The 72,089-nt window shown below is 35.7% G+C and overlaps 1 non-coding gene across 1 annotated transcript; it reads right to left on the reverse strand.

The window, feature by feature from the left end:
* Positions 1-18,760: 18,760 nt before the first annotated feature.
* Positions 18,761-18,867, reverse strand: LOC141682027 (small nucleolar RNA R71). Its single transcript, XR_012559431.1, has one exon. It is a non-coding gene; the product is annotated as a small nucleolar RNA R71 (small nucleolar RNA).
* Between the last annotated feature and the right edge of the window lie 53,222 nt (positions 18,868-72,089).

Consider the following 72,089-nt stretch of genomic DNA (forward strand, 5'->3'; position numbering starts at 1 on the left):
ATGTAATCTGTTTTAATTTCATTGATATTAATAAAAGACTTGTTTTGGTTTTATTGTGGGCTTTATCTATTTAAGTGTTTAAATAAGATATACCATAGTTTAGAGTAAAGCTTTTTATGGATTATGATGAGATCATAATAATGAGACCTAAAAGATGATAACTCTGAACTTAAATATTTCCTGGTCGTAGGATTACTAACTGGTAATTAGTAATCCGCAAAGATCGGTACATACTATGCTTGCTTCATTATGAAGGATGTCTGTTCTCATAGACATTTGTGTGGTGACACTATAGCTAGTATGTAGGTGCTTATTATAGAATAAGTTCACTGAACATGACTCACACAGCTGAACAACTGATGGAGTGCACTCACGTGTCAGCAGATGTTCACATAGTGATAGTTGTACAAGTATCCTTAGACTTGAGGTCATCATAGTCATCTTGTGTACACTGAACTATACTTTGGTTTAGTTCTTAGTCTCTAGGGACAATAATAAGGGCTCTACTGGGTGTAGGAATTTGTACACGAAGATAGTGTATGATCAATAAATGATCTACCCCTTTCAGTAAAGGAAGAGAATGTTCAATGTTGATCCACTTATGCTAGTTCAGGAATCTCTGGCCAGAGGGAATGAAATTAGAAAGGAGTTTCTAATTTACATTAATTAGAACTAAGCATAGTGAATGGGAAAGCATATGATTAAATAAGATAGGCTTGACACAAGTTCCATGCCTTGTATTTAATCGTGACATTGTAGGGTAGAAGGAATTGATTGTACGGTAACTACTCATTGAATAGGTTCTTGGTATTTTAAGCAGTGAATTCGTATTATACGGATAGTCGCGATATGGTGTGAAGTATCCCTCGCGATGTAGAATAAATATGATTAATTTATTAATTAATCATATTTAATGAATTAGAGAATTTATATAAATAATGATAAAATAGTTTTATTATTATTTATTTCTACTACCGGCTTAATATTGAACCTACAGGGTCACACCATAAAAGAGAATGATTTAATGGTGGAGGAATTAATTAATAATGGCCGGTAATTATTTATTTGTGAAATAAATAATTAATTAGGAGATTTAATAATTGATTAAATGAGATTTAATTAATTCTTAATATTATTAATTAAGAATTTAATTATGGAAATTAAATCAAGTGAGAGAATTATTTTTCTAAAGTGTTTAGAAAAGGGATTAATGATTAAAAGGTGTTTTAATTATTAGTTAATTGGTTAATATGAATAATCAATTAAAGGGTTGATAATAATAATATTTTATGAAAAAATTTCAGCTAAAATTTTTGCCTATAAATATACTATTATAAACCCTATGTGCCTCAACCCAAATAAAAACCCTAATTCTAAAATAGAAATAGAAGGAGGCAACTAATTCTCTCAACCTCTTCCTCCTCCATCACATTGTACTCTTGGTGGATACCGGTGGAGTGCTTCACACTTGAGGAACAGCTGCTAGGGATTTCTGATCATCGTTCTTGGATAAACCCTATTTGCCTCAACCCAAATAAAAACCCTAATTCTAAAATAGAAATAGAGGGAGGAAACTAATTCTCTCAACCTCTTCCTCCTCCATCACATTGTACTCTTGGTGGATACCGGTGGAGTGCTTCACACTTGAGGAGCAGCTGCTAGGGATTTCCGATCATCGTTCTTGGATCGCTATTAAAGACCTCCATCTTTCCATTAACGTAAAGCTTCTTAAGGTAAACATATTGAACTACGAATTAAATATTATTTTTCGCATCGATCCTACGGAGGGTTTCGGTTTTTTTTTAAGATTTAAATTTACGTTTTCGTTGCATTTATGTGCTAAAAACCCTTCAATGGCATCAGAGCTACTTGCGAAAAGTTTTTAATTCGTTTATGTGTTTAAGTATTTTCGATATATGAGCATGTACGTGATTCTCCATGATTTGATATTGATATAATATGCTTATATATGTATGGTTTTGAATATATGATATTCATGTGAGTTGTATAATCATAGGATGATTATGTAATTTGTATATATACTGATATATACATGATTTATGTTTGTTCTAATTATGAGAATCATATTAGATACGGATTCTGAATTGGCTGCTGCAGATTTGCTGAAATCTGGGTCTGGTGTCCGATTTACGCAAACGAATACCCTATTCCATAGGTAAACGAGCGTCTGAACAAAACTGATAGCTATACCTATCAACGACTCGTATGTAAGGCGTTTGACGTCGTTTACTACCCGTAAACAGTGATTCTTGTTTTTCTGATTTGATTCTGATTTTTCTGATTTTTGTCATATTTTTTTTTATGATTAGATCATGGATAATATGATATGTTAAGATCAGATTATGTGTTTTAACATGATTTTATGTGTTGTATGAGCATGGTGGATGGTTATGGCCTTTCGACCTTAGTATAATGGTTTTGATTTTGGTTTTAAATACGACTTGCATGTCGTCAATCTTTGTAATCATAAATCTCGAATGTAACTCGAGTTATTCTTGTAAGTTCATTAGATTAGTTTTACTTTCAATCTATATAATGTAATTGAAGACTCAAGAAGGCTATCCAATGGAGGTGATACAAAGAAGAAGACGAGGCATACAAGAAGTCTAAACAAAGAAGAAAACTTATGTAATAAGTAGTTGTATTTATTTCCATCACCATATTAGATTGACCTTGATCTTTATCATGAGCTTGATAAAGATCACATAGGATGGGGCCTTAACCAAACACATTTACTTTATTGCACTTTACATTTACTTGTTTATTTAATTTTATATATGAGATATATGCCTATGTTTACCATGCGATGATAGATTTAGGTGAACTTAAATCAATATAAGGCGTGCTCTAGAAAATCTAGAATAGGAATCGTTTCTTGCCTTAACAATAATATTATGAATACAATCATGAGATTCTTGTGTTTATGAAACACGTAATTACATATGAATTTTCTAGGGCTGTAATTCGAGCCGAGCTTTTTTGAGCTCGACTCGATTAACTCGGCTCGGCTCGACTCGAACTCGTTATCGAGCTCGAGCTCGAACAAGATTTTAGGCTCGATTAAAAACTCGAGTCGAGTCGAGTTTTTTTGAACTCGACTCGAGCTCGACTCGATAAACTCGAACTCGACTCGAACTCGAACTCGGTTAATTTTTTATATTTAATTAATATTTTTATTTTTTATATATGTTATTACTTATATTCTTAATATTACTTATGTTTTTCTATATTTTTATTTGTTTTCCATTAATATAACTTGATGTTATTTTTATTTGTTATTTACATGATTAATGATATTTTATTTTGCTTATATTATTAATATGACTTATGTCTTTCTATATTTGTTATTTACATGATTGATAATTTTTTCTGGATATGTATATATATTTTGATATTGGTAGTCCTTTCTCACTTTGTGTATATTTGAGGGGACCCCTTCCATACATTTATTTATTTGAAAATATTTGCATTTGTTTTTTTTCCAATTGGTTGCTTCAAAGTTCAGATGCATTCCTATATATTGTCCCTTTTTCTACCCAAGGGTGTTTTATTTGTCAACCTTAATATACTAATCATGTCTTCCATAACCTCATTACGATTCTACCATATTTGATTAACAAACTTAACCCTTAACATTGTAATAGTGATACATAAATCCTCAAATTTAGTGTAGTATTGTACTATGATCGTAAAAAGTAACAATGTCACTAAGGAAATTAGAATATTATATCATCAACCACATAATTAAATTCCACAAAACCAGAAGAGATAAAAACATAAACTCATAAAATAATAAGTCAAAACTAATTTTGTTTTGAACTGAATTAGATTTGTATTGCATCAATTATTAATATTTTATAGAAAAATAAGAAGTTATTAATTTTAAAGAGTAAAACAAAAAAGAATCAAGTTGAAGTTGAAATAAATAAAATTGTTATCGAGTTTCGTTTGATTTTATTTTAAAATAAAAAGGACAGTTACGAATTTTACATCAAATAATCTATTCAATATAGGGTTTCTATTTTTTTGTTTAAATCATGAATCTATAGAATATTCCTTTATTTTAGATTCAAAATTTATCATTTATTTCAAAATCTAACGGTCCTTTATAGTAATAATGTATTACTACTATATTGATATTTTATTATAAATTCGATTCATACTTTTGATAGTTGTCTAAATTCTAATTGAGATGTCAACTAATTAGATCTAAATTTACAATTTAGTGATAAGTTAATAGGTATATTATACAACTATGATATAAAGTACACAAAAAAAGTTTTATCATGATGTATTGCTATTAATTAAAATTATTATTTTTATAATTGTTATTTATTAATGATTTAATGTCTATTGCGTACTTTTTTTTAAAAAAAGATAAAAATTACTTTTCTCCCCCGATTCTCGACAATAATAAAATTATCATTTTACTTTATTTATCATATATATAAGATATACAATATACAATATAGAAAAATAAGTACATTTTTAAGAAATATTAAGATAGAGTTAAACAAAATTAATAACATAGATGATTTGAAAATTATACTAACAAAGGTGTTGTTATTTGTTTTCTAGTTTATACATGTATTTGAATATGTTGTTAGATTTACCTCAGAAAACATGTATGTTATTTCGAACATTTATTTATTGTTATTAATAGTGAAACTAATGTTTTTAAATTATAAGTCAAAATTTCAAAAAAAAATATTTTTACGAAGGTAAAAATAAAACTCGAATAACTCGATAAGAACCCGATAACTCGAAAACATGTTAAAAACTCGATAAACTCGTTGGCTCGATAAACTCGATAAGGACTCGATAACTTGAAAATATGTGAAAAAACTCGATAAACTCGAAAACTCGTTAAACTCGAAAACTCGTTGAAAAACTCATTAAGTTCGAAAACTCGCGAACTGCTCGAACTCGGCTCGTGTATTACCCGAGCCGAGCTCGAACACATAATTCAGGCTCGATTATTTTCAGGCTCGACTCGACTCGATAAAAAAAGCTCAAACTCGATTGTAAAAAACTCGAACTCGGCTCGACTCGGCTCGAATTACAGCCCTAGAATTTTCAATATTGAGAGAAAGGATGATTCTGTCAAAAGCAGATTTCTATCTGTAAGAAAGGGGCATTAAGTGACACCTCTTGACAATGCTCCCCCCGATCTGGGAATCATCTTATTATCGATTATTGATTTGAAATATTTAATTTAAAAGGAAGAATATCTTTATGATATTATTATGATTGTAACATAATATAATCCCAGCATGGTAGAAAGTAGTTCTTATTTTTAAATCATTGTCGTTTCGTGCTACAGTCGAGGGCTTTGATTTCGAAATAAGAAATACTTGTCTATTATATAAAGATGTGTACATTGAATTAGAATCTAAAGGTCGTTACGTGCTACAGCCGTGGGCCGTTGGAGACTAATTCAATTGTACGAAATGTTGGGTTAGACTTGACTTAGAATATTGAGTTTGTCGTGCTACAACCGTGACTCAATTATTCAAGAGGCTAAATTTTTATTAGGGAATAACATAAGATATAATCGACAAGAGTTGTCTGCCTATTGAACATCACATGACATTTCGTGCTACAGCCGAGGTTGTGTGATGGAATGTAGGATCCTTATTCCCACTAGCATTATGAATGCTTAATTTTCACTTAGGGGTTGTATAAATTATATAAACTAGTGGGAGCCACTTATGAATAAAGACCCGATTCATATAGTGTCTTGAAATGAAATTGAATATTTGCTAAGTGTTGTTATGTGTTCATCATTTACAAATTTACTATATTCGTTATGTCTTCTGCACTATCACTCCGGAGTATACTAGATGCTCACAAGTTGACTGGTCCTAATTTTGCTGACTGGCTTCGAAACTTGAGAATTGTTCTCAGGGTTGAGAAGCTCGAATATGTGCTTGACTCACCTAAGCCTACTGAACCTGCTAGCGATGCACATAATGATGAACATGTTGTATATCGTAAATGGATAGATGATGCAAATGTTTCTCAATACATCATGCTAACTTCCATGAACATTGAGCTACAGAAGCAACATGAGCATATGGATGCTCACACTATCCTTATGCATCTACAAGAGTTGTATGATGTGGCAGGGAGGACAGCTCGATATGAGATATTGAAGGAACTGTTTGGTTGTAGGATGTCTGAGGGATCATCTGTGAATGACCATGTACTTAAGTTGATCAATTTGATTGAACATCTTGGACAACTTGGTTTTGCCATGGATGGGGAGCTGAGCCAAGACTTGGTCTTGCAATCACTTCCGAGTTCGTTCTCGCAGTTTGTTATGAACTTTCACATGAATAAACTGGATGTCAGCCTGCCTGAACTCCACAACATGTTGAAGACTGCGGAATCGAATTTCCCCCTAAGAAGAGTTCTGTTCTTCTAATTGGTGAAGGTTCCAATCCTAAGAAAAGGAAGAAGAAACCTTCCAAGAAGAAGAAAGTAGTTGAGAAAAAGCCGGTTCCACCAAAAGCTGAAGACCCCAAGAGCAAAGATGTTTGTTTTCACTGTAACAAGGTGGGGCACTGGAAGAGGAACTGCAAGGTTTACCTTGCAGAATTGAAGAAGAAGAAGGGTAATGAGACTACCGCTTTTGATTCAGGTATGTTCATGATCGAAGTTAATATGTCACCAAATCAAATTTCTACTTGGGTATTAGATACCTCCTGTGGTTCTCATATTTGCAATTCGTTGCAGGGACTAAGGAGAAGTAGGACTCTTGAAGAAGAGGAGGTGATTTTAGGGATGGGAAATGGAGCAAGAGTTGCTGCTGAAGCTATAGGATCATTTCATTTACATATGCGCACGGGAAAGACTATTGTTCTAAATAATTGTTATTTTGTTCCCTCGATTGTGAGGAATATTATTTCTATTTCATGTTAGACTTGGCTGGATTTTCGTTTGTTATTCAGAATAATAAATGTCCAATTCTTAGAGATAACGATCTTTATGGAAGTGGTATTTAAATAATGGTCTGTATGTATGTGACGTAGAGCATAATTTACTACAAATTGAACATACTAATAAAAGAAAAAGGGATGATGAAAATCTCACTTTCTTGTGGCACTGCGGACTTGGTCATATTAGTGAAAATAGACCGCGGACATTGCATAAAGAAGGGTTACTTGACCCCTTTGATTTTGAATCATATCCTACATGCGAGTCTTGTCTATTGGGTAAAATGACCAAATCTCCATTTAGTGGACATGGAGAGAGGGCTGCAGATTTGCTAGGATTGGTACACACAGATGTATGTGGACCAATGTCTACGCAAGCCATGGGTGGATTTTCATACTTTATTGCTTTCATAGATGATCAATCTAGATTCAAATATGTGTATTTGGTGAAACACAAGTCTGAAGCCTTTGAAAAGTTCAAAGAATATAAGTATGAAGTGGAGAAACAAACCAAACATAGTATTATAACTCTTCGATCAGATCGAGGTGATGAATACTTGAATGGAGAGTTTCTAGCTTATCTCAAAGAAAATGGTATAGTCTCCCAGTGGACTCCTCCATATACTCCACAGTTGAATGGGGTATCTGAAAGGAGAAATCGAACTTTGTTTGACATGGTTCGGTCCATGATGAGCTATGCGAATCTTCCAGTATTCCTGTGGGGTTATGCATCGGAAACCTCAGCATATTTACTGAATAAGGTGCCTTCCAAATCTGTTCCTCAAACTCCATATGAGATATGGAAAGAAAGGAAACCAAGTCTTAAACACGTTAAGATTTGGGGATGTCCAACTTATGTCAAGAAAGTTGACCCAGATAAGCTGGAATCTCGATCTATAAAATGTAATTTTGTAGGATATCCTAAAGAGACTTTAGGGTATTACTTTTACACCGATCATCGGGTGTTTGTCTCCAGACATGCTACCTTCTTGGAAAAGCAGTTTATCCTTGAAGGAAACAGTGAGAGCAAAATTGAACTTGATGAAGTTCAAGAAGCACAAACTACTACGGATCAAGTGGAAACACCTGTTCAGACTGAACAACCTTCTGTGGAACAGCCCATTCGTAGGTCAGGGAGAGTGTCTCGCCAACCTGAGAGGTATTATGGCCTTCTCATTGAGAATGAAAATGAGTTGTCAATCATTGATGATGACGACCCTGTGACCTATAATGAGGCTATGAGTAGTGTTGACTCATAGAAATGACATAGTGCCATGAAATCAAAAATGGAATCTATGTATACCAACCAAGTATGGACTCTGGTTGAGGTGCCTGAAGGTGTTAAGCCTATTGGGTGTAAGCGGGTATACAAAAGAAAGATTGGAGCAAATGGGCAGGTGGAGACCTATAAGGCCAGGCTCGTGGCAAAAGGATTCAGACAAAGTCAAGGGATTGACTTTGATGAAACTTTTTTTCCTGTAGCCCTGTTAAAATCAATTCGGATTTTGCTTGCGATTGCTGCTTACTACGACTATGAGATCTAGCAAATGGACGTGAAAACGGCCTTCCTCAATGGGGAACTTGAAGAGGAAGTGTATATGACACAGCCAGAGGGTTTTCTTTCCAAGGGAAATGAACACCTAGTGTGTAAGCTGCTGCGAACCATATATGGTTTAAGACAAGCTTCTCATAGATGGAACATCCGTTTTGATGAGACAATCAAATAATTTGGTTTTATCAAAAACATAGATGAACCATGTGTCTACAAGAAGGTTAGTGGGAGCGCGGTAACATTTCTTATATTGTGTGTGGATGACATACTTCTTATAGGAAATGTTTTGCGACGCTTTCATCAGATTAGGGAGATTGTTTAAAGAGGAGATGTCAACGTCAAGAGAGTTGACACATATAATAACATAGCAGACCCTTTAACAAAGCCACTTTCTTAAAGTCACTTTGATCGTCATAAAGACAAGATGGGTATTAGATACCAGAGTGATTGGCTTTAGTACAAGTGGGAGATTGAAAGAGATGTGTCCTAAGTCCAATCATGTATGATGATTTAGGAATAACTTTTATGTAATATGTTTTGATTTCATTGATATTAATAAAAGACTTGTTTTGGTTTTATTGCGTGCTTTATCTATTTAAGTGTTTAAATAAGATATACCATAGTTTAGAGTAAAGCTTTTATGGATTATGATGAGATCATAATAATGAGACCTAAAAGATGATAACTCTGAACTTAAACATTTCCTGGTCGTAGGATTACTAACTGGTAATTAGTAATTCGCAAAGATCTGTACATACTATACTTGCTTCATTATGAAGGATGTCTGTTCTCATAGACATTTGTGTGGTGACACTATATCTAGTATGTAGGTGCTTACTATAGAATAAGTTCACTGAACATGACTCACACAGCTGAACAACTGATGGAGTTCACTCACGTGTCAGCAGATGTTCACATAGTGATAGTTGTACAAGTATCCTTAGACTTGAGGTCATCATAGTCATCTTGTGTACACTGAACTATACTTTGGTTTAGTTCTTAGTCTCTAGGGACAATAATAAGGGCTCTACTGGGTGTAGGAATTTGTACACGAAGATAGTGTATGATCAATAAAGGATCTACCCCTTCCATTGAAGGAAGAGAATGTTCAATGCGGATCCACTTATGCTAGTTCAGGAATCTCTGGCCAGAGTGAATAAAATTAGAAAGGAGTTTCTAATTTACATTAATTAGAACTAAGCATAGTGAATGGGAAAGAATATGATTAAATAAGATAGGCTTGACACAAGTTCCATGCCTTGTATTTAATCGTGACATTGCAGGGTAGAAAGAATTTATTGTACGGTAACTACTCACTGAATAGGTTCTTGGTATTCTAAGCAGTGAATTCGTATTATCCGGATAGTCGCGATATGCTGAGAAGTATCCCTCACAATGTAGAATTAATATGATTAATTTATAAATTAATCATATTTAATGAATTAGAGAAATTATATAAATAATGATTAAATAGTTTTATTATTATTTATTTCTACTACCGGCTTAATATTGAACCTACAGGGTCACACCATAAAAGAGAATGATTTAATGGTGGAGGAATTAATTAATAATGGCTGGTAATTATTTATTTGTGAAATAAATAATTAATTAGCAGATTTAATAATTGATTAAATGAGGTTTAATTAATTCTAAATATTATTAATTAAGAATTTAATTTTGGAAATTAAATCAAGTGAGAGAATTATTTTTCTAAAGTATTTAGAAAAGGGATTAATGATTAAAAAGTGTTTTAATTATTAGTTAATCGGTTAATTAGAATAATCAATTAAAGGGTTAATAATAATAATATTTTATGGAAAATTTTCAGCTGAAAATTTTGCCTATAAATATACTATTATAAACCCTATTTGCCTCAACCCAAATAAAAACCCTAATTCTAAAGTAGAAATAGAGGGAGGCAACTAATTCTCTCAACCTCTTCCTCCTCCATCACATTGTACTCTTGGTGGATACTGGTGGAGTGCTTCACACTTGAGGAGCAGCTGCTAGGGATTTCCGATCGTCGTTCTTGGATCGCTATTAAAGACCTCCATCTTTACATTAACGTAAAGCTTCTTAAGGTAAACATACTGAACTACGAATTAAATATTATTTTTCGCATGGATCCTGCGGAGGGTTTCGGTTTTTTTTAAGATTTAAATTTACGTTTTCGTTGGGTTTATGTGCTAAAAATCCTTCACTCTCTCCTTAAACTCTGTGAGCAGGGTATAATCACCAGTCATGTGTCTTGAACAACCACTATCCAAGTACCAAAGATTCTTTTTGTTTCCCTACACACATCAAAATCAAATCAAGTTGATTTTGGTACCCAAGTTTCCTTGGGTCCTGCCTTGTTAGCTTTCTTTTTCTGCTTCTTAGGCTTTATCTTATTTGACTTGGGGATTTCAGATTTATCCTTGGTCATTTGAGTTGGACCTTTGAAACCATTCATTGCAACATAATTATCATGCATATTATAATCAACAGGGAATGGCATGCTATTAGTAAACATGTTATTCCAATATGGCATGCTAAATGGCATTTGTGGTATACTAAATGCAGCATAATAAGGGTTAGGTGCAAATGGCATGTTAGCAAACTGTGCATTCATATTCTGTGTAGAGATAGCATTCATAGGCATGGGAGACATGGCATTCATGTTAGGAAAGTGAGGTGGCACAGACATGGAAGTAGGCATGGCAGATTTATAATTAACAGACAGATGATTTACACTACCACACTTGACACAGATTTATCTAGGAGCATATTTATCAGGTGTGTAGTTATTGTCTTTGTTAATCCTTACTTTACCATTTCTATTATTTTTCTTTTTAGTCTTTGTTTTTACCTCTATCTTTTCAAGTCTTTCACTTAACTGTTTGACAATCATGTGACCAATATTAGCCTTTTTCCCTTTTTTAACCTGACTTGATTCTCCTGAAACAAATTTCTTGGAAACAGACCCATACTTTTCATTTAACTTAACAAGTTTGGCTTTACTAATAGGCTTGCTCACAGCCGACGGATGAGGATTTTCATCATTCGACGGATAACCCTTTTTGCTATCCGACGGATGATCCTCATCATCCATCGAGTCTACATCTGTTAGCACTCCTTCTACCAAATTTGGTTCTAGTTTCTCTTTGTTCTTTTTCCAGGCTGCAATACAGAAAGACTCAATTCCTTGAACCTTGGTGATTTGAGCATGGACATCCCTAGATGTTTTCCACACCTTAATCACCTCCTGTTCATGCTTGAGTTGCTTATTCAAAATCTCTTCTTTCTTCAAGGACTCGGTTAATTCCTCCTTGGCAATCTTACACTCAATTCTTAACTTTTCAAAATTAATGAACTGAGACTCAAGCACATTATTCCTCTCACTTAAAAACAAATCGTTTTCTTTGATTTTAGCATTTTCTTTAGTGAGAGACTTAAGTGTAACACGCAAATGATATAACTCTGTAGACATGTCATTTATGGCATCATTACACTCAGCTTTAGATAAATGTGCAAGGTTTGTAGTATATTTCTTAATTACTTGAAGAACTTGTTTCTGTCTCATCAGACTTGGCCATTAGGGCTAGATTAACATAGCTGACATCTTCATCTTCATCCAGACCATCTGCTGCCCAGTCATTTTCTTGTGTTATGAAAGCCCTTTCCTTTTGTTTGAGCAGTTCAAAGTATTTTTGCTTATAATCAACAGGCTCAAACTTTTTCTTACTGGAATCTGACTTTCTACACTCACTGGAAAAATGCCCTGCCAAGCCACATTTGAAACATTTGAATTTTGATTTATCCACCATGTTTCTATTTGGCTTGGCTGCTCCAAAGTTCTTCTTGAACTTGAGCTTGGAAAATCTCCTGGAAAGAAATGTTAGGTGTTCTTCAATTTCCTCCATGTCATCTCGGCTCAAAGAATCTTCATTCTCAGCTACCAGCCCTTTGCCCTTGCTTCCACAGACCCTTGAAGTTGACTCAACAGCTTCCATCTTCTCTTCCTTCTCTTTTTCCAACTCAGCAACTAGTGGAATGGATCCTCCTTTATTCTTTCCTCTCTCCATCCTCTCATCTTGCTCTATTTCAAGCTCATAAGTTTTCAGGACGCCGTACAGTCTCTCCAAAGTAAACTCCTTATAATCTTGTGAGTTTCTTAATGAGACTGTCATTGGTTTCCATTCCTTTGGAAGAGATCTAAGGAATTTCAGATTGGAGTCTTTTGTCTGATAGACCCTTCCATGCAGCTTTAGAGCATTTAGCAGTTTTTGAAACCTACTAAAAACGTCAGTGAGAGACTCACTTTCGTCATTATGAAAATGCTCATATTGCTGAATCAGTAGCTGCATCTTGTTTTCTCTAACTTGCTCAGTGCCATCACAGATGATCTGTATAGTATCCCAAACATCCTTGGCAGTTTTGCAGTTGATAATGTTTTCAAACATATCACCATTAACTCCATTAAATAGGATATTCATGGCCTTTTTATCCTTCCTGACTTGTTCAATGTCAGAATTAGACCATTCATGCCTTGGCTTAGGGACAGATGTCTCATTTCCTGTTGCAGCTCTCATTGGAACATGAGGGCCTCTTTCTATGCAGCCCACATAGGCCTCATCTTGAGAAAGGAAATGAAGATGGATCTTTACCTTCCAATGATGGTAATTATCTTTATCCAGAAAAGGAATCTTGACTCCAACATCCTTCTTATTCATCTTGCTGTATTGTTTTGATCTTTAAACTCTTTGTAAGTTAAGAGCTCGCTCTAATACCAATTGTTAGTCCCTCAACAATATGACAACAATTACAGAAGGGGGGTTGAATGGAATTCTTAAAACTTTTTCTTGAAATAAAAATGTTCTAACTCGAATATATATATGTGTGAATTGATTAGCACAATGCGGAATAGTTACTTAAATGAATCAAAACACAAGTAATTAAAAACAAGAGTCTTTAAAAACTTTCTAGTGGATTTGAATGATTCCACCAGAGATATATATATATCATATATCGAGAGAACCCTGTTTACAAAATGCTCACAGCTACTTACAAATATTGAACAACTAAGAGTACAGAGAAATGCTAAGAATTCTGCTTACAAATGTTTCTCTGCTTGTATCTTAGATAATTCCCTAGTTGCTACTTCTTGGTTTATATATATCACCAAGATTACAAAGTAATGAGACAGGATAATAAAACAAAAACTATCTAGTCTATTACAATGTTACTTCATTACTATATTCCAGCATTCTTAAATATCTTCATAATAGCATAGAAATGGCAATGTTTCTTTGTTCTCGAAAAACCAGTTGAATAGGCTTCCACATTCCATTTGCATCCACTCGACGCATGTGACTGTGTTGTCACTATCAACAGATATTTGAATTCTTTATCCGTCGGGTTCATGATCATCCGTCGAGATATTGATCATCCGTCGGGTTCTTGATCATTCGTCGAATTCATTGTTTGTTCATCTGTCGGGTAGCAATCAGGCACTTGACTTCATTTCACTTATACAGAATTACAAGACATCATCTATGTACAATTAATCAACCTATTCTGCATATCTAACTAAGGTCAACATGATTCAAATACTACTACAGATTCTAAAAAATATGTATGCAGAAATGTGCTACTGACTTATTGTTACATAAGCTACTCACTCGATGGATAATAAGTCATCATCCGTCGGGACTATATTGAGTCATCCGTCGGGACTATAAACCTTATCCGTCGAGTGCTACATAATTTCACTAAGTAAAATCTACCAAGGTGTTTTGTTCATGTGATCATCAAGTACACAACATATACACAATAATCTTTGACCCATCCTTACTTAAGATTAAGTTCAAGATTCTTTTAGAATATAGTGGTAAACCTAGTTTTGGTGGAAGTATTGTTGTAATCTTGATGTTTAGCTAAGTAGATTTAAGGTTGATTGTTGTTGCCTCAAGAACATGATGTTATTGAGAGGATTTAGTGTGATGATGATGATATGTTGATTGTTGGTGGTAGTATGAAGATTTAAGGCATGAACGAAACTTCGATCGTAACCGTAATCTCGCTCAAACGAACAAAATCTAACTTTAAGATTTTGCAGAAAGTCCCGAAGATGTAAACTGTAGTTTCTTTAAAAATAACCCTTGATTATGATAGACAATGTTATAAGTATCGTTTAAGTGCTTGTTACAGATCAAAAGTTATGGCCGTTTTACTAAAAGTGATTTATGCGACAAAAACTGCTACGAATTATGAACTTTGAAAATAAAAAAGATCGACTTAAAAATGTTCATAAATCATGAAATGTTTACAGAGAGTAGTAAATTGAGTTTCCTAACGTCCATAAAAATTTCAAATGAAAACAATGATTTTTCAATTTTATAAAAATATCGGAGCCGAGACCGCGCTATTAGAAAATCGTAGAATCCATAAGCGAATCCGACGAGGAAAATGAAAACGGACTTAAGACACTTCAAAAAAAAGGATAGGAACATAATAGTACAAGGAATTAAAGAAATAATAAGGGTAGTATAAGTTGAGAGAGTGCATAATAAGTAGCGCATGAGTGCGAGTCACCGTAAATTAGAACGGGACCTAACAAAATGAATTTTGTTTATGTTTATAGATTTCCGAGCGGAACCTAGAGCATCCTCCACCTCGAGATACCAAGGAAAGTTTACGAACCCAAATCCATTTACTGTTATGTTGTGAAAGGATTGTTTTATTATCATTGCATAAATACCATGCTTTCCATGATACGTAGTAATTGCATTTTCGCATAATGTAGCGATGTTGTACGATAAGTATATATCGTAAAATGTTTAATTCCGCTATAAGCGTGACGTATTATTATAAGACCGAGAGTCGGTCGGGATTTCAAAATAAAAACCCAGGATTCATTTCGGTGATATTATAGGACGATTAAAAGTCCATAGTGGTTACGTATTAAGGGACACAACGTCTACTTACGAAACATTAAATACCTCAAACTTTTATTGAAATAATTTCCAAAGATCGTATTCCCTCAACTTTGTTTTATTGTTCGAATAATAAATATTATATACCTATTCATTTATTATGGGAGAAGCATATTCCAACTGTCATTTATTTCAAACCCAATTGAACATTAAAGATTATTAAATTACATAAACATAAATTAGTTGAGGAATATTATTTTAAATATTCTTTTAAATTAAAATCATTCAAGGTTTAATTATTTATCGATTAATATTTATTTATTTATTATTTATTAAATGATTTATTTATGATTTAAAAATCATAAAACCTGATTTAAAATACTTTCTGATTTTCGGAAAATCATTCGAATAATTTTAGATCGTCCAAGAATATTATCTTGACTTATTTTAAATATTTTGAATATAGTTTCTAAAGAAATTCCCTCTTATTTAATTATCTGTTGACAACGGTCAACTCACATCCTTAGTACTTCCTCCAAAAAATTTGGAAGTACATATACATATACATATATACGCTAATAAAAAAAGTTCTTTCTATCAACAAGCAAAATGCTTGGGGGAACTTCGATGTGGTTTGAGTTCTCGAGATTTGATAGAATTCATTTAATGGACAAGAAGGGGTAGACTCTAGTACTATATGTCCCAGATGGACTACCAAAGGTACCGCAGGCGAAGGTACTCTTTGTACTCAGGAACTTGTGAAGTATGTGTATACCCAAAATGGGACACGTAGCCCGAATGCGGCCAGGGTGATAACCTGGATACAAAGGTGTCGTCCTTCTACTAGTAGAAAAGGTTACTATTTCCGTAGTATGACTGATCATCGTATGCGGTTGCTCCAGCGAATGTTCTATTCTTCCAATTGGAATTGTGATGCAATACCGTAACCCAAGCCTAGGTGCTGGGTTTACCATTAAGGTATTTGCAGGATAATAAATCCACTAAAGAATCGTTTTCAAAAGAAGGTGCGTATCACCAATGAAAACTATTTTGGAATAAAATATAAATATTATATATGACGTTTTACTTGAGTTTATTATACAGTCATTTCATAATGTACATTATTATGCTGGGCATTATAGCTCACACTTGTTTTCTTAAATTGACACAACACAACAGTGAATCAAAATGCCTATCATGAAACTCACAGCCTGGAAACGGGTAGGAAATGGCTAGCTGTTCTGTAGGTTGTTTGGTGTTGTACCACAGGTAGACCGAATAAGATGGATTGGTTTTCAGTTGCTTTTAGTTCGGCTTATTTACAAGTATGACTTATGTAAGTTAATTAATAAGAAACAAATATTTGGCCGACGGACTAGCCTTACTTAAAGGTTATTCCCGGTAAGACTTAATTACTTTTGGGTTATAATAATTATCACTTTGTGGTTTGATTTACTCTAGTAATGAATGGTTCGTTTCCAAGAAAATAACCTATAAGTGTATGTGTGTGTGATTAGTGTAGGGTCGTAAAGTGTGAGTATTTATATATTGTGATGTGAGGTATGTGGTATATAATGATTTAGATGGTGTGGCCACAGAGATCCCTGACCCCGGATTTTGGGGTGCCGCTGAAATGGTATCAGAGCCCTAGGTTATCAAATCTTGGAAATGATTAGGACGTAAAATATGTAGACATAAGAATAATAAATAATCAATTAGAGCTCAAGTCGAGTTCGTCGTCAGGCTACATGGGTAGTCTTGGCAGTTTTACCCTCAAGGGAATTCCGACTCGAAGTTAGTAACACCTTGCCTATTGTTTCAGGTACTAGTGGAGCCTATGGGGGAGGTTGACCCTATTGATGATGTTATGGCCCCTAAGCGTGACCCTACTCCCGAGCCGGAGGACCCACCCGTTGATGACTCAGATGATGACCCTACTGAGGATGCCCCGGAGGAGGAGACTGACCTTCATATCCCCATAGCTGATGACGTTGAGATACCCTAGGGAGATGGCTTAGGCCGGAGGGATGTAGAGATGTACCATCTCCCGATTGTTCGTTCTCCTACACCACACCCAGGAATGTAGGGCCCTTTTCCCTATACTGATGATGGCGAGAAGGATGGGATGGACGCGCAAACCTACGAGGCTTATGATATATCCTCTAGCAACCCAGACTCACCTCTACCACCCCCGGCGACCGTACATGTAGCTGTACACGATTGGATAGTGGCTCATCTTAACACTGAGCTCACCGCGGCATCTGCCCGCATCATAGAACTATGACAGGCGCTGACAGCTAAGAGAGCCATCAGACTAGGATATCCAAGGGACTTCAGAGCTGCTTCCCCGGCCATAACCCGCAGGGAGATTGATGGGATTGAGCTTCATACCCGGGTTTAGATGAGGATGATGACTATTGGAGGATACATCCCGGTAGTTGATGCAGAGCTGATGTTGGCAGGAGTGATGAGGAGGGTGCGTGACCTCACGCTCGGTGACAGTGACTGAGGGACTAGTGACCATTTATGGACCTTGAAGAAGGCTGGGTGACTTGTCACCCATTTTGATATGATAGTCAGTAGTAGATAGCTGATAAGTGGATTTTATATCCACTTGGAATGCTTTATTACAAGCTTAAATTGGTGTTTTGGACTTAAGTTGTTGGTATTTTAATGTGTTTTTGTGTTATTGCATTTCAGGTATCAATTATATGAAGAAAAGATCTTTTAAAGGAAATATGATGAAAAGTGATCAGAATTAGAAACCAAGGTCATTGTCAAGTTGTAGAGAATCTCAATAGCTTCGCGTGGGCAGTTGAATCGCCTAATTCTGACGAGTAGAACTCAAGTTATGGTCAAAACAAGATTCATCAGAATATTGTCCCAGTCAGTAGCTGAGCGCCCGCTCAGCAGAGCTGAGCGCCCGCTCAGAGAGCTGAGCGCCCGCCCAGGAGAGCTGAACGGCCGCTCAGGGCGCGGCTGGTCGCTGATTTCGCTGAAAAAGCCTTTTTTGAGTGGAATTTGACGATTTTAAGGGTCCAGGTCCACTAGGGGCGTATATATACTTTTAAAAAAGGGTTTTCATTATCCGGGAAGATTGGGATACGAAGGAGAAGGCCTAGAAGCACAGAACAACTCCGAAAAAGAAGATCTTGTTTTTAACTTGTGATTCTTTGAATTAGTTGTAACTTTGGATGCTCGTTTTCTTTCTTGTTGAACCTAGATCTCGTTTATTCATACTTTAATTATTTTTCAGATTATTATGACCTTGTTTATACCATGCTTTCATATGAACCCATGGTGACGATGAGTTCTTCCCTATAGCGAAGACAGCTACACTCAGGAATGCTATTACTCAATTTGCGCAGCAAACGGGAGAATCGCTAAGTGAAGCTTGGAAGCGCTACAAGGAGATGCTTAGGAAGTGTCCTCATCATGGAATTCCTGATTAGATGATCATCACTTGTTTTTACAATGGGTTGGGAGCACAGTCCAAACCCATGCTCGATGCAGCATTTGGCGTAGCATTATGGGCAAAGAGCTATGAGGAAGCTTATGATCTAATTGAACTGATGGCTGCTAATGAATATCAGTATCCAACCCAGAGATATCCACAGGGCAAGGTAGCAGGAGTTTTTGAAGTGGATACAGCTAAGGCTATCACTGCTCAACTAAAGGCATTGTCCATGAAGATCGATTATCTGGCTAACTATGGTGTTAAGTAGATAATTAGTGTTTGTGAGCTGTGTGCAGGTCCGCATGCGACAGAGCAATGTGCTATATCTAGCGACTCAGCTCAGTTTGTGAGCAACTTTCAGAGATCGCAGCAACCAGTTCCAGATACTTATCATCCTGACAACTGGAATCATCCTAACTTCAGCTGGAACAACAATCAGAATGCGATGCAACAGCCATTCCAGCAGTTTGCAAATAAGCTGTTCAACCCTCCTGGTTTTCAGCAACAACTCCAACTTCAACAACAAACTCATGATGCAGGTCTATCTTCGAATGAAAAATATGAATTGGAGGAGTTGAGGCTTATGTGCAAAAACCAGGCTCTTATATACCAAAGCCAGGCTAATTCTATCAAGACTCTGGAGAACCAAATAGGGCAAATTGCTAATGCCTTATTGAATCGGCCACCAGAAATGCTTCCTAGTGATACAGAAGCCAATCCAGGAAAGAGACAAGTTGAAGAACATGTGAACGCCATCACCTTAAGGTCTGGAAAGGTCGCAAGCCCCCAAATTCAGCAAGACGAAGAGTCTAAAAAATCTCAAGATTCAGAAAATGCAGTTGTGGCTGAAGAAGAAGTGCAGAAGGAAGCAGAGGTGGAACCAAGGAAGAATATTGTGGAACACACTCCTCCTGAGGGTAATACAGGGGAGAAGCAGATCTATCCTCCACCTTCTTTTCCTAAGAGGTTGAAGAAAAAAAAGCTGGATAAGCAGTTTGAGAAGTTTTTGGAGGTGTTCAAGAAACTTCATATCAATATACCTTTTGCTGAAGCTCTTGAACAGATGCCTAGCTATGCGAGGTTTATGAAAGGTATTCTCGCTCGGAAGGTGAAGCTCGATGACTTAGAGACCGTTGCTCTCACGGAGGAATGTATTGCTATGCTGCAACAGAAGTTGCCTCCGAAGTTTAAAGATCCTGGAAGCTTCACTATTCCTTGCACCATCGAAAACTTGTCGTTCGACAAGTGTTTATGTGATTTAGGAGCTAGCATCAATCTGATGCCCTTATCTATCTTCAAGAAGCTTGGTCTGCCTGAGCCGAAACCAACATACATGTCATTGCAACTAGCTGACCGTTCCATCGCTTATCCACGAGGTATAGTGGAGGATGTCTTGGTCAAGGTGGATAAACTCTTCTTCCCAGCTGACTTTGTAATTCTTGATTTCGAGGAAGATAAGAAGATTCCCATTATCTTGGGAAGACCATTCTTGGCTACAGGCCGAACTATGATCGATGTGCAAAAAGGAGAGCTTACGATGAAGGTTCATGATCAGAAGGTCACTTTCAATGTGTTCAAGGAAATAAAGTTACCCACAGCTAAAGAGGAGTGCTTTAAAGTAGAGCAAATTCAGGTTTTGAATGCACCTCCGTGAAAGAGGAAGTTGGATATGCCATTCGATTCTCTTGGGTCAGCAGAGCTGAAAATTTCTCAGGAGCGTTTTGAACCATTTACTCAAGAAGCTCCCATACTTAAGCTAAACCGACATCCAGATCACTTGAGTTATTCATTCTTAGGTGCACCCCCTAACAAGGGGTTGGGATATATCTTTGATGATGTAGAGGGTAGCCGAACGGATCCTCCAGTGCCTATAGAGGGTTCTTCTCATGTGTAGCAGGTAGTTGATAGGACTGGTGTTGGTGATGAGCAGTACAAGCGAGTGACTAGGCGTATGGAGGCCATGCACGACATTCACCATCATTTTGCTGCAGATTTGACACATGCTTTCGGTACTGTTGTTCGAGACACTGGTGGCGAGGTTAATTGGCCACCTGATCCTCCACCCGAAGAGGGTGATCTTTCCGATGACTAGGTATGCCTGAAATCCTTATTATTACCTTCAATGAGGACATTGAAAATTTTAAGTTTGGGGGTAATAATGTAAGGATTAGTAGTGTGTGTCCATATAGATTCATATAGATTCATGTTGCATGTTTAGTTGTAGTTCATTCATATTTTTGTATGATTGTTCATTTAGGACATATTTGTTTGTTTTTATGTGATTTCATATTGTTGCATTTGCATGCACATTTAGCATGATTTCTTAAGATGAACTATGATATTTGATAAGTTGATGTTGATTTGAGTGTGGTGATGAGGAATAGAGGGATGTTTAAGTCTTAATGAATTGATTTGCATGCCAGAAATAAATATTTTCACAAATTCTTATAGGGTTGCTTTTGATCTAGATCATGATCATACTTGTTTGTTAGTGAGATTTAATCACTTGGTTATATTTAGAATTTGTGATATTCTCGTAATGACGTAAAAACACTAATTTTTTTTATCTGGAGAAAAACTTGGATTTCATTGCTAGTTGTTGTAAGGCTAGGCGTCAAATGGCTAGTAGCCGGCTCATATTTTTATGAGTAGTCTAGGGTTGAATGAGATGGAGCGAAACACACTCATTCAGAAATTATTGAAAAAAAGAAAAAAAAGAAAAAAGAGAAAAAAAAGAAAGAAAAAAAAGTATATGTTTATGCATAATTGATCAAGAGTGAGCTCTTTAATACTCGAGTTATTAAGTTCTAGGGGACTTTGTGCCTAGTGACCTAAGGCTTTTATAGTCTGGGATCCGCTAACCTAACGCTCGCTATATGGGTATTATTGTATAAGTCTTTTGGGACCTCATTCATTGCACGATCAAATAAACATCTTTGTTATGTGTTCAATAATAGTGTTAATTCTTGTATAACTGTAGTAGAAAGGAGGTGTTGTGAGTCATAATGCGTTTATTGTCTATTCTGTTTATAAACTTTTGATTGTTTCGATGATAGATAAGTTATGCTTATTGATCTAGTATCGAGAGTATATCTGTTAAGCATCCACATACGCACGTTTCTGGTTTGTGACTTGGTTTGTGGGATTTATTCGAGCTCTGTTTAAAGTCATTGCATTCTTAGAGGCATTGGCTTATTCATTTGGTTATGGTTATTCTGAGGGGATCGATTGAATTATCATTTAGTTGCATTCACGTAGTTGCATTCATGCATTAGGTTTATTTTGTAGTTTTGAGTCTGTTTATGCTTGAGGACAAGCATCGATTCAAGTTTGGGGGTGTGATAAGTGGATTTTATATCCACTTGGAATGCTTTATTACAAGCTTAAATTGATGTTTGGACTCAAGTTGTTGGTATTTTGATGTGTTTTTGTGTTATTGCATTTCAGGTATCAGTTATATGAAGAAAAGATCTTTTAAAGGAAATATGATGAAAAGTGATCATAATTGGAAGCCAACGCCATTGTCAAGTTGTAGAGAATCTCAATAGCTTCGCGTGGGTAGTTGAATCGCCTAATTCTGACGAGTAGAACTCAAGTTATGGTCAAAACAAGATTCATCAGAATATTTTCCCAGTCAGTAGCTGAGCGCCCGCTCAGCAGAGCTGAGCGCCCGCTCAGAGAGCTGAGCGCCCGCCCAGGAGAGCTGAGCGGCCGCTCAGGGCGCTGCTGGTCGCTGATTTCGTTGAAAAAGCCTTTTTGAGTGGAATTTGATGATTTTAAGGGTCCAGGTCCACTAGGGGTGTATATATACTTAAAAAAAGGGTTTTCATTATTCGGGAAGATTGGGATACCAAGGAGAAGGCCTAGAAGCATAGAACAACTCCGAAAAAGAAGATCTTGTTTTTAACTTGTGATTCTTTGAATTAGTTGTAACTTTGGATGCTCATTTTTTTTCTTGTTGAACCTAGATCTCGTTTATTCGTACTTTAATTATTTTTCAGTTTATTATGACCTTGTTTATACCATGCTTTCATATGAACCCATGGTGACGATGAGTTCTATTATGGGCTAATCGTTATCATGGGGTTCTAGTGGATTTACTTATGGATTTCAATAATTAATTATTTCGATATCTTGGTGTGTGGTGATTGTATGATATCCTAGTATTGGTTGTGCTTATTCGTCTTATGTGTGTTGCTAACATATAAGATAGCGTGTTAATCTCTATTGAAGCGACAATGAATATAGAGGTTTAGAACTTGCCATGCTAGCATAGGTTCATGTATGTGTATGCATGATTCGTAGGTAACTCTAACCGTTTTACTTTCCCTATGTAATCATTATGGATAACTTATGCTTAAACCGTCATGTTGTCAAATTCTATAGACATATAGGGTCTCAATATAATTGGTGCCTATTCAGCTTCTATCTATTTGTGGATGTCTGGTAGAATGGTACTCGTGCAACGAAAGTTGGCGTTTATCAGTTTTGTGTTATCTGATTAGTGTCATCACCATCACATGCTAAGGTTAAGAACGAAAAGGCTATTGAATGAAGTAGTAATGAAGTTAGAATACCATGTTTGTCATATATATTAATTCAACCTCAATTCTCTTAGTTAATGTTATTTAGTATAATCTCTTATTTTAATCAAAACCCAATTTGTTATTTGTCTTAGCATTGAGAGATAACCATACATTGTTGCATAGGTGCATAAATTGAACTTAACTTAAACCAGTCTCTGTGGGAACGAATCTGATTTATATCTTATACTACTTGCGAACGCGTATACTTGCGTGAATATTAGCGTGTGTTTTCGCCCTAACAATAGTGTTTCTAGCCTTCAGGGTGCACGATTTATGTATTTGCATTTCAGTATTCAGGACAAGTAATGATGTATTATAATCAAGCCATGCATGAACTCAGGTAGTTTTTTTGTCCCCAAAATATAATTGGGAGACCCTATGGTATATATATCTACCAGTTAGTAAGAAATTGATTTCCATATTATTGCATTTGATAAAAACATGCTAGATAATAATTGACATGCTTACATATGAATAAATTAATCCAATGGTAAATTTTTTTGCAACTAAATTCATAATTTTTCATTATCAGAATGATGCCACCCCGTAGAAGAGGAACCAGGGCACAACCTGCAGAATCTGTTAACCAAAAACGGAATGAACCTGACCCTGTAGTGAATGAAGAAAGTGAAGAGGACCTAGACTATAATGAATATGATGAGGAAAAGTACGTAGAAGAAGAGGCTGAGGATACCCATCAGGAGGGGAACCCTATGAATGAGTTGATGGAACTTTTAATAGAAAATCTGAACCAACAACCCATTCCGCCACAGCCGCATGTTGCCCAACAGACTGCAGCCACTGCCTTCAGGGCATTCAAATCCCTCAAACCCCCAGTGTTTCTAGGATCTGCCGACCTCGTTGAAGCACGGGCTTGGCTCAAGGAGATAAAAAAGTCCTTCGAGATACTAAGTGTGGAAGAACGACACAAGACCATTTTCGCTTCTTACATGCTAAAAGGAGAAGCTAATTACTGGTAGGAGTCCAAACGAAACCTAGAAACTGATGCTATGATTCCATGGGATAGATTTAACCGACTGTTCTTAGACAAGTATTTCCCTAGGTTTATGGAAATCCAGATGGAGATTAAGTTTTTGGAGTCGAAATAGGATAAGATGACTGTGGCAGAGTATGAGGCCAAGTTTACTGAGCTATCACGATTTATGCCCGAGTTCGTCAATACCGAAGAGAAGAAAGCGCGAAGGTTTCAGCTTGGTCTGAAATAGTGGATCCAGAACCGAGTGGCAGTACTGAAAGAGATGTGTCCTAAGTCCAATCATGTATGATGATTTAGGAATAACTTTTATGTAATCTGTTTTTGATTTCATTGATATTAATAAAAGACTTGTTTTGGTTTTATTGCGGGCTTTATCTATTTAAGTGTTTAAATAAGATATACCATAGTTTAGAGTAAAACTTTTTATGGATTATGATGAGATCATAATAATGAGACCTAAAAGATGATAACTCTAAACTTAAATATTTCCTGGTCGTAGGATTACTAACTGGTAATTAATAATCCGCAAAGATCGGTACATACTATGCGTGCTTCATTATGAAGGATGTCTGTTGTGGCGCCCTCCAAACCCGGGTCAGAAGTTTGGGGTCCACACACACACACCTTATTTATAACCTGCTTATAACAATAATAAAGATAACAATAATATGCAGTGACCCTATTTACCAACTACCACAGATCGCAACAGGTTAAAGTATGCACACAAGCCACACATCTACTTATATTACATATCGTTCAAATCCCAACCATTTAAACTCAAACTGAGTATTAAACTTTATTACAAACTTTTACAGACTTAAATTATTCCAAAAGAAGCCTACTAGCTCAGCTCTCTCAGCCTGAACCCCTAGCTCTCGCGCTGGACTGGGGATCCTCGTTACCAACTGGTTCCTTTTTAGCTAGAAAGAACATAAACAACATCGCACAAATGAGCTAACTAGCTCAGCAAGTTATAATGACAAAACTGAGAATAATGATCATCAGGTGAACATGATTATGATATCAATTGAATAATGGCTTATGATTTAGAATTGGATATTATACTTTTAATTTAAAAACCAAGGTTAGGCTGCTGATCAGTCACGCACTAACCCCGAGCAAGGCACACATCATTGCTCTAACTACAGGATCCAAGGCACACAATGGCCTAACTTGACCATTATATGGCCTGACCACGAATTTGGTCCACAATTTTATAAAAAACAATCCAATTCTAACATAATAACAGAATAAGCAATAATAACCAATAATCAGAATCATTAACAACAATGAGTGTTTAACCATGAAAGAGTTTCAATCCTTGTAAGGATCAATAAGATAATTTAAAAGCTTGGATACTGGTATTGAAAGAATTGTATAATAAAGGAATCAATATTCCAGGGTTTCAAAGATTTGGGCTTTCAAAGCATAGGATACAATGTTTGAGTATATAATTAATTCAGTTTAGTGTTTGGAATTTTTGTTTGCATGTATTTGTGGAGTAGTATCGTATACTTGAGGTTCGTGTTTGGGTATACAATAATCAATGGTCTAGAAAGAATAAGGTTCATAGCTCAAGATCAATAACTGGAATCAGGGTTTAGGTTTCTGTGTTTCAAAGCACTTGCAATATCACAGGATTATCAAGTACTACAATATCTCGAGAAAGTTCAAAACACTTGTCTGGTATTAGCTTACTACACTGTACTCGCTTCCAATCACAACCGTTTTACTCCTCAACTACCTGTTTCCCTTTCCTACGCCTTTCCTCTTCTGCTTACATATCATAAGCATCTATCAATAATCGACTCATAGAGTTCTATTCAACACATACTTCTATCTACCCTTCGTTTTACCCAAATTCGATTAACGGATTGAAAGTTATGCAATAATCAAGTAAACACCGAATATATAGACTGATAGTCAATCAACAAGTCACGTATAACACATAATACATCACGTAATCAATGACATATCATTTATAAAGAAGTCTCGGGTCATAAATATGCTTTCGGGTATTTAAAATGATTTTTAAAATATTTTTCAGAATTAATACGGGTCGTTGGATCAATTTCGGGTTAATAAATAGGGTTCTCTTGGCCAATTCTAGCTCCGAAACAATTTTGTAATAATTATCGAGCATTGGAAATAATTTAGAATAATATGTTAAAGCTCGAAACTATTTTTCGGAATTTTTAAATCATTTTTAGGTAATTAAATCTAATTTAATAATTAATTAAAATCAGTAAATAATTAATTAAATCAATTAATCAATTAATTTCCAATTTAATTGACCAATTAATCAATTAAAAATTAACTGAAATTAATTAACTAATTAATTCAGATTTATTTCTGAATTAAAAATAATTTTCGGAATTAAAATACTAATTTTTAGAATTTTCAGAAATTAAAAATGAATTTTTATAATAAAAATAAATAGGAAATATGATTTTTAAATATTTTTAAAACAGGAATCCAATTTTTGCAAAGTCTGGAAACCTGGGGGACCAAACTTCATCGTTTTCAAAAGTATAGGGACCAAACTGTAATTTTGCAGTTCCAGTCGCCGAAAAAGTCGGGGATGGCCGGAGAAGACGATCCCGGCGTCCTCACCCCACCAACACCTCCAGATCAACACTACACCTCAACAGGAATCTATATTTGCAATCAAAACACAACAATAACCCCTGTCCTGGCCGGAAAATGGCCAAGAACATTGCCGGATTCCGGTGAAACGACGAAAACTTAAAAAGACAACTCCCTACGATTCAAGCATCCTCTGTGAACGAGCAATATATCAATCGATTGCAAATTTCAAAGAGAACACAACCCACTATAAATCAACAGCTAATAACCCCTGGATCAAAAACCCCCAAATTTTAATTGAAAACATTCATACGGGTTATAAACCCTAATTTCAAAAATCGAAAATCAAACTCAAATTTCAACATGTTATTGAACTCCAAATCAGACGTATAATATACCAAAATCATCAGGAAAACAAGCTCTATAACATGCAATCATCAAATCATACAAACAATCATCTGAACAAAATTTCATATTTTTCATAAAAATAATTCGAAAATAAATAAATTTTTAGAAATTAACCCTTTAATTCTGCAGGTGTATGGATTACAGATTCTGATAGAGCTTCTCAAGACCTTCAAATCCAGTACTCGAGCTTTTCAAACAAAGATCAATAACACCTTCAAAAGTTGGTTTGATTCTTGGAATATTTTATGAATATATGATTTTTCTTTGTAAAATTATATATTTATCTGTCTGCGAATGATTTTGATACGAAATAAAATACGGTAAAAGGCTATTTATAATTACGGAGAATTAGGATCCCGTTGGATCATTCCGGATATAAAACGGTACGTTTATTTGTAAAAACTGATCCAAACGGTATCGGTTTCCGGGATAATTATCCAAACCAGTACAATTTGTACTGCGGTCTTGGTCTCAGCGCCTGGTTACACGTATTACGAAGTGATAATTAGGATAGTTTAATAAAAAGCTCCCGTTGATCGAAAATACGGGTTTTATTGATTTACCGAAACGAATATTGTATCGAAAATATTGCGTCGGGACCCGTGCAGGACAAACCGTACGCCGGATCGAAAAAGTCGAAACATGGAACATGCTCGGAATATTATAATTAGGCTAGCAAGGAGTTCTCGGAAGAGTTTCGGGTTCCAAATACGTAACAACGGTTGACGTCAGTTGGTTCCCGTTTTTATAAAATAGATTTTAAATACTCGGAAAAAGATTTTAGAAAATTCGTATAATTCTTATAAATCCATAAATCAACATCAAAATCATTAGGAAGATATGACAATTATCTATATTTTATTTTGAACATATAAAAATTAAAATACTCAATTAATATTATTTTTGTATATCCAAGTACAGATAACACTTAAATATTATCTCACAGAATAGATACTGAACACACATAATAATTATTTAATAGCAAAAATAATTACACACTATATCCCGGATATTACATCCTTCCGCCCTTAAAAGGATTCTGTCCTCAGAATTTCCTAAGAAAACAAATGAGGGTACTTTTCTCTCATATCACTTTCTAACTCCCAGGTTGACTCTTCAACCTTTTGGTTTCTCCACAATACTCTTACTAACTTTACCACTTTATTTCTTAATACTTTCTCTCTCTCCTCCATAATCTCTATCGGACTCTCTACATATGACAAATCTGCCTGAAGCTCTATTGGCTCATATTCTATTACATGCCTGGAGTTTGGATTGTATTTCTTAATCATTGATACGTGAAAAACATTGTGAATATGCTCCATGTGCGGTGGTAACGTTAATTCGTAAGCTACTTTGCCAACGCGCTTTAGGATCTCAAAAGGTCTGACATATCTTGGACTCAGCTTTCCTTTCTTTCCAAACCTCGTTAGTCCTTTCCATGGTGATACTTTCAGTAATATCAAGCTTCCTTCTTCAAATTCCATGTCTTTCCTTGACTGATCTGCATATTTCTTCTGACGGTCTTGCGCGGCTATCAATCTTTTCTGGATAATTTCAACAATTTTTTTTGTCTGCTGTACCAGTTCAGGTCCAAGTATCTTGCGTTCTCCTACTTCGTCCCAATATATTGGAGATCTACATTTGCGTCCATAAAGGGCTTCATAGGGTGGCATCCCAATGCTGGCATGATAACTATTGTTGTAAGCAAACTCTACCAAAGGAACTCCATGACGAACTACGATTTCCTTTAGGTACATATGGACTAACTTGTCGAGCGAAAATCTTTCATTTATAGGCAGAAAATGAGCTGACTTAGTAAGTCTATCTACTATAACCCAAATGGCATCATGATTAGCCCTTGTCCTTGGTAATCCAACTATGAAATCCATAGCAATATGTTCCCACTTCCACTCCGGAATCTCCAATGGCTGTAACAATCCACTTGGTCTCTGATGCTCTGCTTTAACTCTCTGACAGGTATAGTATTTGCTAATCCATTCCGCAATTTCCCTCTTCATGTCTGGCCACCAATAATTCTTCTTTAAATCTCTGTACATTTTGGTACTCCCTGGATGGATGGAATACCTTGAACTATGTGCTTCTTGTAAAATTTCATTCTTTAACTCCGTCACCGGTGGAATCCAGATTCTAGATGAAAATCTCAAAATGCCTTGATTATCCTTCTGCGTGCATAATTCTTCACCTACCAAACGATTTATATCTTGATTCATTACATCTTCCTGACATTTCTTTACTTTCTCCAACAACTCCGGCTGGAAAGTCATACTGTACACTTTTGCTTCCTCAGGTTTGCAAACTCTAATTTCCAATTCCAATTTCTGAAATTCCTTATATATATCTTCAGGTACTGATAATTCATTTAACATTTCCTTCCGACTTAACGTGTCTGCCTCCACGTTCGCCTTACCGGGATGATAATTAATCGAGCAATCATAGTCTTTGATCAACTCTAACCATCTCCTTTGCCTCATATTAAGTTCCTTCTGTTTGAATATATATTTTAGGCTTTTGTGATCCGTGAATATCTCGCACTTTTCTCCATACAAATAATGTCTCCAAATCTTCAAAGCGAAAACTATGGCTGCTAGCTCCAAATCTTGAGTAGGATACTTCTGTTCGTGTGGTTTCAATTGCCTTGACGCATACGCAATCACCTTTTCATGCTGCATTAAAACACATCCTAGTCCTTTCTGAGAAGCATCGCTATAAATTACGAAATTCCCTTGATCGTCTGGAAGTGACAAAACAGGTGCCGTGATTAATCTCCGCTTCAACTCCTGAAAACTTTCTTCGCACTTGTCGTTCCATATAAACTTTTCATTCTTTCGTGTAAGCTTTGTCAATGGTGTTGCAATCCTTGAGAAATTCTGAACGAATATTCGATAATATCCCGCCAATCCCAAGAAACTTCTTACCTCGGTGGGTGTTCTCGGTCTCTCCCAATTCGTAATTGCCTCGATATTTTCCGGGTCCACTTTGATCCCTTCGTTACTGACTATGTGTCCTAAGAATTGAACTTCCTGTAGCCAAAACTCACACTTCGAGAACTTAGCATATAACTTCTTTTTCCTCAAAATCTCCAAAGCCGTTCTCACATGTTTCGCATGATCCTTTTCCGTCTTTGAATAGATTAAAATATCGTCTATAAACACAATAACAAACTTATCCAAATATTCCTTAAAAATTTTGTTCATCAGGTCCATATACGCTGTCGGGGCATTGGTCAACCCAAAAGACATCACTAAAAACTCGTAATGTCCATACCTTGTTCTGAAAGCTGTCTTTGGTATATCTTCTGGCTTGATCTTCAGTTGATGATATCCTGATCTTAAATCGATCTTGGAGAAATACTTGGCTCCCTTCAATTGGTCAAACAAATCATCAATTCTAGGTAACAGATACTTATTCTTGATTATAAGCTTGTTGAGCTCCCTATAGTCGATACATAGTCTCATGCTTCCATCTTTCTTCTTGAAAAATAATACCGGTGCACCCCATGGGGACACACTGGGTCTGATTACTCCTTTCTCTAACAGCTCTTGCAATTGCTTCGCTAGCTCTTTCATCTCAACAGGCGCCATTCTGTACGGGGCCTTGGATACTGTTTCTGTTCCAGGTGCTAAGTCGATCGCAAATTCAATTTCTCTATCTGGAGAAAGTCCTGGTAATTCGTCGGGAAATACGTCTGGAAATTCATTTACAACTGGAATATCTTCAAGTTTTGCTGACTCCTGACTTCTGTCGATCACATATGCTACGAAATGCTCACATCCTTGTCGTAGTAACTTCTTGGCTTGAATCATCGTTAAGAACTTCTTTACTTGTTTCTGACCTTTGAACGTTACTATTCTTTCGTCTGGCATTTTCACTATTACTTTCTTATTTCGACAATCTATCTGAGCATCATGCTTAGATAACCAATCCATCCCTAATATAACATCAAATTCTCCTAATTTAAATGGTATCAAATCTACACAAAATTTACTACCAGAAATCTCAATCTCACAATTCCCACAAACTTGATTCACAGATACACGTTCTTGATTTGCTAATTCCACAGTCATTATTTCATTTAAACATTCAACTGGACAATTTAACTTACTAACAAAATCTTGCGAAATAAACGATCGAGTTGCTCCCGAATCTATTAACACTTTGGAATATAAAGAATTCACATTAAGTGTACCTGCCACGACATCCATATCCTGAATAGCATCCTTCACAAACATATCAAAAACTCTAGCCCTTGGAGTCTCATTCATTGATGGGGTAGATCCCATAATCCTCAATGCATTACTGACTGGGGCTGGTGTCTTATAATCCCTGGCCATATGTCCTGGCTTCCCACATTTAAAGCATGTAAATCCAATGGCTGGAACCTTCACTGCTGGATTCCGGATAGGCTGATCCTTATTTGCTGGCTCTCTTGCTGGCTGATTTCGGCACTCCCTCGAATAGTGCCCTTTCTGGTTGCATTTAAAACATACCACATTCAACTTGTTACAAACTCCTCCATGCTTCTTTCCACATACTTGACAATCTGGAAAAGTTAGTCTCAACTGATTTGGCTGATTTGTATTAACTGGACGGTTGCTCTGGCCTCCGTCTCCTACATTCTATCTCCTGAAATTAAAATTTCTCCCTGGCTGAAACTTACCCTTCTTAAAATTTGGAAACTTCCCTGTTTGTGACTAACCCTCACTTTTCTCAACTTTCCTCTTCTTGCTTTCCTTTTCCTTCTGGAACATCTCACTCTCTGTCTCTGCGATCATAGCCTTCTGTACTACTCCTGCATAGGTATCCAATTCAAAAATGGCTACCTTCCCTCTGATCCATGGTTTCAAACCTTGCTGAAATCTTTTAGCTTTCTTCCTGTCAGTATCCACATACGACGGTACGTACCTTGACAATTCCTCAAACTTACCCTCATAATCTGTTACCGACATGTTCCCTTGCTTTAATTCTAAAAACTTCAGCTCCATTTGATCCTGAACAAACTGAGGAAAATACTTTTCTAAAAATAATTCATTAAACCTTTCCCAAGTAATAACATTTGTACCTTCCAATGTCTTCACCATCTCCCACCAATAGGTGGCTTCATTCTTCAGATAGTAACTTGCAAGGTCAACCTTCTGTTCTTCCTTTACTTTCACTAAGGCAAATGCCTTCTCTATTTCCTTTAACCAAACATTTGCTTCAATTGGCTCTAAGGAACCCTTAAATTCTGGTGGATTTACTGCCTGAAAAGTTTTAAAAGTTACCTGGGGGTTGGTCTGTCTTTGTTGTTGTTGTGCCAGGTGAACTGTTTGTTGGGCCATGTTTTGAAAAATCTGGGCTATTGCTAGGTCCATGGGTCCAGGGTTCACATTCGGGTTTGTATCATCTGGGTTATTGTTATTATTAGTTTCTTCATTCTGGGTGTTGGTGTGGGTATTTCTTCTGGGAGGCATTTTCTGTAAAGAATCAAACAACTTATTCAACTTTTGAATCAAATCTTTGTATAAAAGAAAAGTTTTGTAAAACAGAGGTATCTCTTTTTGAAAACAGTTATAACTAAGTAAATTGCATGCTTCTTTACAGAATATAAACAGTCATGGAAAACAGGGTACATGGTTTCACATGGTATAACTGGTGCAATAAATAAGGTCAAGTAAAGCAGGTGTGATAAAGTAAATGAAAATGCTGGAAAGGAAAAAGATACTGATATATATAGATCAAAAGTTTTAGGTAGTACAAGCGTAAAGACACTCCGGAAGTAAAAGCAAAAAGGGTACAACAACCTACTCACTAGTCAGCATAACTAGTCTATAAATACAACACAAAAGTCTACTGGTACATACTACAAACCACTGTACATACTATATAACCATCATAATACTGCTCAGTATCTCCATCTCTGCATCTCTGACTCAGCTCCAAGGAAACTATGGTCCTGCCAGCCTCTCAAAGTCCTCCATCACCTCAGTAGCCCAACCCATCAGTGTATCAGGGCCTCTTCCAGGTAGTGTAGCTCCATGTAGCCTAGCCTTAAGAACCCTCCGTGTTACATGAATCTCCTCTCGAAGCTCCCTCACACCACTATCAACATCTGTAGTCCTAATAATATTTTGTAGCTCTCTAATCTGGGCCAACAAGGAATCACGCTCCAATAGAAGAGCCTCATACCGGTAATAAGGAACTGGGGGCAATGTAGACTGTAATGAGGCACTCGCAACTGAATGCCCAGTGGAATCCGAATCAGCTGGTGGGGGTCCTCTGATAGGTGGCCTCATGCCTGGAGGTGGAATAGCCTGCAGTGGTATGGGCTGCAACACAGGTGGAGGTAATATAGCTAACATTGGTGGAGCAACATGACGTGGATCCGAAGACGACACTCCAACTGAAGGCTCTGAGTGATCAGCTGATACGGGGATAAAAGAGTCGGCCATCGCTGCTATCTGAAATCATATCGCAATATAAGAATCTCGAATTATAACGCGAATTACACTAATACCTGATATACCGAAGCACTCAACCTCTCGACGTTCTATCTTTCTATTCCTTACTTCTAATCCTAACCCTCTACCCATTCCCGTCAACCTAGGCTTGTGTCAGTGACTTATAACATGTAGCTCTGATACCAAACCTGTGGCGCCCTCCAAACCCGGGTCAGAAGTTTGGGGTCCACACACACACACCTTATTTATAACCTGCTTATAATAATAATAAAGATAACAATAATATGCAGTGACCCTATTTACCAACTAACACGGATCGCAACAGGTTAAAGTATGCACACAAGCCACACATCTACTTATATTACATATCGTTCAAATCCCAACCATTTAAACTCAAACGGAGTATTAAACTTTATTACAAACTTTTACAGACTTAAATTATTCCAAAAGAAGCCTACTAGCTCAGCTCTCTCAGCCTGAACCCCTAGCTCTCACGCTGGACTGGGGATCCTCGTTACCAACTGGTTCCTTTTTAGCTGGAAAGAACATAAACAACATCGCACAAATGAGCTAACTAGCTCAGCAAGTCATAATGACAAAACTGAGAATAATGATCATCAGGTGAACATGATTATGATATCAATTGAACAATGGCTTATGATTTAGAATTGGATATTATACTTTTAATTTAAAAACCAAGGTTAGGCTGCTGATCAGTCACGCATTAACCCCGAGCAAGGCACACGGCATTGCTCTAACTACTGGATCCAAGGCACACATTGGCCTAACTTGACCATTATATGGTCTGACCACGAATCTGGTCCACAATTTTATAAAAAACAATCCAATTCTAACATAATAACAGAATAAGCAATAATAACCAATAATCAGAATCATTAACAACAATGAGTGTTTAACCATGAAAGAGTTTCAATCCTTGTAAGGATCAATAAGATAATTTAAAACCTTGGATACTGGTATTGAAAGAATTGTATAACAAAGGAATCAGTATTCCAGGGTTTCAAAGATTTGGGCTTTCAAAGCATAGGATACAATGTTTGAGTATATAATTAATTCAGTTTAGTGTTTGGAATTTTTGTTTGCATGTATTTGTGGAGTAGTATCGTATACTTGAGGTTCGTGTTTAGGTATACAAAAATCAATGGTCTAGAAAGAATAAGGTTCATGGCTTAAGATAAATAACTGGAATCAGGGTTTAGGTTTCTGTGCTTCAAAGCACTTGCAATATCACAGGATTATCAAGTACTACAATATCTCGAGAAAGTTCAAAACACTTGCCTGGTATTAGCTTACTACACTGTACTCGCTTCCAATCAAAACCGTTTTACTCCTCAACTACCTGTTTCCCTTTCCTATGCCTTGCCTCTTCTGCTCACATATCATAAGCATCTATCAATAATCGACTCATAGAGTTCTATTCAACACATACTTCTATCTACCCTTCGTTTTACCCAAATCCGATTAACGGATTGAAAGTTATGCAATAATCAAGTAAACACCGAATATATAGACTGATAGTCAATCAACAAGTCACGTATAACACATAATACATCACGTAATCAATGACATATCATTTATAAAGAAGTCTCGGGTCATAAATATGCTTTCGGGTATTTAAAATGATTTTTAAAATATTTTTCAGAATTAATACGGGTCGTTGGATCAATTTCGGGTTAATAAACAAGGTTCGGTTGGCCAATTCTGGCTCCGAAACAATTTTGTAATAATTATCGAGCCTTGGAAATAATTTAGAATAATATGTTAAAGCTCGAAACTATTTTTCGGAATTTTTAAATCATTTTTAGGTAATTAAATCTAATTAAATAATTAATTAAAATCAGTTAATAATTATTTAAATCAATTAATCAATTAATTTCCAATTTAATTGACCAATTAATAAATTAAAAATTAACGCAAATTAATTAACTAATTAATTAAGATTTATTTCTGAATTAAAAATAATTTTCGGAATTAAAATACTAATTTTTAGAATTTTCAGAAATTAAAAATGAATTTTTATAATAAAAATAAATAGGAAATATGATTTTTAAACATTTTTAAAACAGGAATCCAATTTTTGCAAAGTCTGGAAACCTGGGGGACCAAACTTCATCGTTTTCAAAAGTATAGGGACCAAACTGCAATTTTGCAGTTCCAGTCGCCGGAAAAGTCGGGGATGGCCGGAGAAGACGATCCCGGCGTCCTCACCCCACCAACACCTCCAGATCAACACTACACCTCAACAGGAATCTATATTTGCAATCAAAACACAACAATAACCCCTGTCCTGGCCGGAAAATGGCCATGAACATTGTCGGATTCCGGTGAAACGACGAAAACTTAAAAAGACAACTCCCTACGATTCAAGCATCCTCTGTTAACGAGCTATATATCAATCGATTGCAAATTTCATAGAGAACACAACCCACTATAAATCAACAGCTAATAACCCCTGGATCAAAACCCCCCAAATTTCAATTGAAAACATTCATACGAGTTATAAACCCTAATTTTAAAATTCGAAAATCAAACTCAAATTTGAACATGTTATTGAACTCCAAATCAGACGTATAATATACCAAAATCATCAGGAAAACAAGCTCTATAACATGCAATCATCAAATCATACAAACAATCATCCGAACAAAATTTCATATTTTTCATAAAAATAATTCGAAAATAAATAAATTTTTAGAAATTAACCCTTTGATTCTGCAGGTGTATGGATTACAGATTCTGATAGAGCTTCTCAAGACCTTCAAATCTAGTACTCGAGCTTATCAAACAAAGATCAATAACACCTTCAAAAGTTGGTTTGATTCTTGGAATAGTTTATGAATATATGATTTTTCTCTGTAAAATTATATATTTATCTGTCTGCAAATGATTTTGATACGAAATAAAATACGGTAAAAGGCTATTTATAATTACGGAGAATTAGTATCCCGTTGGATCATTCCGGATATAAAACGGTACGTTTATTTGTAAAAACTGATGCAAACGATATCGGTTTTCGGGATAATTATTCAAACCAGTACAATTTGTACTGCGGTCTTGGTCTCAGCACCTGGTTACACGTATTATGAAGTGATAATTGGGATAGTTTAATAAAAAGCTCCTGTTTATCGAAAATATGGGTTTTATTGATTTACCGAAACGAATATTGTATCAAAAATGTTGCGCCGGGACCCGTGCAGGACAAACTGTACGCCGGATTGAAAAATTCGAAACATGGAACATGCTCGGAATATTACAATTAGGTTAGGAAGGAGTTCTCGGAAGAGTTTCGGGTTCCAAAAACATAACAACGGTTGACGTCAGTTGGTTCCCATTTTTATAAAATAGATTTTAAATACTCGGAAAAAGATTTTAGAAATTTCGTGTTATTCTTATAAATCCATAAATCAACATCAAAATCATTAGGAAGATATGACAATTATCCATATTTTATTTTGGACATATAAAAATTAAAATACTCAATTAATATTATTTTTGAATATCCAAGTACAGATAACACTTAACAATTATCTCACAGAATAGATACTGAACACACATAATAATTATTTAATAGCAAAAATAATTACACAATATATCCCGGATATTACATCTGTTCTCATATACATTTTTGTGGTGACACTATAGCTAGTATGTAGGTGCTTATTATAGAATAAGTTCATGGAACATGACTCACACAGCTGAACAACTGATGGAGTTCACTCACGTGTCAGCAGTTGTTCACATAGTGATAGTTGTATAAGTATCCTTAGACTTGAGGTCATCATAGTCATCTTGTGTACACTGAACTATGCTTTGGTTTAGTTTTTAGTCTCCAGGGACAATTATAAGGGCTCTACTGGGTATAGGAATTTGTACACGAAGATAGTGTATGATCAATAAATGATCTACCCCTTCCAGTGAAGGAAGATAATGTTCAATGCTGATCCACTTATGCTAGTTCAGGAATCTCTGGCCAGAGTGAATGAAATTAGAAATGAGTTTCTAATTTACATTAAATAGAACTAAACATAGTGAATGGGAAAGCAAATGATTAAATAAGATAGGCTTGACACAAGTTTCATGCCTTGTTTTTAATCGTGACATTGCAGGGTAGAAGGAATTGATTGTACGGTAACTACTCAATGAATAGGTTCTTGGTATTCTAAGCAGTGAATTCGTATTATCCGGATAGTCGTGATATGTTGAGAAGTATCCCTCACGATGTAGAATAAATATGATTAATTTATTAATTAATCATATTTAATGAATTAGAGAATTTATATAAATAATGATAAAATAGTTTTATTATTATTTATTTCTACTACGGGCTTAATATTGAACCTACAGGGTCACACCATAAAAGAGAATGATTTAATGGTGGATGAATTAATTAATAATGGATGGTAATTATTTATTTGTGAAATAAATAATTAATTAGCAAATTTAATAATTGATTAAATGAGATTTAATTAATTATAAATTAATTAAGAAAAGTTCTTAATATTATTAATTAAGAATTTAATTTTGGAAATTAAATCAAGTGAGAGAATTATTTCTAAAGTGTTTAGAAAAAGGATTAATAATTAAAAGGTGTTTTAATTATTAGTTAATAGGTTAATAAGAATAAAGGGTTAATAATAATATTTTATGGGAAAATTTTCAGTTGAAAATTTTGCCTATAAATATACTATTATAAACCCTTATTTTGCCTCAACCTAAAAATTTACAAAAACCCTAATTCTCTCCACCTCCTCCTCCTCCATTACATCGAGCTCTTGGTGGATACCGGTGGAGTGCTTCACACTTGAGGAGCAGCTGCTAGGGATCTCCGCTCTTGGTTCTTGGATCGCTTTTAAAGGTTAGAAACGATCCTTCGATTTAATTCACGATTTATATGCGTATTATATGGATTTTATATCAAGAAAAATGTTTTACCATGCTTCCGTGATAGATAAAATCCTACAGTGGTATCAGAGCATAGGTTGTATGCATATAGATCTGTGATAAATATTTCAGAATTTTATGTGCTTGTATGAATTAATTATGCTTTTTGCAAGTTATGTCATGGATTAATTATGACTGATTAGAAATTGTTTCTCAGAATAATTTTGACAGTAGGTCTGGGTTCTACAAGTATTGTAGATCGTCTGGGTATTTTTTTCATAATTTTATCATGAGTGGATTTATTATTATGATTTTTTGAAGTTGTTTTAATTAAATTCGTAATTAAATATATATATATATATAATCTGTTAGTATATATATATATGTTTAGTTGTCACCTGCTGTGTCTTTTAAAGATGGTGGGAGGCACTGTTCGATGTAAGTCAGGTACGACGACACGGTTTTCTGTGCAAAGCAAAGGTGGCTGATCAAAAAAATAAAAAAAAATAATAGGGGTGACGCGCATTCCGGGAATGCGTTACACCCTGTGGCGCATTCATGGAATGCGTTACACCTTTTAATGGCTTAAAAGAGCTGTAACGCATTACCAGAATGCGTTACAGGACTTGTAACGCGTTCCTGCAATGCGTTACAGCCCATCTGTCATTTTTAAAATTTGATTTCTGGGAGTTTCGTAACTCCGTTTTGGGCGTGCAATATATCGTTGGATTCATTTTTCCGAGACGAATCTAATGGAGTGGTCAAATATTTTTTATATAAATGCTTTGAACTTTTTATATTCCCGAAAGTGTTTTAAAGCATGTTTTAATTATTTTAATTGCTTTTAAATGTAATAATAAATTCATACATCATTATATCAATGTGTGACATGATAATTGCTTGCATTCTTACTTGTTTATTTATTTTTATATATGAGATATAAGCCTATGTTTACCATGCGATGATAGATTTAGGTGAACTTAAATCAACATAAGGCGTTTGTTAGACAATCTAGTATAGTGAAATTGTTTCATGACCTTAATATAAATATTATGAATACGATCATGAGATTCTTGTATTTATGAAACACGTAATTGAATATGAATTTTCAATATTTAGAGAAAGGATGATCCTGTCAATAACTAATTTCTATCTGTAAGAAAGGGTTATTAAGTGACGCCTCTTGACAATGCTCCACCCGGTCTGGGAATCATCTGATTATCGATTATTGATTTGAAATATTTAATTTAAAAGGAAGAATCTCTTTATAATATGATTATGATTGTAACGTAATATAATCTCTCTAAAATTAAATAATATCAAGTAGTAATTGGTCAATGACACAACGGGCTAGTGTCGATCATAGCCTTCCAACATGATAGAAAGTGGTTCTTATTTTTAAATCATTGTCGTTTCGTGCTATAGCCGAGGGATTTGATTTCGAAATAAGAAATACTTGTCTATTACATAGAGATGTGTAAATTGAATTAGAATCTAAAGGTCGTTACGTGCTACAGCCGTGGGCCGTTGGAGACTGATTCAATTGTATGAAATATTGGGTTAGACTTGACTTAGAATATTGAGTTTGTCGTGCTACAGTTGTGACTCAATTGTTTAAGGGGCTAAAGTTATATTAGGGAATAACATAAGATGTAATTGACAAGAGTTGTCTGCCTATTGAACATCACATGACGTTTCGTGCTACAGCCGAGGTTGTGTGATGGAATGTAGGATCCCTATTCCCACTAGCATTATGAATGCTTAATTTTCACTTAGGGGTTGAATAAATTAGATAAACTAGTGGGAGCCACTTATGAATAAAGACCCGATTCATATAGTGTTTTGAAATGAAATTGAATATTTGCTAAGTGTTGTTATGTGTTTATCATTTACAGATTTACTATATTCGTTATGTCTTCTGCACTATCACTCCGGAGCATACTAGATGCTCACAAGTTGACTGGTCCTAATTTTGCTGACTGGCTTCGAAATTTGAGAATTGTTCTCAGGGTTGAGAAGCTGGAATATTTTGCTTGACTCACCTAAGCCTACTGAACCTGCTAGCGATGCACATAATGATGAACATGTTGTGTATCGTAAGTCGATAGATGATGCAAATGTTACTCAATGCATCATGCTCGCTTCCATGAACATTGAGCTACAGAAGCAACATGACTATCCTTATGCATCTACAAGAGTTGTATGATGTGGCAGGGAGGACAGCTCGATATGAGATATCGAAGGAACTGTTCGGTTGTAGGATGTCTGAGGGATCATCTGTGAATGACCATGTACTTAAGATGATCAATTTGATTGAACGTCTTGGATAACTTGGTTTTTCCATGTATGGGGAGCTGAGCCAAGACTTGGTCTTGCAATCACTTCCGAGTTCGTTCTCGCAGTTTGTTGTGAACTTTCACATGAATAAGCTGGATGTCAGCCTGCCTGAACTCCACAACATATTGAAGACTGCGGAATCGAATTTTCCCCCTAAGAAGAGTTCTGTTCTTCTAATTGGTGAAGGTTCCAATCCTAAGAAAAGGAAGAAGAACCCTTCCAAGAAGAAGAAAGTAGGTGAGAAAAAGCCGGTTCCACCAAAAGCTGAAGACCCCAAGAGCAAAGCTGTTTGCTTTTATTGTAATAAGGTGGGGCACTGGAAGAGGAACTGCAAGGTTTACCTTGCAGAATTGAAGAAGAAGAAGGGTGGTGAGACTACCGCTTCTGATTCAGGTATGTTCATGATCGAAGTTAATATGTCACTAAGTCAAATTTCTACTTGGGTATTAGATACCGCCTGTGGTTCTCATATTTGCAATTCGTTGCAGGGACTAAGGAGAAGTAGGACTCTTGAAGAAGAGGAGGTGACTCTACGGATGGGAAATGGAGAAAGAGTTGCTGCTGAAGCTGTAGGATCATTTCATTTACATATGCCTACGGGCAAGACTATTGTTCTAAATAATTGTTATTTTGTTCCCTCGATTATGAGGAATATTATTTCTATTCCATGTTAGACTTGGCTGGATTTTTGTTTGTTATTCAGAATAATAAATGTTCAATTCTTAGAGATAACGTTCTTTATGGAAGTGGTATTTTAAACAATGGTCTATATGTATGTGACGTAGAGCATAATTTACTACAAATTGAACATACTAATAAAAGAAAAAGGGATGATGAAAATCTCACTTTCTTGTGGCACTGCAGACTTGTTCATAATAGTGAAAATAGACTGCGGACATTGCATAAGGATGGGTTACTTGACCCCTTTGATTTTGAATCATATCCTACATGCGAGTCTTGTCTATTGGGTAAAATGACCAAATCTCCATTTAGTGGACATGGAGAGAGGGCTGCAGATTTGCTAGGATTGGTACACATAGATGTATGTGGATCAATGTCTACGCAAGCCATGGGTGGATTTTCATACTTCATTACTTTCATAGATGATCGATCTAGATTTGGATATGTGTATTTGATGAAACACAAGTCTGAAGCCTTTGAAAAGTTCAAAGAATATAAGTATAAAGTGGAGAAACAAACCAAACAAAGTATTATAACTCTTTGATCAGATCGAGGTGGTGAATACTTGAATGGAGAGTTTATAGATTATCTCAAAGAAAATGGTATAGTCTCCCAGTGGACTCCTCCATATACTCCACAGTTGAATGGGTTATCAGAAAGGAGAAATCGAACTTTGTTAGACATGGTTCGGTCCATGATGAGCTATGCGAATCTTCTAGTATTCATATGGGGTTATGCATTGGAAACCTCAGCATATTTCCTGAATAAGGTGCCTTCCAAATCTGTTCCTCAAACTCCATATGAGATATGGAAAGAAAGGAAACCTAGTCTTAAACACGTTAAGATTTGGGGATGTCCAACTTATGTCAAGAAAGTTGACCCAGATAAGCTGGAATCTCGATCCGTAAAATATAATTTTGTGGGATATCCTAAAGAGACTTTGGGGTATTACTTTTACACCGATCATCGGGTGTTTGTCTCCAGACATGCTACCTTCTTGGAAAAGCAGTTTATCCTTGAAGGAAACAGTGGGAGCAAAATTGAACTTGATGAAGTTCAAGAAGCACAAACTACTATGGATCAAGTGGAAACACCTGTTCAGACTGAACAACCATCTGTGGAACAGCCCATTCGTAGAACAGGGAGAGTGTCTCGCCAACCTGAGAGGTATTATGGCCTTGTCATTGAGAATGGCAATGAGTTGTCAATCATTTATGATGGCGACCCTGTGACCTATAATGAGGCTATGAGTATTATTGACTCAGAGAAATGGCATAGTGCCATGAAATCCGAAATGGAATCGATGTATACCAACCAAGTATGGACTCTGGTTGAGGCGCCTGAAGGTGTTAAGCCTATTGGGTGCAAGTAGGTATACAAAAGAAAGATTGGAGCAGATGGGCAGGTGGAGACCTATAAGGCCAGGTTCGTGGCAAAAGGATTCAGACAAAGGCAAGGGATTGACTTTGATGAAACTTTTTTTCCTGTAGCCCTGTTAAAATCAATTCGGATTTTGCTTGCGATTGCTGCTTACTACGACTATGAGATCTGGCAAATGGACGTGAAAACAGCCTTCCTCAATGGGAAACTTGAAGAGGAAGTGTATATGACACAGCCAGAGGGTTTTCTTTCCAAGGAAAATGAACACCTAGTGTGTAAGCTACTGTGAACCATATATGGTTTAAAGCAAGCTTCTCGTAGATGGAACATCCATTTTGATGAGACAGTCAAAGAGTTTGGTTTTATCAAAAACATAGATGAACCATGTGTCTACAAAAAGGTTAGTGGGAGTGCGGTAACATTTCTTGTATTGTATTGAAAGAGGAGACGTCAAGACAGTTAACACACATAACAACGTAGCAGACCCACTCACAAAGCCACTTTCTCAAAGTCACTTTGATCGTCATAAAGACAAGATGGGTATTAGATACCAGAGTGATTGGCTTTAGTACAAGTGGGAGATTGAAAGAGATGTGTCCTAAGTCCAATCATGTATGATGATTTAGGAATAACTTGTATGTAATCTGTTTTGATTTAATTGATATTAATAAAAGGCTTATTTTGGTTTTATTGCGGGCTTTATCTATTTAAGTATTTAAATAAGATATACCATAGTTTAGAGTAAAGCTTTTTATGGATTATGATGACATCATAATAATGAGACCTAAAAGATGATAACTCTAAACTTAAATATTTCCTGGTCATAGGATTACTAACCGGTAATTAGTAATCCGCAAAGATCGGTATATACTATGCTTGCTTCATTATGAAGGATGTCTGTTCTCATAGACATTTGTGTGGTGACACTATAGCTAGTATGTAGGTGCTTATTATAGAATAAGTTCACTGAACATGACTCACACAGATGAATAACTGATGAAGTTCACTCACGTGTCAGCAGTTGTTCACATAGTGATAGTTGTACAAGTATCCTTAGACTTGAAGTCATCATAGTCATCTTGTGTACACTGAACTATGATTTGGTTTAGTTCTTAGTCTACAGGGATAATTATAAGGGCTCTACTGGGTATAGGAATTTGTAGACGAAGATAGTGTATGATCAATAAAGGATCTACCCCTTCCAGTGAAGAAATAGAATGTTCAATGTTGATCCACTTATGCTAGTTCAGGAATCTCTGGCCAGAGTGAATGAAATTAGAAAGGAGTTTCTAATTTACATTAAATAGAACTAAGCATAGTAAATGGGAAAGCAAATGATTAAATAAGATAGGCTTGAAACAAGTTTCATGCCTTGATTTTAATCATGACATTGCAGGGTAGAAGGAATTGATTGTACGGTAACTACTCACTGAATAGGTTCTTGGTATTCTAAGCAGTGAATTCGTATTATCCGGATAGTCGCGATATGCTGAGAAGTATCCCTCACGATGTAGAATAAATATGATTAATTTATTAATTAATCATATTTAATGAATTAGAGAATTTATATAAATAATGATAAAATAGTTTTATTAATATTTATTTTTACTACTGGCTTAATATTGAACCTACATGGTCACACCATAAAAGAGGATGATTTAATGGTGGAGGAATTAATTAATAATGGCTGGTAATTATTTATTTGTGATATAAATAATTAATTAGCAAATTTAATAATTGATTAAATGAGATTTAATTAATTATAAATTAATTAAGAAAAGTTCTTAATATTATTAATTAAGAATTTAATTTTGGAAATTAAATTAAGTGTGAGAATTATTTCTAAAGTGTTTAGAAAAAGGATTAATAATTAAAAGGTGTTTTAATTATTAGTTAATAGGTTAATAAGAATAAAAGTTCAATAATAATATTTTATGGGAAAATTTTCAGCTGAAAATTTTGCCTATAAATATACTATTATAAACCCTTATTTTGCCTCAACCTAAAAATTTACAAAAACCCTAATTCTCTCCACCTCCTCCTCCTCCTTTACATCGGGCTCTTGGTGGATACCGGTGGAGTGCTTCACACTTGAGGAGCAGCTGCTAGGGATCTTCGCTCGTGGTTCTTGGATCGCTTTTAAAGGTTAGAAACGATCCCTCAATTTAATTCACGATTTGTTTGCGTATTATATGGATTTTATATCAAGAAAAATGTTTTACCATGCTTCCGTGATAGATAAAATCCTACAAGTACTAGAGCTGACAGATTATGCCACCTTAGTGCAAAAAGCCTCGATTATTGAAGCGGGCAGTGAACAAAGTTTGAAGGAAAATGAAAATAGGAAGAGGAAGATAGGAAGCCAAGGAGGGGGAACCGGGAACAGGAGCCTTCCAAGCAGGTTCGTCAGGGGAGTGGTGTCCCAACCTGCGCGAGGCCCCGGATTCAGAAAGGCCCCAAGTGAGAGTGTTGGCCCTGGGCGGCGGATAATCTAGGACAACATTTCATAGCCAACCCCGTGCCCCAATACCGGAATGTCAAACATGTGGAAAAAGACATCTTGGATTGTGCACCCAGGCGAGAGCCCCGCTGAAATGCTACAGGTGTGACCAAACCAGACACCTTGCCACCAACTGCACCCGACCCAATATGGCGTGTTTCCAATATGGGAAGGTAGGGAACATGAGAAAAGATTGCCCGACATTGAAGCCCCCAGCCTCAAGGATGAGCAGAGCTGCATCCAACCGACCCCCAGCTGCTAGGACCTTCAACATAATCGTTCAAGATACTGTCCGAAACACTGACGTGATAGCAGGTACCCTTATGTTAAATTCCGAACATGCAAATGTCCTATTTGATTCTGGAGCAACCAAGTCATTTACATATTAAGATTTTTCTAAAAAGTTAAAACTTAACGCTGTACCATTACGTGAGGTATTACAATTGGAAATAGCGAACAAAGAAATAATTCTTGTGAATCAAGTACACCCTAAATTCAAGTTGAAATTAGAAGGGAAAGTCTTCGAAGTTGACCTAATCCCATTTACGTTAGGAGAATTTGATATAATCTTAGGAATGGATTGGTTATCCAGTAATGGAGCGCAAATAGATTGTGAGCGGAAGAGGGTAAAGATAAGAGTAAAAATTGGAAAGGAAGTAGTGTTTAGAAGTCAACGACAGACCCAGAAATTTCTGACCATGCTACAGGCGAAAAGATTGTTAAGGAAGGGTAAAGGGTAATGAGGCCTATATGGCTTATGTAATGGATACTAAAAAGGAAGTTCCTAATATACAGGACATACCCATAGTGAATGAATTTAAGGATGTGTTCCCAGAGAACTTACCAGGGTTGCCACCCCACAGAGAAATAGAATTCGCTATAGAATTAGCACCAGGAACGGCACCAGTGTCCAAGGCCCCTTATCGGCTAGCTCCAGTTGAGATGAAGGAACTAGCTTCTCAACTGCAAGAGTTATTAGATAATGGGATGATAAGACCCAATGTATCGCCATGGGGAGCGCCAGTACTGTTCGTAAAGAAAAAGGACGGTAGTATGAGATTATGTATAGACTACCGAGAGTTGAATAAACTGACCATTAAGAATAGGTACCCTCTCCCTAGGATTGATGACCTATTCGACCAACTCAAGGGTGTTGTACACTTTTCCAAAATAGATTTAAGAATGGGATATCACCAGTTGAAAATCAAACCTGTGGCGCCCTCCAAACCCGGGTCAGAAGTTTGGGGTCCACAACACATACACCATATATAAACCTGTATACGAAATATTCTTTGTAATGACCCTGTTTTACATAACCACGGATTGCAACAGGTTAAAGTATAAAAACAAGCCACAAACATAACTTTTATTACAACGTACCAAATCCCAACTAATTTAACTTATAACTGATAATGAAATTATTCTTACAATCTTATTATCTCACTACCATATGAAGCTTGTGCTAGCTTGATCCAACTCAAACTGGAATCCTAGCTCGCAATTTGGACCGGGGAACTTCACTATCATCCATATCCATTTTAACTGTAAAATATATAAAAAGATTCGCAAGAGTGAGCTAAATAGCTCAGCATGTCACAATAACAATAATTGAGGCTAAACAATGATCAAACGAGATGATTCAAATGAATCAAGTTTCTTGTTAAACAATCAATAGAATTGGATATTCATTTTAAGTTTTTAAAACCAAGGTTAGACTGCTGATCAGTCATGCACTAACCCTGAGCAAAGCACACAGCACTGCTCTAACTACTGGATACAAGGCACATATTGGTCTAACTTGACCATTGATATGGTCCGACCATTAATCTGGTCCACATAAAGAAAACTATCCAATTCTAAAACAGTTCAATATGATAAACAATATAATTCAATAAAACTGGATCATAATCAATAATAATAAAACATTTGTATAAAAGCATGGTGAAAATTCATGAGTACCAAAAGGGTATGTCAAAGTATATAAAAGAAATGGCCTTCAGCTTGTAGGAGAATCGGGTATTAGATGAACGATGTTTTTATAAGGTTTTAGTTCTTTGATGTCACAAGGTATGGTTGAGTATAAAAGTTTCTGTATGTTTAAACAAGTCTGTTCCAGTGTTTGGTATATGATGGATATATATTTGTTGAGCAGTATCGTGTATTTGTGGTTTAGTATCTGGTAAATCAACAAGAAATGGTTCACAAAGAATAAGGCTTACGGCTCAAAGATCAAATGATGTAGCTCAGGTTCAAGGCTGAAGGATTCAAAGTACTTTCAAGATAAAACAAAGCTATTTTGAATACTTCATAATATGTCATGAGAGAATTTAGAAATATTTGCATTATATCTCGAAAAAGGTTTATATGTACTTGCCTTACAGGGCTTTACGACTATTACTGATCAACTCTGAGTCGACTCTGCCGCTCAGGCTTTATTATCTATCCACTAGATCACTCTAGATTTGACCTCAACACTTAAGTCCTTTGATTGGAACCCTACTGAGCTTTTTGACTAACCACCAACTATCTTTCGTCCAATGCCAATTCTCGGTCATTCCGACTAGAACCTACAAGGTCGAAACACCCTAACTTAGACATTCGATTATGCTTGACATATCCTCGCTAACAATCTACCCGTGCGTTAACAACACCCGACTTGTAACACATATATTATTGCAATACATGCATTAGTTAGGGTTCACGTTCTCGAAAATCAATTTGGTGTTCATTTTCAGAAAATATGTATACTCGTCATTGTATGAAATTAGGGTTATTGGTTTTTGGCAAAATGTTTCACTACAACATACAATCAGGTTTGGTATAAACAAACGTATATGTATTTACTTATACTTGCTCGACGTCCCGATAATTGCTGGATACGCTTCCTTGTTTCCGTAGTTCGATTTCCAGGAAATCGGGTAGCGTTTCCTTTGTTTATCGGACTACCTGTCGAAATACAACGACGTCAAACCAACAACAATCAATCTCACAACAATTAATATTCACAATTTCCCAAATGCCAATTTACTACTATTACTAATAATTATTCGCATTTTACATTTATTTATTAAATTAGGACTCAGATAATAATCATCACGGTCCACCGTTGACTCACCGAAGTTCATCGTCAATGACGGTAAAATCTACGGGTACCCGATAAATTCCGGGTTTCCAACACAAATTCTACCGATTAACTCGTAATTTTCAAAAATATAATACGAGTAATTATGAAAATTTATTCCAAAAATTCCGAATAAATATTTAAATATCTACCCAGAATTTTCAGAAGTTAATCAAGTAATTCAAAATAATCACTCAAATTTCTATTTCGGTTAATCCAAAATTCAGAGAAACTAAAAGTAAACATCACAATTGAAACATCATGCCACGCACTGACTATGCCCGCACAGCTGACCGCCTTGCCGGAAAGTCAGACGGCGGCAACCGGACAGCCAACACACGAAGCCAACAGATATGCCCACAATTGAATATGCAACTATACACAAATACATGCATATATGTATAGGCATAATCAGCAAAACAAAAATTAGAACCAAGATCAGTAGCTAGGAAAACGATGATGGTCGGAGTTCGAAACGGCCGGAACTCACCTGAGTACAAGGAGAGAAACGAGGAGGAAGAAGAGTGATCGAGCAATCAAAAAAAGAAAAAGAAAGAAACGAGAGACTGGAGAAAGATTGAACCGAAAATGATGAACAGGGAGGGGTTGATTCCTCTCTTTTTTTTTCTTAAATAATTTGCTGTCAACACCCTACACAACACATGTACTATCAGCTGTAAAAACTTGACACGTATCAAATAAATAGATACGTGTCCCGAATTTGACTATAAACCCGCAATTACGAATTTTAACGGTTAACGCGCAATAAATAAAAACCCGAAAATTACCAAACAAATTTTAAAATATTGGCAATATCCCGAAGTGAATAAAAACATAAATTTTGAAATTTTAAAACAATTTCCGAAGCGCGATTTATACCCGCTTTTTAACAATTAACGAAACAACACGCGGGTGAAATTAATCTCAAAAATCCCCAAAATAATTTTAAAATTCCCGGAATATTTCCAACTTAAATAAATATGGGTTTAATAATTTTTAAAGAATTCAGGAATTAAATACAGATTTTACAAATAAATGCAATCAGAAAATCATACAGGGTTAAATAATTGATGAAATATTGATTTCTAACTTTTATAAAGTCCCAAAAATAATTATTGTAATTATAAAGTCATAAAAACAATTTTAGAGACAATCCACATATTTACACAAATATACTTGTATTAAATCCACTTTTAAAAGTGGAAAACAATTCAATGCAAGTTCCTAATTAATTACACGAACCACCCTGGACACCATAATTCACACACATAGATAATAATCAAACAACACATAGCGGTCAAAACCAATACACATATTTTATTTAATAATTTCCATAATAATCACATATTTAAATAATTCAAAAATACACGAGTCGTTATATCCTTCCCCCCTTAAAAAGATTATGTCCTCAGAATCAGGTCTAATTACACAAGTGAGGATATTTGTCAAGCATATTTGACTCTAGTTTCCAAGTAGACTCTTCTACTCGAGGATTTCAAATGTACTTATTATAGATATACACTCATCTCCAATGACTCGCCTTTAACGATCAAGAATTTGGATTGATCACTATATGCAAAACAAACTTGGACAAGAGCCCCATTGGCTCCTGATCAATCACTTAATTCAAATCAAATACTTATCACTTAAACTTTAACAGGCCAAACACATTATATGTACACACTGTTGTGACGGTAACATCAACTCATGAACAACTTTATCTATATTTATCAATACCTCGAATGGTTCACTAATTTTAGGACTTAACCTATCCCTTCTACTTAGACTTATCCAGTCTCTTTCAAGATGAAACTTGTACTAACACAACTGGTCCTATTTCTATACTCATATTCTCTCTCGATACAATTTCACCTTCTTTCTTTGTCTACTCCGAGCTACTTCAATCAATATCACTACGCTCTTGGTGTGCTGAATTAACTTAGAATTTAACAACTTTCTTTCTCTCACTTTATCTCAATTAAAATGGGGACCTACACCTGCGTTCACATGAAGCTTGATAAAATGGCATTCCAAAGCTGACGTCGATGATAAATGATCATTCCAGTGTTTTCCTTAAAACTTAACCTCTCAACATATCTTACATTTCCTGAATCACTTCCGTACTTTGACTCTCCGTTTAAGGATGATAGGCGGTTCTCATTTTGAACTTGGTTTTTAAACATTTAAACATCTCTTACTCTTTTCCATCAGTTAAGGCTGAAAAGTAATCTCATATATTCATATATTATTACCTTTAAGTATTTGAACTTCAGATTCCACTCTTTCCAATTAGTTTATTAACTCCTCGGTGGTCTTAAATACATCCAATCCTTTCTGTCGGCATAAGGCATATGTTACCATACGGATTTTCTCAGGTAGTTATTAACGGATTAATCAGAGTCTTTTGTTAACCTTAGTCAAAATTTCATTCTTGAAGACTCAACGCATAGTTGCTTTCTTTCTGATCCTTGGAGAAAAATTCTTGGGCATTCCACGCAGACTTTCTTATTCTTTGAGTAGCTGAGGATGTTATCAATAAATACAGTTTATTTATCTAAGTACTCCTTATACACCATGATCCTTAATTCCTTATAGTCACCTGATACACTTGTTATTTCACATAATATCACCAGAGCTTGCAATGCTCTTAACTCATTTTAATCGTAATCTCTGATATGTTCTCAGGTCGGATCTTAAGTTAATCCCCGAGATATAACATACTTCTTGAATTAGGTCTCGTAAGTAATCAATTCTTTATAGGGTCTCACTTCTCCTTATTCGGTGTTTTGTTAAACTCCCGATAATCAGTACATACTCTTATACTTTCATTCCTTTTTCTCCCTTAACATCACTGGTACACTTCACGATTCGCTTCTTGTAAAACCACTTCCTAGGTCTGCCTTATCTTCTAGGCCTCCAATATTTCGCCTTAATCCTTTGACATATCCACACGGTAGGATTTTCTCTATCACGGAAGCATGGTAAAACATTTTATTGATATAAAATCCATATAATATGCATACAGATCGTAAATTAAATAGAGGGATCGTTTCTAACCTTTAAAAGCAATCCAAGAACCACGAGCGGAGGTCCCTAGCAGCTGCTCCTCAAGTGTGAAGCACTCCACCAGTATCCACCAAGAAATTGATATAATCAAGGAGGAGGAGGTGGAGAAAATTAGGGTTTTTTGTAAATTTTTAGGTTGAGGCAAAATTAGGGTTTATTATAGTATATTTATAGGCAAAATTTTCAGCTGAAAATTTTCCCATAAAATATTATTATTATTAACCCTTTATTATTCTCACTAATAATTAAAATACCTTTTAATTATTAATCCTTTTTCTAAACACTTTAGAAATAATTCTCTCACTTGATTTAATTTCCAAAAATTAAATTCTTAATTAATAATATTAAGAACTTTTTCTTAATTTAATTTATAATCAATTAAATCAAATTTAATCAATTATTAAATTTGCCAATTAATTATTTATTTCATAAATAAATAATTATCAGCCATTATTAATTAATTCCTTCACCATTAAATTATTCTCTTTTATGGTGTAACCCTGTAGATTCAATATTATGCCGGTAGTAGAAATAAATAATAATAAAACTATTTTATCATTATTTATATAAATTCTCTAATTCATTAAATATGATTAATTAATTAATCATATTTATTCTACATCGTGAGGGATACTTCTCAACATATCGCGACTATCCGGATAATACGAATTCACTGCTTAGAATACCAAGAACCTATTCAGTGAGTAGTTACCGTACAATCAATTCCTTCTACCCTGCAATGTCACGATTAAATACAAGGCATGGAACTTGTGTCAAGCCTATCTTATTTAATCACTTGCTTTCCCATTCACTATGCTTAGTTCTATTTAATGTAAATTAGAAACTCCTTTCTAATTTCATTCACACTCGTTAGAGATTCCTGAACTAGCATAATGGATCAGCATTAAACATTCTCTTCCTTCACTGGAAGGGGTAGATCCTCTATTGATCATACAATATCTTCGTGTACAAATTCCTATACCCAGTAGAGCCCTTATAATTGTCCCTGGAGACTAAGAACTAAACCAAAGCATAGTTCAGTGTACACAAGATGACTATGATGACCTCAAGTCTAAGGATACTTGTACAACTATCACTATGTGAACAACTGCTGACACGTGAGTGAACTCCATCAGTTGTTCAGCTGTGTGAGTCATGTTCAGTGAACTAATTCTATAATAAGCACCTACATACTAGCTATAGTGTCACCACACAAATTTCTATGAGAACAGACATCCTTCATAATGAAGCAAGCATAGTATGTACTGATCTTTGCGGATTATTAATTACCAGTTAGTAATCCTATGACCAGGAACTATTTAAGTTTAGAGTTATCATCTTTTAGGTCTCATTATTATGATCTCATCACAATCCATAAAAAGCTTTACTCTAAACTGTGGTATATCTTATTTAAACACGTAAAATAGATAGAGCCCGCAATAAAAACAAAACAAGTCTTTTATTAATATCAATGAAATCAAAACAGATTACATATAAGTTATTCCTAAATCCTCATACATGATTGGACTTAGGATATATCTCTTTCAATCTCCCACTTGTACTAAAGCCAATCACTCTGGTATCTAATACCCATATTATCTTTATGACGATCAAAGTGACTTTGAAAAAGTGGCTTTGTGAGTGGGTCTGCTATGTTGTTCTGTGTGTCAACTCTCTCGACGTTGACATCTCCTCTTTAAACAATCTCCCTAATCAGATGAAAGCGCCGCAGGACATGTTTGGAATTTTTATGAGACCTAGGTTCCTTGGCTTGTGCTATTGCTGCGTTGTTATCACAATACAACACAATAGGCTCTTCAACGCTAGGAACAACTCCCAACTCAGAAACAAATTTCCTCATCCAAACGGCTTCTTTTGCAGCCTCACTTGCATCTATATATTCTGCTTCCGCTGTGGAGTCAGCCATTGTAGACTTATTGGAACTCTTCCAACTAATCGCACCACCATTCAGAGTAAACAAGTACCCTGACATGGATTTGCTATCACTTTCTGATTGAAAACTAGAGTCAGTATAACCCTCTATTTTTAACTCAGATTCACCACCAAAAACAAGAAAAATGTCCTGAGTCCTTCGCAAGTACTTAAGGATGTTTTTCATTGCTTTCCAGTGGTCTTCACCTGGATTGGACTGATATCTACTCGTCACACTAATTGAATAAGCAACATCAGGCCTTGTACACAACATCGCGTACATGATAGATCCTATTGCTGAAGCATAAGGAATCTTACTCATACGCTCTCTTTCTTCAGGTGTCTTAGGAGACATTTTTTCGGAAAGGGACACTCCATGGCTCATCGGTATGAGACCTCTTTTGGAGTTTTCCATGATAAACCTTTTAAGCACTTTCTGGATGTATGTACCCTGGGTAAGACCTATCATTCTTCTAGATCTATCTCTATAGATCTTCATACCGAGAATGTAAGATGCTTCTCCCAAGTCCTTCATGGTGAAGTTCTTTGATAGCCATACTTTGACTGATTGCAGCATCGGTATATCATTTCCTATAAGAAGTATGTCATCTACATACAATATAAGAAATGTTACCGCGCTCCCACTAACCTTCTTGTAGACACATGGTTCATCTATGTTTTTGATAAAACCAAACTCTTTGATTGTCTCATCAAAATGGATGTTCCATCTACGAGAAGCTTGCCTTGAACCATATATGGTTCGCAGCAGCTTACACACTAGGTGTTCATTTCCCTTGGAAAGAAAACCCTCTGGTTGTGTCATATACACTTCCTCCTCAAGTTCCCCATTGAGGAAGGCCGTTGTCACGTCCATTTGCCAGATCTTATAGTCGTAGTAAGCAGCAATCGCAAGCAAAATCCGAATTGATTTTAACAGGGCTACAGGTGAAAAAGTTTCATCAAAGTCAATCCCTTGCCTTTGTTTGAATCCTTTTGCCATGAGCCTGGCCTTATAGGTCTCCACCTGGCCATCTGCTCCAATCTTTCTTTTGTATACCCACTTGCACCCAATAGGCTTAACACCTTCAGGCGCCTCAACCAGAGTCCATACTTGGTTGTTATACATAGATTCCATTTCGGATTTCATGGCACTATGCCATTTCTCTGAGTCAACACTACTCATAGCCTCATTATAGGTCACAGGGTCGTCATCATCAATGATTGACAACTCATTGCCATTCTCAATGACAAGGCCATAATACCTCTCAGGTTGGTGAGACACTCTCCCTGTTCTACGAATGGGCTGTTCCACAGAAGGTTGTTCAGTCTGAACAGGTGTTTCCACTTGATCCGTGGTAGTTTGTGCTTCTTGAACTTCATCAAGTTCAATTTTGCTCCCACTGTTTCCTTCAAGGATAAACTGCTTTTCCAAGAAGGTAGCATGTCTGGAGACAAACACCCGATGATTGGTGTAAAAGTAATACCCCAAAGTCTCTTTAGGATATCCCACAAAATTACATTTTACGGATCGAGATTCCAACTTATCTGGGTCAACTTTCTTGACATAAGCTGGACATCCCCAAATCTTAATGTGTTTAAGACTCGGTTTCCTTTCTTTCCATATCTCATATGGAGTTTGAGGAACAGATTTGGAAGGCACCTTATTTAGTAAATATGCTGAGGTTTTTTAATACATAACCCCATAGGAATACTGGAAGATTCGCATAGCTCATCATGGACCGAACCATGTCTAACAAAGTTCTATTTCTCCTTTTAGATACCTCATTTAACTGTGGAGTATATGGAGGAGTCCACTGGGAGATTATACCATTTTCTTTGAGATAATCTAGAAACTCTCCATTCAAGTATTCACCACCTCGATCTGATCAAAGAGTTATAATACTGTGTTTGGTTTGTTTCTCCACTTCATGTTTATATTCTTTGAACTTTTCAAAGGCTTTAGACTTGTGTTTCATCAAATACACATATCCGAATCTAGATCTATCATCTATGAAAGTAATGAAGTATGAAAATCCACCCATGGCTTGTATAGACATTGGTCCACATACGTCTGTGTGTACCAATCCTAGCAAATCTGCAGCCCTCTCTCCATATCCATTAAATGGAGATTTGGTCATTTTACCCAATAGACAAGACTCACATGTAGGATATGATTCAAAATCAGAGGGGTCAAGTAACCCTTCCTTATGCAATATCCGCAGTCTATTTTCACTAATATGACCTAGCCTACAGTGCCATAAATAGGTCAGATTTTCATCATCTCGTTTTCTTTTGTTAGTTTGTTCAATCTGAAGTTAATCATGGTCTACGTCACATACATACAGACCATTATTTAAAATACCACGTCCATAAAGAACATTATCTCTAAGAATGGAACATTCATTATTCTTAATAATAAATGAAAAACCATCCAAATCCAACATAGGAATAGAAACAATATTCCTCACAATAGAGGGAACGTAATGACAATTATTCAAAATAATAGTCTTGCCCGTAGGCATATGTAAACTAAATGATCCTATAGATATGGCAGCAACCCTTGCTCCATTGCCCATACGTAGAATCACCTCATCTTTTTCAAGAGTCCTACTTCCCTTTAGTCCTTGCAACGAATTGCAAATATGAGAACCACAGGCGGTATCTAATACCCAAGTAGAAATTTGACCTAGTGACATATTAACTTCGATCATGAACATGCCTGAATCAGAAGCGGTAGTCTCACTACCCTTCTTCTTCTTCAATTCTGCAAGGTAGACCTTGCAGTTCCTCTTCTAGTGCCCCAACTTGTTACAGTGAATGCAAACAGCTAAATTAGGACCAGTCAACTTGTGAGCATCTAGTATGCTTCGGAGTGATAGTGCAGAAGACATGACGAATATAGTAAATCTGTAAATGATAAACACATAACAACACTAAGCAAATATTCAATTTCATTTCAAAACACTATATGAATCGGGTCTTTATTCATAAGTGTCTCCAACCAGTTTATCTAATTTATTCAACCCCTAAGTGAAAATTAAGCATTCATAATGCTAGTGGGAATAGGGATCCTACATTCCATCAGACAACCTCGACTGTAGCATGAAACGTCATGTGATGTCCAATAGGCAGACAACTCTTGTCAATTACATCTTATGTTATTCCCTAATATAACTTTAGCCTCTTGAATAATTGAGTCACGGCTGTGGCACGACAAACTCAATATTCTAAGTCAAGTCTAACCCAACATTTCATACAATTGAATCAGTATCCAACGGCCCACGGCTGTAGCACATAACGACCTTTAGATTTTAATTCAATGTACACATCTCTATGTAATAGACAAGTATTTCTTATTTCGAAATCAAAGCCCTCGGCTGTAGCACGAAACGACAATGATTTAAAAATAAGAACCACTTTCTATCATGTTGGAAGGCTATGACCGACACAAGCCCGTTGTGTCATTGGCTAATTACTACTTGATATTATTTAATTTTAGAGGGATTATATTATGTTACAATCATAATCATATTATAAAGAGATTCTTCCTTTTAAATTAAATATTTCAAATCAATAATCGATAATCAGATGATTCCCAGATCGGGTGGAGCATTGTCAAGAGGCATCACTTAATAACCCTTTCTTACAGATAGAAATATGTTGTTGACAGAATCATCCTTTCTCTCAATATTGAAAATTCATATTCAATTACGTGTTTCATAAACACAAGAATCTCATGATTGTATTCATAATATTTATATTAAGGTCATGAAACAATTTCACTGTACTAGATTGTCTAACAAACGCCTTATGTTAATTAAATTCACCTAAATCTATCATCACATGATAAACTAAGAATATATCACATATATAAGCATGAATAAACGTAAAGGTAGTCATGTTACATCATGTAGCATATTGGTCTAAGCATTATACATCTCTATGTATCACATGAGGCATTTAAAAGCAATTAAAACAGTCAAAACAGCTTTAAAACACTACTGTTAGCTATAAATAGTTCGAAACAATTTCAGAAAATATCATATAATATATCATTAGATGCGTCTTCAAAGAACGAATCCAACGGCACCAAAAACGCCTTATTCTGACAAAGCACGCGCCCACACGCGCAACGAGAAGAAAACCCACGCGCCGCCACGCGCACACGCGCTGTCAGGCACGTGTCAAACTGTCGCCCACGCGCCCCCACGCACACACGCGCCCTAAACCCTAAGTTGACATCAGCATGACGTCATCTGATGACGTCAGCATGATGCTGATGTCAGCATGACGTCAGTATAGGGCTGACCGTTGACCCGCGCGTGTCTGACACGCGCCGCGCGTGACACACAAGCGTGTGTGCCCCACGCGCGCACGTCAGACGCGCGCTCCTCCCCCTGTTCTGAACAGTCGCCGCCGTACTAATTTCTGCTGCCTTTTCTCTGATCTCGTGCCACCACCATAACAGTACACCAGTACTGTCCTTTTCTTTAAACAGCAGCAATCAAAAAAACATATATACACATAACAGATTATATATATATATATAATTACGAATTTAATTAAAACAACTTCAAAAATTCATAATAATTAATCCATTCATCATAAAATTATGGAAAAAATACCCAGACGATCTACAACACTTGTAGAACCCAGATCTACAGTCAAAATAATTCTGAGAAACAATTTCTAATCAGTCATAATTAATCCATGATATAACTTGTAAAAATCATAATTAATTCATACAAGCAGATAAAATTCTGAAATTTTTATCACAGATCTATATGTATACAACCTTTGCTCTGATACCATTGTAGGATTTTATCTATCACGGAAACATGGTAAAACATTTTATTGATATAAAAACCATATAATATACATACAGATCGTAAATTAAATCGAGGGATCATTTCTAATCTTTAAAAGCGATCCAAGAACCACGAGCGGAGGTCCCTAGCAGCTGCTCCTCAAGTGTGAAACACTCCACCGGTATCCACCAAGAAATCGATATAGTGAAGGAGGAGGAGGTGGAGAGAATTAGGGTTTTTTTATAAATTTTTAGGTTGAGGCAAAAATAGGGTTTATAATAGTATATTTATATGCAAAATTTCCAGCTGAAAATTTTCTTATAAAATATTATTATTATTAACCCTTTATTATTCTCACTAATAATTAAAATACCTTTTAATTATTAATCCTTTTTCTCAACACTTTAGAAATAATTCTCTCACTTGATTTAATTTCCAAAAATTAAATTCTTAATTAATAATATTAAGAACTTTTTCTTAATTTAATTTATAATCAATTAAATCTCATTTAATCAATTATTAAATTTTCCAATTAATTATTTATTTCATAAATAAATAATTATCGGCCATTATTAATTAATTCCTCCACCATTAAATTATTCTCTTTTATGGTGTGACCCTGTAGGTTCAATATTATGCCGGTAGTAGAAATAAATAATAATAAAACTATTTTATCATTATTTATATAAGTTCTCTAATTCATTAAATATGATTAATTAATTAATCATATTTATTCTACATCGTGAGGGATACTTCTCAGCATATCGCGACTATCCGGATAATACGAATTCACTGCTTAGAATACCAAGAACCTATTTAGTGAGTAGTTACCATACAATCAATTCCTTCTACCCTGCAATGTCACGATTAAATACAAGGCATGGAACTTGTGTCAAGCCTATCTTATTTAATCACTTGCTTTCCCATTCACTATGCTTCGTTCTATTTAATGTAAATTAGAAACTCCTTTCTAATTTCATTCACACTCGTTAGAGATTCCTGAACTAGCATAATGGATCAGCATTAAACATTCTCTTCCTTCACTGGAAGGGGTAGATCCTCTATTGATCATACAATATCTTCGTGTACAAATTCCTATACCCAGTAGAGCCCTTATAATTGTCCCTGGAGACTAAGAACTAAACCAAAGCATAGTTCAGTGTACACAAGATGACTATGATGACCTCAAGTCTAAGGATACTTGTACAACTATCACTATGTGAACAACTGCTGACACGTGAGTGAACTCCATCAGTTGTTCAGCTGTGTGAGTCATGTTCAGTGAACTAATTCTATAATAAGCACCTACATACTAGCTATAGTGTCACCACACAAATTTCTATGAGAACAGACATCCTTCATAATGAAGCAAGCATAGTATGTACTAATCTTTGCGGATTATTAATTACCAGTTAGTAATCCTATGACCAGGAACTATTTAAGTTTAGAGTTATCATCTTTTAGGTCTCATTATTATGATCTCATCATAATCCATAAAAAGCTTTACTCTAAACTGCGGTATATCTTATTTAAACACTTAAAATAGATAAAACCCGCAATAAAACAAAACAAGTCTTTTATTAATATCAATGAAATCAAAATAGATTACATAAAAGTTATTCTTAAATACTCATACATGATTGGACTTATGACATATCTCTTTCACACACTTCCTAATCCATCTTGAAATTTCCTTCTTATATCTGGTTATCACTATTTTTCTTTAAATTTCCGTATATCTTGGCATTTCTTCCGTAAATTAAATACTTTATATTGTGAATTCCCTGTGGGATCTCATTTCTTAATCCTTCTACTTATAGCATCCAAGTGCTGGAAGAAAATCTAGGAATATCGTGATTGTTCTTCTGGGTGCATAATCTTCCTCTTACTAATTGTTAACATCGTGATCCATTATCTTCCATTGACATCTCCTTATCTTTTCTTTGCAATTCTGACTGAAAGGTCATACTACCCATCCTTGTTTCCTTGGAATGATATGTCTGACTTCCAACTCCAACTTCTAAAATTCCATAGATAATTCTTCTGATACCGTTTTTACGTTCATTCTCACCTTTTTGCTTATCGCCTGCCTCTACAATTGCTTTTCCTCGTGAGTACATACTTCAAATTTAATGGTCTGCATAGATCTACACTTTTCTCCATACATATCATGTTTCCCAATCTTTCAAAACAAATATTACTACTGTTAGTCCCAATTGTGAGTAGGATACTTCTGCTCATAAGGTTTCGGTTGTCTGGGTGCATATATAATAACTTTATTGTGCTGCATCAACACACATCCTACTCCCTTATAAGATGCATCACTATAAATTACCAAATCTCCTTGATACCTTCAAAGTGATAAAGCAGGTGCTATAACCATTCTTTCATTTATCTCTGCAAAACTTTCTTCACCCTTCTCCATTTCATATAAACTTCTTGCTTTTCCTGGTTAGCTTCGTCCAAGATATTGTAACTTTCAAGAAATCTTGCACAAATTTCCGATAGTAATCGGCCCATGATAAAACTTCTTACTTTTGTTGGTGTTTCTGGTCTCTTTTCATTCATAATAACTTTAATTTCTGCTAAATCTCTTTTGATCTTCTCCACATTGACTATTTATGTTAAGAACTATATTTCATACAACTTCTTTCTTCTCCAACTTCCCAGTTATCATTAAATGCTTTGCATGGTCCTCCGTTGACTTTAAGTGTTACACTACAGCTTATCCAGATATTCCTTAAAGATTCTGTCCATCAAGTTCAAATATTACTGGTATATTGGTTAATCCAAATGACAATACGAGAACATTACTTAGTTCTGAAAATTATCTTTGATATATCCATAGGTTTAATCTTCAATTGGTAAAATACCAAGTCTTAAATCAGTCTTATAAAAGTACTTTGCTTCTTACGTTTGATCAAACAAATCATTGGGTCGAGGTAACAGATACTTGCTCTTGATAGTAAACTTGTTGAGCTTTCGCAAGTCGACGCATAATCTCATACTTCCATCTTTCTTATTAATAATTAATACCGGTGCACCTTATGGGATACACTGGGTCTAATCGTTTCTTCTTCTAACATCTCTTGCATCTGCTTTGCTAACTTTCTCATTTTAACTAGTGCCATTTTGTATAAGGCCTTGGTCACTGGCTTCATCTTAGGTGCTAAGTCAATCGCGAGCTTCATTTCTCTATCTGGAGGAAATGTTTGTAACTCGTCTGGAAACATATCTTGAAACTCATTAATTACTATAAAACCTTCAAATTCTATTTACTCCTGACTTTTATTCATAATCAACGTAGTGCTTACCTCTTGGTCACCGTAACATCTTAGCTTAAGTCATCGTTAACCAATCCTTTACCTTCCTTTATCTTCTGAACCTCATCACATTCTCATTTGGCATCTTCAGAACTATCCTTTTCATCATGTCGGTCTATCTGGGCATCACGCTTAAATAGTTAGTCCCTTTCTTAGAACAATGTCAAATTCTCCTATCTTAAATAATATCAATTCTTCACACTTATTTCCAGAAATCTCAATTCTACCATTGGTACTTACTTATTTAACAATTACACGTTCTTGACTTGCTAGTCCTTTAATCATAATCTTATCAATTCAACAAGGTAATTCATCTTATCAACAAAACCTTGGGAGCTACACAATCAAGTTGCTATCACATCTTTCAATACTTTAACGCATAAAGTATCCACGATAATCATTCACATCACCACATCCATATTGTGAATAACATATTTCACAGGAAAATCGCAATTTCTCGTTCTCGGAGACGTATTCCTCATTGGAGTAGATTCCCTTGACTCTTAGTGCATCCCTGACTGGGGCTAGTGATTTGTAATTCTCGTTATATGCCCTTGTTTGCTTTCCATGTGTGAGAGGTAGATGGAACTTTTCCTGCTTGGTCCACAATATGTTGATTTCTGTTGGAAAAACTCTTACAAAGAACGACAGTACAACGAAACAACTAGAAGGATTCACAATTCAACAAAAATTAGAGTTGAAAAGAAAGAAGAAACAAGGATTTGAATATGAATGAGACAACCACATTGGTACTTAAGATGGCCAGTCTTTCATACCATATGGCATACAGCACATGATTAGGTGGCGTCCCACCCGACTCTTCGTCATTCTAACAAAGTGTCTCACCATAACACTATTTGTCCCAATCAGAAAGCAAAACTTGAGGGAAACAATTAAATTTGAAAGGAATGCAATATCCTCCTTTTCGATGTCATAGCAAAGAGTTTATTTAAGAAAATAAGTTCATACTTATTTAAGAATAAAAAAGGAATATACGCTGTAATATTGAGGACAAGAACGATACCATTGGTCACCATCCACATTTCATTTGTATTCCTCTTTCGAGCTTGCTCGAACATATCCCAATTGCGTCATATAACAACTTTAGAAGGTACACTGAAATGCCTTCGCAAATTAAGCATTATGGTAGATTCTTACTTGCTAAGTCTTGCGTCTTTAACATAGCACCTACACGTATAATACTTTAACAATTTGATCATAATGGCGTTCCTACCAGATAACTTCGAGTTTCCTCATTTTAATTTAAAATAACCACGAATCATTCAACGTAACGATCCTTTTATTATTAATATTCTTCTTTTAGAAATGTATGGAAATCTTCCCAATCTCCTTCGATCACGCTCATGCTCTTTTTAAATCAATGAATTCTTTAAAATTTAATGGTCTCTGCAACTAGATGAATAATTACTCCGTACGCGGATTCTGTTATTAACCTTTTCAAACAACAGTTACACCTTACCGTTAGGAATAATCAGCTTCTTCATAATCACGGGTTACTTGGTTCTCTGAATTAACAATAGTAAGTCTAAAATAAGTATCCTTCCAGGCAATCCGGGTTTTTTGTAACAAGCAAGAAACTCAAGTAGTAACTTGACAACCAAGGTTTAAAACTTATTTTATTCAAAAAGGCTTTTAGAAATTTTGTAAGGAAAAATCTTTTTCGAAAACTTGTTCACAATTCTGGTTGTCCTTACTATATTAGTTGGTTGTTGTCCTTCCGACCTATAACAAGGTACCAAATTAAAGAAACAATCACATAAAGGTCCGTTCACTTCAATCTACCTTTTCTCCTTCATCATGTCCATTTACCTTCCTTAATCGACGAAACTTCAATTGTTGTTGCACGTTATCTTATTCGTAGCTTCACATCAAGGCTCCCACACTGGTAATACTCTCATTATCAACTTTGCAATCGTTAAGTGGAACAGTCTATCCAATAGTCAATAAGTCTATGTCATAGAACCAAAATTTGCTCATATAACATCGTATCACTACCTTACATATCGCGGTTATCATAGCACCATCATGTAATTCTATATATATTCCAGATTTATACTTTTCTCTCTAACTTTTTTTTCAAAATTCATCTAATCCATCCCACAACTAATCACGGGTGGACTGGTCACTAATGGCTTCTTTTAATCTGGTAGAAGCTATCCTCCGGAACACTTGATTTTTTTTTAAACTTCTTCTCACCTTTATTAATATCTCATGCATTAACCATTTACTGTACCTATCGAATCCATCTTCATAAATACTGTTGCTCCATAAAATAGGTTTTAAACTGAGGGCATTGAATATGATGTAGGGTAAACTGAAGAGATACACTTACAACCGAATTCCAGTAAAACAAGAATAAACAGACGGAGGTTCTTAAATAGGTAATCTCGTATCAAGAGATGGTAAAATAGAGTTGAATAACTTGAAAAGGTGCAACTGTCATAATAGAAGGTAGTACCTTTAATACTGATGGAGGAACAAGGTGCAAATTAAATCTGGGAGAAGATAACGATCCTTGAACGGCAAGCTCCAAACGATCAGATGATGTAGGGAAATCAGGATCTACCATTATCGTTGTCTGGAAATCACGTCGCAATGTTAAGAATCCCGAATTGTAATACGAACCGTGCCAGAGACCTACTATATAATCGCACTCAACCTCACAACGTCTTATCTTTCTATTTCCTATTCCTAATCCTAACCCTCTACCCAATCCGGATAATCTAGGCTTATTTCAGTGACTTATAACCTGTAGCTCTGATACCAACCTGTGGCGCCCTCCAAACCCGGGTCAGAAGTTTGGGGTCCATAACACATACACCATATATAAACCTGTATATGAAATATTCTTTACAATGACCCTGTTTTACATAACCACGGATCGCAACAGGTTAAAGTATGAAAACAAGCCACAACCTTAACTTTTATTACAACGTACCAAATCCCAACTAATTTAACTTACAACTGATAATGAAATTATTCTTACAATCTTATTATCTCACTACCATATGAAGCTTCTGCTAGCTCGATCCAACTCAAACTGGAATCCTAGCTCGCACTTTGGACTGGGGAACTTCACTATCATCCATATCTTTTTTAACTGTAAAATATATAAAAAATATTCGCAAGAGTGAGCTAACTAGCTCAGCAAGTCACAATAACAATAACTGAGGCTAAACAATGATCAAACGAGATGATTCAAAGGAATCAAGTTTCTTGTTAAACAATCAGTAGAATTGGATATTCATTTTAAGTTTTTAAAACCAAGGTTAGGCTGCTGATCAGTCACGCACTAACCCCGAGCAAACCATACAACACTGCTCTAACTACTGGATCCAAGGCACACATTGGCCTAACTTGACCATTGATATGGTCTGACCACGAATCTGGTCCACATAAAGAAAACTATCCAATTCTAAAGCATTTCAATATGATGAACAATATAATTCAATAAAACTGGATCATAATCAATAACAATAAAACATTTGTATAAAAGCATGGTGAAAATTCATGAGTACCAAAAGGGTATGTCAAAGTATATAAAAGAAATGGCCTCCAGCCTGTAGGAGAATCGGGTATTAGATGAATAATATTTTTACAAGGTTTTAGTTCTTTGATGTCACAAGGTATGGTTGAGTATAAAAGTTTCTGTATGTTTAAACAAGTCTGTTCCAGTGTTTGGTATATGATGGACATATATTTGTGGAGCAGTATCATGTTTGTGTGGTTTAGTATCTAGTAAATCAACAAGAAATGGTTCACATAGAATAAGGCTTACGGCTCAAAGATCAAATGATGTGGCTCAGGTTCAAGGCTGAAGGATTCAAAGTACTTTCAACATAAAACAGAGATATTTCGAATTCTTCACAATATGTCATGAGAGAATCTAGAAATATTTGCATTATATTTCAAAAAAAGGTTTAGATGTACTTGCCTTACAGGGCTTTACGACTATTACTGATCAACTCTGAGCCGACTCTGCCGCTCGGGCTTTATTGTCTATCCACTAGATCACTCTGGATTCGACCTCAACACTTAAGTCCTTTGATTGGAACCCTACTGAGCTTTTTGACTGACCACCAACTATCTTTCGTCCAATGCCAATTCTCAGGCATTCTGACTAGAACCTACAAGGTCGAAACACCCTAACTTAGATATTCGATTATGCTTGACATATCCTCGCTAACAATCTACCTGTGCGTTAACAACACCCGACTTGTAACACATATATTATTACAATACAGGCATTAGTTAGGGTTCACGTTCTCGAAAATCAATTCGGTGTTCATTTTCAGAAAATGTGTATACTCGTCATTGTATGAAATTAGGGTTATTGGTTTTTGGCAAAATGTTTCACTACAACATACAATCAGGTTTGGTATAAACATACGTATATGTATTTACTTATACTTGCTCGACGTCCCGATAATTGCTGGATACGCTCCCTTGTTTCCGTAGTTCGATTTCCCGGAAATCGGGCAGCGTTTCCTTTGTTTATCGGACTACCCGTCGAAATACAACGACGTCAAACCAACAATAATCAATCTCACAACAATTAACATTCACAATTTCCCAAATACCAATTTACTACAATTATTAATTATTATTCGCATTTTACATTTATTTATTAAATTAGGACTCATATAATAATCATCACGGTCCACCGTTGACTCACCGAAGTTCATCGTCAACGACCGTAAAATCTACGGGTACCATATAAATTCCGGGTTTCCAACACAAATTATACCGATTAACTCATAATTTTCCAAAATATAATATGAGTAATTATGAAAATTTATTCCAAATATTCCAAATAAATATTTAAATTTCTACCCCGAATCTTTAGAAGGTAATCAAGTAATTCAAAATAATCACTCAAATTTCTATTTCGGTTAATCCAAAATTAAGAGAAACTAAAAGTAAACATCACAATCGAAACATCACGCCACGAACGGACTATGCCCGCACAACCGGTCGCCTTGCCGGAAAGTCAGACGGCGGCAACCAGACAGCCAGCACACGAAGCCAACAGATATGCCCACAATTGAATACGCAACTATACACACATACATGTATATATATAGGCATAATCAGCAAAACAAAAATTGGAACCAAGATCAGTAGCCAGGAAAACGATGATGGCCGGAACTCACCTGAGTACAGTGAGAGAAACGAGGAGGAAGAAGAGTGATCGAGCAATCAAAAAAAGAAAAAGAAAGAAACGAGAGACTGGAGAAAGATTGAACCGAAAATGATGAACAAGGAGGGGTTGATTCCTCTCTTTTTTTCCTGAATAATTTGATGTCCACACCCTACACAACACGTGTACTATCAGCTGTAAAAACTTGACACGTATCAAATAAATAGATACGTGTCCCGAATTTGACTGCAAACCCGCAATTACGAATTTTAACGGTTAACGCGCAATAAATAAAAACCCAAAAATTACCAAACAAATTTTAAAATATTGAAAATATCCCGAAGTTAATAAAAATGTAAATTTTGAAATTTTAAAACAATTTCTGAAGCGCGATTTATACCCGCTTTTTAACAATTAACGAAATAACGCGCATGTGAAATTAATCTCAAAAATCCCCAAAATAATTTTAAAATTTTCGGAATATTTCCAACTTAAATAAATATGGGTTTCATAATTTTTAAAGAATTCAGGAATTAAATACAGATTTTACAAATAAATGCAATCAGGAAATCATACAGGGTTAAATAACTGATAAAATATTGATTTCTAACTTTTATAAAGTCTCAAAAATAATTATTGTAATTATACAGTCATAAAAACAATTTTAGAGACAATCCACATATTTACACAAATATACTTGTATTAAATCCACTTTTAAAAGTAGAAAACAATTCAATCCAAGTTCCTAATTAATCACACGAATCACCCTGGACACCATAATTCACACACATAGATAATAATCAAACAACACATAGCGGTAAAAAACAATACACATATTTTATTTAATAATTTCCATAATAATCACATATTTAAATAATTCAAAAATACACGAGTCGTTATAAAACTGGAGGATATACCAAAGACTTCTTTTCGCACTAGGTATGGACACTATGAGTTCTTAGTCATGTCGTTTGGGTTAACCAATGCACCCGCAACCTTTATGGATTTGATGAACAGAGTGTTCAAAACGTACCTAGATATATGTGTGATAGTTTTTATAGATGATATTTTAATCTACTCAAAGACAGCGCAAGAACATGCAGAACATTTGAGGATAGTCTTAGAAATCTAGAGGAATGAGAAATTATATGCCAAGTTCTCAAAGTGTGAGTTTTGGTTAAGGGAAGTTCATTTCTTAGGGCATGTGGTGAGTAGCAAAGGAGTTTTAGTTGACCCCGCCAAGATAGAGGCGGTGTCCAACTGGGAAAGACCAACTACCCCAACAGAGGTTAGGAGTTTTGTGGGTTTAGCAGGATATTACCGGAGATTCGTGCAAGACTTTGCTAAGATAGCCGACCCACTAACTAGACTTACCCAGAAAACAGAAAAGTTTGTATGGACAGAGAAATGTGAGGAAAGCTTTCAGGAACTGAAAAGGAGACTGGTGTCAGCACCATTGCTCGCTCTTCCAGATGGAAAGGGAGAGTTTGTGATATACAGCGACACATCGTATAAAGGACTAGGATGTGTGCTTATGCAGTATAGGAAGGTTATAGCGTATGCCTCTCGGCAATTGAAGGAGTATGAGAGCAGATACCCGACTGACGATCTAGAATTAGCAGCCAAGTGTTTGCCCTGAAAATTTGGAGACACTACCTGTACAGTGAGAAATGCGAGATCTACACAGACCACAAGAGCCTCAAATATATTTTTACTCAGAAAGAACTAAACATGAGACAGAGGAGGTGGTTAGAGTTGATTAAGGACTACGATTGTGAAATTTTGTATCACCCGTGTAAAGCCAATGTGGTGGCTGACACCCTTAGTAGGAAGGAAAGATTCAAAATGATAATGACATCGGAGGAGTTAATTAAAGAATTTGAGAAAATGGAAACTGACGTGAGAACGACCGGTAAAGGAACAGAAGGATTATTTGAGATTAAGCTAGTGCCGGAACTGAATGAAAAGATACGAGTATGTCAAGAAAAGAAGATGAGTGTAGAAAGGGAAACATTGACCGGTGAGGAAGTGAGATGCGAGAAGGACGAGAAAGGGATTATGAGGTATGCGTCCCGAATTTGGATTCCAAATGTGCAAGAGTTAAAGGATGAGCTATTGCATGAAGGGCACAACTCCAGATATTCAATCCTCCCAGGAAGTACGAAGATGTACTGTGACCTGAAGGAACATTATTGGTGGCCTAACATGAAAAGAGAAGTAGCAGAGTGGGTCAGCAAGTGCTTAACATGCCATGCTGAATATCAGCGACCAAGTGGACTATTACGACCCCTGGAAATTCCGGAATGAAAATGGGAGCATATAGCCATGGATTTTATGACAGGCCTACCTAGAACGAAGACCAATCACGACGCCATATGGGTTATCATAGATAGATTGACCAAGTCCGCGCACTTCCTACCAATCAATGAAAGGTACACCGTAGACAAGCTGGTGGATATCTACTTGAAGGAAATTGTAGTGAGACACGGCGTTCTTGTTTCCATAGTGTCAGATCGAGACCCAGGTTTAATTCCCGATTTTGGAGAAGCTTCCAAGAATATGTAGGCACCAGAATAAACATGAGTACCGCTTACGACCCCCAGACTGATGGGCAAAGTGAAAGGACTATTCAGACCCTAGAAGATATGTTGTGAGTGTGTGCCATCGACTTTAAAGGGAATTGGAATGACCACTTACCCCTAATCGAATTTTCCTACAATATAGCTGTCATGCTAGCATAGGAATACCTCCGTATGAAGCTCTTTATGGAAGGAGATGCCGCTCTCCCCTATGTTGGGATGAAGTTGGAGAACATAAGATAATAGGACCCGAGTTAGTCCAGCAGACCAGGGAAATTGTGTGACTCATCAGGAAGAGACTGGTAGCAGCTCAAGACAGAAAAAAGAAGTACGCCGACCAGAACAGGAAGGATAGAGAATATGAAGTAGGGGATTCAGTGCTATTGAAAGTATCTCCATGGAAGGGAGTGATGAGATTTGGGAAGAAAGGGAAGCTGAGTCCCAGATTCATAGGACCCTTTTAAATTTTGAGGAGAATATGACCTCTAGCTTACGAGGTCGCCTTGCCTCCTAATCTGTAACAAGTACACAATGTGTTCTACGTGTCCATGTTAAGGAAATACTATGCAGATTCGCGACATGTGATAGAATATGAGCAGGTAGATTTATAACCCGACCTGACCTACATTGAGCAGCCAGTAAGGATAATGGACCAAAAAGAACAAGTGCTGAGGAACATGACTGTGAAGCTAGTTAGAATTTTGTGGAGGAATCAAAATATCGAAGAGTTAACTTGGGAACTTGAAGACGTGATGATGAATATATATCCCCACTTATTTTCTAATTGATTCCAGGACGGAATCCTTGTTAGAGGGGAAGATTGTAATAACTCGAATTTTTGAGAGCTTGTAAAAATGTTTAATGAATAGTAACCCTGACAGACGGGGAAAACTTTTTTCCCACACTATGTTGTGCATGAGAAAATGAGTTTCGATGTTGATATTATGATTATACGTACCAAATGAGTGTATGTAAACGCTATTAGTTTTGGAAGAAATGAACTTATTTACGAATCATCGAGGATTACAAGAGTCACAATATAATTACGACTTTAAAACCCTACAGATTTATATCCAAGTACGATAATTCAAAATATAAGGAATAAATACGAAAGGATTTTCATCGCGAACCATTTGCGAGAAAGTATTACGAAAACGTTTAAGCGACCGAACGAATGTGTAAACGATTAAATAAATGTAACGCACTAACTAACCATGGTAGAAAAGTAACCATTTTTACTTTATTAAATAGTGAGCTAAGGAATTAGGATGATCAACTAGGGCTAAGAGAATAATAAGCTAAATGGCTAAACTATCTAGCTTAGCTTGTAAACTAGAAAAGCCTAGCTAGTTTTGTCTAAAGATTTGGCAACAAAAATAAATCCTAGGATATAAACTAGAGAATAACAATCAAACACAAGATATAACTTGCATTATTTCCAAGAAGCAACCAATTAGCAAGCACAAAAATCTCTCTCTCTCCCACTTCTTCTTCTTCATTCGACCCCTTCCCCATGGAAAAATTCCCCCATAAATTCTCAAGCTTCATACCACCTAAAATAATGTAAGATAAATCTTTGAGCTCTTTTTATCAAGGTTTGATGGGTGAAATAAATTCAAGAAAGATGATAGTGAATAGTATGAATAGTAACTTTTATTTGGTTTCTTGATTTTAATGGTTATTTTAGGTTCCAAAAACCATACTAAGAACTCCTAAGACTTCACCATCATCAAGAACACATCTCAAGATCTCAATAAAGTTATAAATATTTGATCCATCCTTACTTAAGATTTAAGTTCAATATTCTTTTAGAACATAGTTGTAAACCTAGTTTTGGTGGAAGTATTGTTGTAATCTTGAGGTTTAGCTAAGTAGATTTAAGGTTGATTGTTGTTTCCTCAAGAACATGATGCTTGAGAGGAGTTAGTGTGATGATGATGATATGTTGATTGTTGGTGGTAGTATGAAGATTTAAGGCATGAACGAAACTCCGATCGTAACTGTAATCTCACTAAAACGAACAAAACATAACTTTAAGTTTCTGTGCAGAAAGTCCCGAATATCTAACTGTAGTTTCTCGAAAAATAACCCTTTATTATGATATACAATATTATAAGGATCGTTTAGGTGCTTGAATCGCTTGATTCCGATTTACGGATCAAAAGTTATGGTCGTTTTACTAAAAGTGATTTACGCGACTAAAACTGCTACGAATTACGAACCTTGAAAATAAAAAGGATCGACTTAAAAATGTTCATAAATAATGAAATTTTTACATAGTGTAGTAAATTTAGTTTCCTAACTTCCTTAAAAAGTTCAAGTGAAAATAATGATTTTTCAATTTTATAAAAATATCGGAGCCGAGACCGCGCGATTAGA

The sequence above is a fragment of the Apium graveolens genome, chromosome 8 (assembly GCF_009905375.1).
Source record: "Apium graveolens cultivar Ventura chromosome 8, ASM990537v1, whole genome shotgun sequence".
Taxonomy (NCBI): Eukaryota; Viridiplantae; Streptophyta; class Magnoliopsida; order Apiales; family Apiaceae; genus Apium; species Apium graveolens.